This window comes from Oncorhynchus tshawytscha, linkage group LG21, assembly GCF_018296145.1.
Source record: "Oncorhynchus tshawytscha isolate Ot180627B linkage group LG21, Otsh_v2.0, whole genome shotgun sequence".
Taxonomy (NCBI): Eukaryota; Metazoa; Chordata; class Actinopteri; order Salmoniformes; family Salmonidae; genus Oncorhynchus; species Oncorhynchus tshawytscha.
The window spans coordinates 12,749,009-12,820,144 of record NC_056449.1 but is presented as its reverse complement, the minus strand read 5'-3'; the positions used below and the strand labels follow the sequence as shown (position 1 = coordinate 12,820,144).

Below are 71,136 nucleotides of genomic sequence, written 5' to 3'. Positions count from 1 at the left end.
TTAATACAGACTGCCACAGGGAGCCTTAGGGAATGGAACTTAATACAGACTGCCACAGGGAGCCTTATGGAATGGAACTTAATACAGACTGCCATAGGGAGCCTTAGGGAATGGAACTTAATACAGACTGCCACAGGGAGCCTTAGGGAATGGAACTTAATACAGACTGCCACAGGGAGCCTTAGGGAATGGAACTTAATACAGACTGCCACAGGGAGCCTTAGGAAATGGAACTTAATACAGACTGCTACAGGGAGCCTTAGGGAATGGAACTTAATACAGACTGTTAGAGGGAGCCTTAGGGAATGGAACTTAATACAGACTGCCAGAGGGAGCCTTAGGGAATGGAACTTAATACAGACTGCCACAGGGAGCCTTAGGGAATGGAACTTAATACAGACTGCCACAGGGAGCCTTGGGGAATGGAACTTAATACAGACTGCCACAGGGAGCCTTAGGGAATGGAACTTAATACAGACTGCCACAGGGAGCCTTAGGGAATGGAACTTAATACAGACTGCCACAGGGAGCCTTGGGGAATGGAACTTAATAATAATAAATAACCACTGGTAAAAATGCCACTGGTCAGACGAACCATTGGGTAACACTCACCAGTTACATCATCCATCTACTCCATACAGAGGAAATACAGAGAGAAATATTGAGGCTGTGTGAGTGTGTGTTGCAGGAGAGAGAGTGTAGAAATGGCATAGTTGTGAAGGGGGAGCCTCGTTCATACCCACTTATGACACATGCGCCTAGGATGATTCACACGAGTGGGGCGCATACAAGCCACACAGGGTCAAACACATGCACGCGCGCACGCACACATGCACAAACACACACGCTGGCACAAAGCGGTCTTTGTTGACCACTGGTGGTGGCCCCTTTGATGTCTTTTACCAAATGTAAAAAACACACTGCGCTGTGTGTGTGTGCTGTCTCAGAGTTAACCCTTTCACTCATAGTTACTGAGTCAGAGCGTGTATGACCATGTGTCAGCATTGACAACCAACCAAGGATAAGTCACTTCCTACTGAACCATTACAGCTCCCTTTCCCTCTCTCTCTGGTTGGGTTGGGAGTTTGAACGTCAGTGTGTGTGTGTGTGTATATATGTGTGTGTCAAATACAATTTTATTTGTCACATGCTTCGTAAACAACAATTGTAGACTAAAAAGGGAAATGTTTACTTACGGGCCCTTCCCAACAATGCAGAGAGAAAGAAAACTGAGATATAGTAGAAAAGTAACACGTAATAATAATACAAGTAATAATAGATCATAATTAGGTAATAAGTAATAATAGATACACAATAATTAACGTTAACATGGCTATATACACCGGTACCAGTCGATGTGCAGGTGTACGAGGTAATTGAGGTAGATACATATAACTAGGAATATAGATACAGATAGTAAACACTAGCAGCAGTGTATGTGAGGAGTCAAAAAAGTTGGTGCAAAAACGGTCAATGCAGATAATTAAATAAACTCTTAACTTCACAGATCTTCATTGTAAAGGGTTTAAACTGTTTCCCATGCTTGTTCAATGAACCATAAACTATTCATGAACATGCACCTGTGGAACGGTTGTTAAGACACTAACAGCTTACAGACAGTAGGCAATTCAGGTCACAGTTATGAAAACTTAGGACACTAAAGAGGCCTTTCTACTGACTCTGAAAAACACCAAAAGAAAGATGCCCAGGGTCCCTGCTCATCTGCGTGAATGTGCCTTAGGCATGCTGCAAGGAGGCATGAGGACTGCAGATGTGGCCAGGGCAATAAATTGCAATGTCCGTACTGTGAGACGCCCAAGACAGCGCTACAGGGAGACAGGACGAACAGTTGATCATCCTCGCAGTGGCAGACCACGTGTAACAACACCTGCACAGGATCGGTACATCCAAACATCACACCTGTGGGACAGGTACAGGATGGAAACAACAACTGCCCGAGTTACACCAGGAACACACAATCCCTCCATCAGTGGTCAGACTGTCCACAATAGGCTGAGAGAGGCTGGACTGAGGGCTTGTAGGCCTGTTGTAAGGCAGGTCCTCACCAGACATCACTGGCAACAACGTCGCCTATGGGCACAAACCCATCGTCGCTGGACCAGACAGGACTGGCAAAAAGTGCTCTTCACTGACAAGTCGCAGTTTTTTCTCAACAGGGGTGATGGTCGGATTCGTGTTTATCGTCAAAGGAATGAGCATTACACCGAGGCCTGTACTCTGGAGCGGGATCGATTTAGAGGTGGAGGACCCGTTATGGTCTGGCGCGGTGTGTCACAGCATCATCCAACTGTGCTTGTTGTCATTGCAGGTAATCTCAACGCTATGTGTTACAGGGAAGACATCCTCCTCCCTCATGTGGTACCCTTCTTGCATGCTCATCCTGACATGACCCTCCAGCATGACAATGCCACCTGCCGTACTGCTCGTTCTGTGCCTGATTACCTGCAAGACAGGAATGTCAGTGTTCTGCCATGGCCAGCGAAGAGCCCGGATCTCAATCCCATTGAGCACGTCTGGGACCTGTTGGATCGGAGGGTGAGGGCTAGGGCCATTCCCCCCAGAAATGTCCAGGAACTTGCAGGTGCCTTGGTGGAATAGTGGGGTAACATCTCACAGCAAGAACGGGCAAAACTGGTGCAGTCCATGAAGAGGAGATGCACTGTAGCACTTAATGCAGCTGGTGGTCACACCAGATACTGACTGTTACTTTTGATTTTGACCCCCCCCCCCCTTTGTTCTGGGACACATTATTCCATTTCTGTTTGTCACATGTCTGTGGAAATTGTTCAGTTCAGCAGAGAGTAGCAGAGATAACAGTCTATGACTGGGGTGGCTGGAGTCTTTGACAATTTTTAGGATCTTCCTCTGACACTGCTTGGTATAGAGGTCCTGAATGGCAGGGAGTTTGGCCCCAGTGATGTACTGGGCAGTACCCACTACCCTTGCAGTCAGATACCAAGCAGCTGTACAAAGTGGTGATGCAGCCAGTCAAGATGCTCTCAATGGTGCAGCTGTATATCTTTTTGAGGATCTGAGGGCCCATGACAAATGTTTTCAGCCTCCTGAGGGGGAAGAAGCGTTGTAGTGTCCTCTTCATGCCTGTGTTGGTGTGTGTGGAACATGATAATTCCTTAGTGATGTGGACACAGAGGAACTTGAAGCTCTCGACCTGCTACACTATGGCCCTGTCGATATGAATGGGGGCATGCTTGGCCCTCCGTTTTCCGTAGTTCACGATCAGCTCCTTTGTCTTGCTGACGTTGAGGGAGAGGTTGTTGTCCTGGCACCACACTGCCAGGTCTCTGACCTCCTCCCTGTAGGCTGTCTCATCGTTGTCAGTGATCAGGCCTACCCCCATGTCATCGGAAAACTTAATAATGGTGTTGGAGTCGTGCGCGGCCATGCATTCGTGGATGAACAGGGAGTACAGGAGGTGACTAAGCACGCACCCCCGAGGGGCCCCCGTGTTGAGGGTCAGTGTGGTGGATGTGTTGTTGCCTACCCTCACCACCTGGGGGCTTCGCGTCAGTCCAGGATCCAGTTACAGAGGGAGGCATTCAGTCCCAGTGTCCTTAGCTTACTGGTGTAGCTTGGAGGGCACCATGGTGTTGAACGCTGAGCTGTAGTCAATGAACAGCATTCTCACATAGGTGTTCTTCTTATCCAGGTGGGAGTGGAATAGAGAGAGCAATATGAAGTGCAAATGAGTCATCAGTAGATCTGTTCCCGGCGGAACGCCGGATTTGAGTGTGTCCAGGGTGTCTGGGATGATGGTGTGGCTGTGACCTCCAGGTTTGTTAGTAACTCTCACTCAGATGTCAATAACATGGCATAAGCCATGGCAAAATAGGTAGAATTGCAGGACATTTTTTAATAAAATATAAAAAGTTTATTTCCGCCCATGGAGAAATATTGCAGGAAATGAACCTGAAAATGTACATTTCTCTGTCAAGAGGGGGGACACTAAAAGGGCCCCCAAAAGGCTAGAACCGGCCCTGTGTATCTGTGTGTGTAGTGGGTTGGGAAATGGTTGTGCACAGTGTAAGTGTGTAGCTGAGGTGAAGAGTGGGACCTTCATTGATCCCTTAATTTCCAGCCTGAGGGGAAACGAGAGGGGGGAGAAAGAGAGTGAGAAACTGTGTGAGGGAAATGGAAGAGAGAGTTAAAGAGAGAGAGCAACGGAAAGAAACAGAGGGGGTGAAGGTGGACGTGTTTAAGGGTTGTGTTTGTACCTGTGTGTTTATATTCCAAAGCTCTGTCTGTTACGAGGCAGGTTCGAGGGATATTTTTGGGAAGGCGAGATGCGTGAGATAATAGGATGGAGAACAGAAAGGGAGTAGTGAGGGATGGGGGGATTGGGGGAAGGGGAGAGATGAAAGAAAAAGAGACATCGTACATTTTGTCAAGACAGACAAATAAAACTTTCATTCCCCTCTTGTTTGTGATGAATGTGAGTTGCTCTTTGTTTTGGGAAACGCACCCCCTTCCACATCTTTCAGTTGTACCCCTCACCCAAACCAACACAGTCAAAACCATAATGTTCCAAAACAACCTCACTCCACAAACACCCCTCCCTAAATGACCAATAGCATTCATCTCAGTACAACAACTCATATTTGATTCTCTTCCATCTCCAACATGACGTAGGACAGTATTCACACAAGAAAATAAATACAACATCTTGTTCAATAAATATCACAGCTATAATCTAATCTTAAACTCTATACATACACACTGTTGGACATTACTGTACAGGTCCTTGTGTAAAGACACAAGGCAGTTGATAGAAAACCCCACTATGCCAAGCTTAGGGGCTTTTGTGTTGCATTTGGCTGAAACAAGCGGAGGGAAAAGCTGAGATGCCCATTCCAAAGCTAAAAGTGTCAACAACTCACTGTAAAAACAGTTGGCCAATTCACAAATTACTAGTACGCCTGGAAATGGGTCTGTACTGTGTGTGTCCGGTGGGTGTCTATGCAGTGTTTACTGTAAGTGTCTGCAGATTTCTGATTACTCAGCAACCCCCACCGCCCAGACTCCAACTGTCAGCCCCTGACTCAGACACCCCCTTTCTCCCACTCACTCTCTTTCTACCCTCTCTCTCTCCATCCTGCCATTTCTCCTTCCTCTTCTTCCCTCTGTCTCTCTCCATTCATAACTCTCTCTTCCTCCCTAGGCGAAGATGAATGTCTAGTGATTCACTGCTGTTCTGAATCAGCTCTCAGTCAATGACATGACTGTCTATCTGCTTGATCACTACCTTTATGTCCAGTATGTGAGGCGTTACATCCAGTAAATAAGTTCCAACGGCAGATCAATGACCTGCTATGTCATGATGTCATGTCATTGGTGACAGTGCTGATATTGTCCACAGACTGAGAGACAGACAATTGATTATTTCCCATCCCCGGATGTGCCAATGTGTGCTCAGGCTGATGGCAGGCCAGAAAGCCACTTTTCTGTGGTTCAGCGCTAGGTAGGTATTCCAACACTGTTTGTGTGAAAATGTGTGTGTGTTTGTGCCCACTCTCAGGTTCTATGTGTGAGTATGTCTCTGTGTGTGTTCTCTCAGTTTCTCAGACTGTGTGTGTGAGTGAGAGAGAGAGAGAGAGAGAGACAGTGTGTGTCCTCCCTCCTCTATCAGTCTGTCAGACTCGGAGTCTCTTCTTGAGGCGGTTGAAGTCCTTGGCGGAGCGCCACAGCCAGCTCTGCAGTTCCCTCAGTACCCAGAAGCCCTCAACCTTTCTGGAGAAGTCGTTCAGCGCCGGCTGCACCGCCAGCAGAGGGGAGGAGGACAGAAGAGGTGGCAGGGGAGGGGGCGGCAGCAAGGGGAGACCCCTCCTCAATGACAGGGGAACTGGTTCTGACAACAGGGTGTGTCCCTCCCCTGGCCCTGTGCCAAACGGGTAGAAGAGGGAGAGGGGTGAGAGGGGGGGGTGGAGAGAGGGGGAGAATAAGGAGCGAGGGGAACGGCGCTGGGGATGGAAGGATAAAGAGGAGGAGAGGAGGGATGCAGACTCTCGGATGTTGTATTGTTCCTCCCCTGTCGCCCTGTTTTCTGAATCCCCCCCGACTCTTTCCTTATTTTGGGGGTGATAGTTGAAGTTGTAGCTGTAGAGGTTGTTGTTGTTGTTGTTGTTGTTTAGGAGTTGTTGTTGGGGGAAGTTTTGTCTGTCTGAAAAGGACAGAGTGACTCTGGCGTCAGAGTCCAGTGGACCCTGCTTAACTGTTCTCTCTCCTTCCTCTGAAACACTCAGCAGCCTCCTCCCCCTTCTGTCCTTCCCTCCCTTTCTCTCCAACTCTTCCTCCTCTTCCCTGTCTTCAGTGGTCCCCTCCCAATCTTCTGCCTCTCTCTTCCTCCCTTTCCTCCCGTGCTCCCCTCTCTCCTCCTGCCTCGACCCCACGCTCCTAACCACAGCCCTAGTTACCTCCGCTCTCCTACCCTCCCTCCCCCTCCCTCTATCTTTCTCTCTCTCCCTCTTTCTCCCTGTCATTTCTCTCCTGGTGCTCTCCTCCTTTTCTCCTCTCACTGCCCCTCTGATGGTCCCAGCACCCCTCTGATCACCAAGAGGATGCCTCATTAGCCCCACCTCCACCCCCACCCCTGCCTTATAGAGACCCTGACTCATCAGTGGAGATGGTCTGCGTCCCATTGCCTCTCTGTCGCCCCCTGTGTCTCTCTGCAGGTACTGCGGCTCGATCCCAGCAGGAGGCAGAGCATACCCCTGAGTGTTCATGAGGCTTGATATAGACCCCAACAGACTGTCCAGGCCTGTAGAGAAGTGCAGCAGGGAGCTCTGGAGGTAGGGACAGAGGGTGGAGCGGGCCAGCTCCTTCACCGCTCCCAGCAGGACAGAGTAAGCCCTGTGGTTCTGGGTCAGCCTGGCACGGTTCTCCAATCCCCGCCACAGCTCCAGACGGGTGGCGGCGCTGGGCAGGGACAGGGTCGTGCTGTTGGGCCGTGGAGGGGAGAAGTCTGGATCACTGAACGGAGGGCCCAGGTAGGAGAGCTAAGGGAGGGAAGAGGGGAGGAGATGGAGGAAGAGCAGAGTATGGAAAGAGGGAGTGGGAGGGAGAGAAGGAATATTTAATCCAACATGTGCAATCAAACATGGATTAACTATGTTCAGACACAAGCCTGGGTGCCAGTCTATTTCTGTGTTAGCAAACTCCCCATAGCAAAGACCAAAGGGTTGGCTGGAACAGAAACAGAATGGAACCAGGCTTCTCAAATATGTGGTGAATTCAAACACTTGTGGAAAGAAACATTGACATGCTCCAACATAAGTGCTTCAACACAGCATCTATATAACAGTACAGTACTCACATAGGTGTCCTTTATCTCTCTCAGCTGATGCTCCAGGTACTTGGTCAGTTCATACGTCCTCTCAATCGAAGTTCTCTCATTAGACAGGCTGAGGTAGGGCTCTGGGACCTGGACCGATGCTACGGCTGCAGACAATAGCAGTGTGAGCTGGATGTGATGGACTGGGGGAGAAAGCAATCAAAGGAAAGATCAGTATTTGTTGAAGATTAAAACTACACAAGGCTGTTTATTTCTTTGTCTCTATGGTGATGGTTTTGTTTGAATATATTGGCAAATCTAAGTAATCTAACTGGCAATAAAACCTTTCGGTTTCAATCCAATTCTAGAGGTTCTGGCTGTCAAATGTTTCCTTTGGTCTCAAATAAAATGTCACTCAAAGCTTCAAAGAGTCAGACGAATGGTCTCACTGTTCAATCCACTCCTCACACACGCTAACACTCACATGCACGCACACACATACAAGCATGCATGGTACGCAGGCAGGCAGGCCCTCACACACACACACACACACACACACACACACACACACACACACACACACACACACACACACACACACACACACACACACACACACACACACACACACACACACACACACACACAGCAGAGGTATATATCTGGCTTACTTTATTGTCATCAACATGTTTATTTGTGTGCGTTTGTTTTGAATGCATAACTTTGTCTCTTATTTGCCTTAATTTGCTTGTGTTTATGTTGGTGTTGTTTAAGTGTTTATGTTGGTATGTGAGTGCTTGTAAATTTGCATACATATACGTGCATGATTTTGTTGTTTGTATTTGAAATGCTGTACATTGGTGTGGATACATTGGTGTGGATACATTGGTGTGCATGTGTGTGTTTAAGGTTAAGCGTGTGTGCCTGTTTACATGAGTGCATGCATACGTTGTGTGTGTGTGTGTGTGTGTGTGTTAAATTGGAGGTGACCCTTTTAAGGCCAAATGATCTATGTCAATGGTAGAGAGCTCAGTGCCTATCCACTTACCTCTCCCATAAGGACAATAAGAGACACAGAACACACAGAAAATCCTTTCCCCCTGTCTGTCTGTCTGTCTGTCTGTCTGTCTGTCTGTCTGTCTGTCTGTCTGTCTGTCTGTCTGTCTGTCTGTCTGTCTGTCTGTCTGTCTGTCTGTCTGTCTTAGTGTCTGTCTGTCTGTCTGTCTGTCTGTCTGTCTGTCTGTCTGTCTGTCTGTCTGTCTGTCCCCCAGGACTCAGCTGTCATAACTTCCCAAATGCTCTCCTTTTATGCATCCTTTAATCTCTCTCTCCCCCCTTTCTCCATCTTGTTGCCACACACACACACACACACATCTGTTATCTCTCTCCTATTCTCCTTTGCCCTTTGCTTTCCAAGAACCGTTTCATCCTCACTATACTCTCTCTCTTTTCCATTCCTCAACCACGCTTGTATTCATGGTCCCGGTCTCTCTCGGTCTTCCAGGCTGACAGGCAGACAGGGCAAGGGTCTGTGTAATTATGAGTTTTAAACATGTTGCTGTTCACCAGGTGTGAAATATGTTCTGTACAGGATGTGACCATCTCTCTGTTCCCCCATCCATCCATCCCCTTCTTTCTCTCTCTATCCAACCCATCTCTCTCCTTTCTCTCTTTCAACTCCTCTTCCACTTATTCTCTCCTGTCTTTCTTACTCTTGCAATATCCCTCTATGTTTCTCATTTCCTCTCTTCCTTTCAGTCCCTCCATCTATTTGTAGAACGTTTTCAGGTTGTTGATTGTTTTCCCCATTTCCTCTCCTTCTCCTCCTTTACCCCCTCTCCTTCTCCTCCTTTACCCCCTCTCCTCTCCTCCTTTACCCCCCTCCTTCTCCTCCTTTACCCCCTCTCCTTCTCCTCCTTTACCCCCTCTCTCCTTCTCCTCCTTTACCCCCCTCTCTCCTTCTCCTCCTTTACCCCCCTCTCTCCTTCTCCTCCTTTACCCCCTCCTTCTCCTCCTTTACTCACCTCTCCTTCTCCTCCTTTACCCCCTCTCCTTCTCCTCCTTTACCCCCTCTCTCTCCTTCTCCTCCTTTACCCCCCTCTCTCTCCTTCTCCTCCTTTACCCCCCTCTCTCCTTCTCCTCCTTTACCCCCTCTCTCTCCTTCTCCTCCTTTACCCCCTCTCTCTCCTTCTCCTCCTTTACCCCCCTCTCCTTCTCCTCCTTTACCCCCTCTCCTTCTCCTCCTTTACCCCCCTCCTTCTCCTCCTTTACCCCCCTCTCTCCTTTACCCCCTCTCCTCCTTCTCCTCCCTTACCCCCCCTCTCTCCTTCTCCTCCTTTACCCCCTCTCCTTCTCCTCCTTTACCCCCCCTCTCTCCTTCTCCTCCTTTACCCCCCCCTCCTCTCCTCCTTTACCCCCTCCCTTCTCCCCCTTTACCCCCCCTCTCCTTCTCCTCCTTTACCCCCCTCTCTCTCCTTCTCCTCCTTTACCCCCTCTCTCCTTCTCCTCCTTTACCCCCCTCTCTCTCCTTCTCCTCCTTTACCCCCCTCTCTCTCCTTCTCCTCCTTTACCCCCCTCTCTCTCCTTCTCCTCCTTTACCCCCTCTCTCTTCTCCTCCTTTACCCCCCCTCTCCTTCTCCTCCTTTACCCCCCCTCTCCTTCTCCTCCTTTACCCCCCTCTCCTTCTCCTCCTTTACCCCCCTCTCTCCTTCTCCTCCTTTAACCCCCTCTCTCTCCTTCTCCTCCTTTACCCCCCCTCTCTCCTTCTCCTCCTTTACCCCGCCCCCTCTCTCCTTCTCCTCCTTTACCCCCTCTCTCTCTCCTCCTTTACCCCCCCTCTCTCCTTTTCCTCCTTTAACCCCCCTCTCTTTCTTCTCGTCTTTAGAAGTCTTCTGTTTTTCGCCCCAGGCCAAAATAACAGCAGCTTATTAACCCTGATTAGTGCTCTCTCTCTCTCTATCACTCCCTCATTCTTCCCTCCATCAGTTTGCCCCCAGGGAGTGAAAGACTTAAGTGGAGCTCTTGAACAACTCACAAACATTTATGCAGACACCTTGTTCTGCTCAGGACTAACCAAACATGTCAGGACTTTGTCCACTATAGAACCCATTTCTCAACGTCATCACTTTCAACATATTACTCCTTAACACACCTCAACACCTTTCATCTGAATCAGTTTAACAGTTACAGCAAAAAACATGTCAACTCCTTTCAATCACAAAAGCTCAATGCCCGACACACCTTAATATTTAGAACGAATGGCAACAGCTCAACAACTCTCCCTTGGAACATCGAAGAATCCTGCAGAGAACGATAACTAATCTAGGTAACCTCCTAACACACACCTGGGACACTTCACATTGCATGTGTTTTAATGCAAAACACAACGCAGTCTGGCAGAATGCCGTTTTGATGCACAAGCGTCTTCTGTAGAATGAGACAGTTTTACTGTGGACGGTAAATGTTACGATAACGTAAAGCCCAAACCTTCGGTCTTCTGAGCAGGGAGCAGGGAGCAGTACCTGGCACTAAGAACAAACTCCACAGGCCAGGTTGAAGCCAGAACATTCTCACAGGCATGATCACATTACAACAGAGGTTCCCCGTGACCTGTGTGTGTGTGTGTGTGTGTGTGTGTGTGTGTGTGTGTGTGTGTGTGTGTGTGTGTGTGTGTGTGTGTGTGTGTGTGTGTGTGTGTGTGTGTGTGTGTGTGTGTGTGTGTGTGTGTGTGTGCCTATGTGTGTGTGTGTGTGTGTGTGTGTGTGTGTGTGTGTGTGTGTGTGTGTGTGTGTGTGTGTGTGTGTGTGTGTGTGTGTGTGTGTGTGTGTGTGTGTGTGTGTGTGTGTGCCTATACACACAGTTCTCCATTCTCTAAACCATGTTTGATTATCTATGTTAATCTATGGTTTGATTGCAGATGTAAATGTCAAACTTTGCACAATATTATGGCTGCCAGCTGTAGGACAATGTTCATGGTGCTTGATTTGAGGTTAAGAGTCTGTGGTCAGTCAAGGTTGAACATTGGGGTTAGGGTTCAAAGTTTAATGTCAGGGCACAGGCTGGTCTCGGGGCTGGGGTACAGATCCTACAGACTACAGAAGACTTGCTATCAGCTACCGTCATGTCCAAAATGATTGGCACCCTTGATAAAGATTAGCAAAAAAAGACTGTAAAATAAATAAAATAAACACAGAGCTATATTGTATGCTAAGTGGGTTTTTTATTTTATACTAATAGAGTTGCTCAGATACTATTTTATTTAACGAATAAAACAAATCTAAAAAATATAAGGTTGTAAGTGAATGGTAGCCTGTTTTCAGTACTCCAGCAGCCTCACCTTGTGAGGATATTGACAATGAGCCTTTTCTAAAATGATTTTTGAGTTGGAGAACACATTAGGAGGGGTCTTAGACCATTTCTCCACAAAGAATTTTTACAGATCCTTGATATCCTTCACCTCTGCTTATGGACTGCCGTCTTCAATTCAAACCACAAGTTTTCAATGGGTTCAAGTCTGGAGACTGTTGATTTTGAGGTCAATTAACCATTTATTTGTGTATTTTGTGTTTGGGGTTGTTGTCTTGATGGAAGATCCCCTTGCGTCCAAGTTTCCGCCTCCTAGCTGAGGGAGACAGGTTTTGGGCTAAAATATATTTCTTAAAGTTGATGATGCAGTTGACCTTAACAAGGACCCCAGGACCAGTGGAAGCAAAATAGCCCCATAACCTCAACAATCCACCACCATATTTTACAGTAGGTATGAGCTACTATTCTGTATATGCTTCTGTTTTTCAATGACAAACCCACCACTTGTGTGCGTGGCCAAAGAACTCTATTTTCATGTCATCTGACCATTACCCTGCTCGGAGTTTGCTAAACGACATTGGCACTTGGATTGGAAGCGGTGCTACATTCTACATTATAAACTGGGTGGTTCGAGCCCAGAATGCTGATTGGCTGAAAGCTGTGGTATATGAGACCGTATACCCTGGGTATGACAAAACTTTTATTTTTACTGTTCTAATTACATTGGTAACCAGTTTATAACAGCAATGGGGCACCTCAGGGATTTGGCCAATATACCACGGCTAAGGGCACTCCACATTATAAACTGTCCAGGCACTCCACGTTGCACATTGTTACCTTTATTTAACTAGGCAAGTCAGTTAAGAACAAATTCTTATTTTCAATGACGGCCTAGGAACAGTGGGTTAACTACCTGTTCAGGAGCAGAACGACAGATTTTTTTTGGGGGGGGGGTCAGGGTCGATGTTGTTAGAGCACAGATTTATGTACTCAATCAAATGTGCATTCCTTCACTAACTCAACACACACACACACATACACACACACACACACACACACACACACACACACACACACACACACACACACACACACACACACACACACACACACACACACCAATGTGCCAATCTTTTGAAACACACACACAAGACCAATGTGCCAATCTTTTGAAACACACTTACATGTGCTTGAGCATATGCACACACACACACACACACACACACACACACACACACACTCACACACACACACACACACACACACACACACACACACACACACACACACACACACACACACTCACACACTCTCTCCCATCTCTTATCCCTAGAGATATCTTCTTGGAGTTCATATTGAAATTCAAATGGATCTACTTGGCATGGAACGGACCCTGGATTGCCAAAGAACATCAATGACAGAAAACCAAAGGGGAGATAGAGAGGCATAAAACATACAATACAATTGAATGATTACAACAAAACCCTCTCTGTGCTACTTCCAACAAACTCAACGTTCACTCTTTTTATTTTTGTGTTTCTCTCTCTGATTTAATTCTCTTCCTCTCCCCATGTGTTTATTCCCTCTCCTTCCCAGAGAAATCTGTCTTTAATTCTTTCTTACTTTCTGTTGATTTTATTACACACTTCGTCCTCTCTGCTTTCCATCACCCGCTAATGATCAATATTAGCTCTCTCCATATTCCTTTCTTGCTCTCCTTCGATGTTCACTTTTTGGTCTCTCTCTTTCTTCCCCTCTCTAATTAGCACACCTCATCCCCTTCATCTACTATACCTCTTTCCATTCTTCCTTCCTTTTTTCAGACATTCAGACTTAGGTTTCTCATTTACCTTCCCCTGCTCTGCCTAACTCCCTATCCAAACCCCCAGGTTACGCTTAAAAAAGAAATCTGCAACAACAAAAATACAAGAGCCTTCCATTCAATGTATCCGGTCTGGCTGCTTTAGAAAAAAAATTGAGAAGGAGAGAGGGAGAGAAAGGGGGGATGGGAGAGAAAGGGGGGATGGGGGAGAAAGTGAGAGACAGACAGACATAAAGAGAGGGATGTAGAGAGAAACACAGAGAGGAGGAGAAGGAGTAAAGGACTTGGATGAGAGAGAATAAGGGAAAGGCAGAGAGAGAGATGAAGTGAAGGGCCATGTTAATTTGGGAAAAATGTAAACAGCATGTGTGACTGTTGAAAGCGTGACCAACTCATTTTATATCATTCCCCCTGTCCCTCTCTCTTTCCCTCTCTCTCTTTCCCTCTCTCGCTAACTCCTGTCAATAGGGAATCTGTACTGTATTAATCCTGCACCACCACTTTCTCCTTCTCTTACTCAATCCCCCTTTCTCTCACTCTTTCTACCTCAATGTCTCTCTCCCACTCTCTCACACACAAAGAGTCAAGGATGGGGCTGAGCAAAGGATGTGAATGGTCCATCGCTTTTTCCTTCATCCCCTTCTCTTTACTTTCTCCTGTATTCTTCTGTCTCTCTGCTCTAGATCCAAGGGTGGGTTTGAACCCTTCAACAGAGTGGATGTACTCTGCTTTCCACACGGACACAAACACTGTTATCTAAAACACACCGACACTAATTCAGCCTCACAGCCATAACATGCCGGTGTGTATGTGTCAGAGAGAAAAACACACACAGCCAGACAGAAAGAAAGAAAGAAGTCAAAGGCAATATGGTCAGTCTGTTTGAACTTGGTTTATATTCTTTATATGCTCAAATCTGGGAAACTTGGTCATGTTAAGTGGTTTAGTTATATAACTAATATTGGATCATTTGTATGGGGGGGTTGTTGTTTTAACCTTATTGCTTTATTGAAGACCACCTGAAAGCGTGGGAGAGAGGAGGGGACAGTGGGAGAGAGAGAGGCAGGAGGGAGAGAGAGGCAGGGAGAGAGAGGCATGGAGAGAGAGAGAGAGAGAGAGAGAGAGAGAGAGGCAGGGAGAGAGAGGCAGGGAGGAGAGAGAGGCAGGGAGAGAGAGAGAGGAGAGAGAGAGGCAGGGAGAGAGAGGCATGGAGAGAGAGAGAGAGAGAGAGAGGCAGGGAGAGAGAGAGAGGCAGGGAGAGAGAGGCATGGAGAGAGAGAGAGAGGCAGGGAGAGAGAGGCAGGGAGAGAGAGGCAGGGAGAGAGAGAGAGAGAGAGAGAGGCAGGGAGAGAGAGAGGCAGGGAGAGAGAGAGAGGCAGGGAGAGAGGGCAGGGAGAGAGAGGCAGAGAGAGAGAGAGAGAGAGAGAGCAGGGAGAGAGAGAGAGAGAGAGAGAGAGGCAGGGAGAGAGAGAGGCAGGGAGAGAGAGGCAGGGAGAGAGAGAGAGAGGCAGGGAGAGAGAGGCAGGGAGAGAGAGGAGAGAGCAGGGAGAGAGAGAGAGAGAGAGAGAGAGAGAGAGAGAGAGAGAGAGAGAGAGAGAGAGAGGCAGGGAGAGAGAGGCAGGGAGAGAGAGGCAGGGAGAGAGAGGCAGAGAGAGAGAGAGAGAGAGAGAGAGAGAGAGAGAGAGAGAGAGAGGAGAGGCAGAGAGAGAGAGGTAGAGAGAGAGAGAGAGAGTGGGAAAGAGAGAAAGAGAGAGAGAGGCAGGGAGAGAGGAGGAAAAAAAGACAGTGGGGCAGGGAGAGAGAGAGAGGCAGGGAGAGAGAGGAAATCTTCAGCCTATTATTATTTTGTTTTTGAGCTTATAAACTCAGATCTTCATTGTAAAGGGTTTAAACACCGTTTCCCATGCTTGTTCAATGAACCATAAACAATTCATGAACATGCACCTGTGGAACAGTCATTAAGACACTAACAGCTTACAGACGGTAGGCAATTAAGGTCACAGTTATGAAAACTTAGGACACTAAAGAGGCCTTTCTACTGACTCTGAAAAACACCAAAAGAAAGATGCCCAGGGTCCCTGCTCATCTGCGTGAATGTGCCTTAGGCATGCTGCAAGGAGGCATGAGGACTGCAGATGTGGCCAGGGCAATAAATTGCAATGTCCGTACTGTGAGACGTCTAAGACTGCACTACAGGGAGACAGGACGGACAACTGATTGGCCTCGCAGTGTAAGACCACGTGTAACAACACCTGCACAGGATCGGTACATCCGAACATCACACCTGTGGGACAGGTACAGGATGGCAACAACAACTGCCCGAGTTACACCAGGAATGCAGAATCCCTCCATCAGTGCTCAGACTGTCCGCAATAGGCTAAGACAGGCTGGACTGAGGGCTTGTAGGCCTGTTGTAAGGCAACAACGTTGCCTATGGGCACAAACTCACCGTCGCTGGACCAGACAGGACTGACAAAAAGTGCTCTTCACTGACGAGTCGCGGTTTTGTCTCACCAGGGGTGATGGTCGGATTCGTGTTTATCGTCAAAAGAATAGGCATTACACCGAGGCCTGTACTCTGGAACAGGATCGATTTAGAGGTGGAGGGTCCGTCATTGTCTGGGGCGGTGTGTCACAGCATCATCGGACTGAGCTTGTTGTCATTGCTGGCAATCTCAACACTGTGCATTACAGGGAAGACATCCTCCTCCCTCAGGTGTTATCCTTCCTGCAGGCTCATCCTGACATGACCCTCCAGCATGACAATGCCACCAGCCATACTGCTCGTTCTGTGCGTGATTTCATGCAAGACTGGAATATCAGTGTTCTGCCATGGCCAGCGAATAGCCCGGATCTCAATCCCATTGAGCACATCTGGACCTGTTGGATCGGAGGGTGAGTACTAGAGCCATTCCACCCAGAAATGTCCGGGAACTTGCAGGTGCCTTGGTGGAAGAGTGGGGTAACATCTCACAGCAAGATCGGGCAAATCTGGTGCAGTCCATGAGGAGGAGATGCACTGCAGTACTTAATGCAGCTGGTGGCCACACGAGATACTGACTGTTACTTTTGATTTTGAACCCCCCTTTGTTCAGGGACACATTATTCCATTTCTGTTAGTCACATGTCTGTGGAACTCGTTCAGTTTATGTCTCAGTTGTTGAATCTTGTTATGTTCATAGAAATATTTACACATGTTAAGTTTGCTGAAAATTAACGCAGTTGACAGTGAGAAGATGTTTAGCATAATTTTGTCACACAATGTTTAACCTCCCTCTCTTTTACCCCCCATTCACAGACATGGAACAGCAGCCGCATAGGCTGTCCCAAGGGGCAGGTGTATGTGTGTTCTCACACCCTGACTAACGTGAACAATGTACTTTCTCATATCAGTGCCAGCTAACTAGACAAGGGCTTTATCTCCATCTTGCACCTCTCAACCGAAGCCATTTTTTACAATGAAGGAAACTTCCCATTCACACACACACACACACACACACACACACACACACACACACACACACACACACATACACCCACACTAGCGCTAATTTAAAAAACATTTCTCATTTCCAAGCTTGTGAAAACTTACATTCAGATCAAATTGCCTCCTCAATGTCCTACACTGAAAAATCCCTCTTTTAATAGAACAGGGAAATTCTCAAAGGGATTTTGGTTATGTTATAACATTTGATCTCAGTATTTGTTTATATTTTGAGTATCAATATATATGATATCTGCAGACAAAAGTTCAACTAAATGATAAATGTGCTTTACACATTTGTTATCTTTTAATATGTTATTACAATTGTCAATTGATGAGGGATTTCTGCTATTATCTGAAAATATTCAGGATTCATATATTCATTGAAATTTACTTAGAAATTTGAGTTAGGTAGTAGAGAAAATCAAGTGCAAATTCACCTTAGTCATATTATTATCCAAAATATACAACATACTGGGAACTCCTACTGTAGAAATTTCAAAATGATCAAGTAACAGAAATACCACTATAGTGTGGTTTGTAAAATATTAATTTGTAAAAGCCATCGGTAAATCATTATTATCCTAATCACATGAATCATCATTATAATAAATAAATACATATTTTTACAAGACTGTTAATGTGGAAGATATTAAGCTTTGATCATTTTTACTGGGACTTACCTCCAAAATGCATTTTTATTTTTGGCAAATGACTTTATTTCCTTTCAGTTCACACTGATTAAATCAGCAAGGCTTTATCCAAAGACAACTTGCCAAATTGCGTAATGATGAATTCGTATCCTCTTTTGTTAGTTTAACCTATTCAACTTTCATTTCTCCTTGATTAATCCAATTTTAAATATATTCTCTTGAAGAAAATACATTTCTGAATCCTATGGACGTGGAATTCACACCTTCTCTAATGGAAAATGTGTGAGTTGATTAAAAAAAATATCGATAACACCGAATTCCATCGGTGGGTCCCTGTATATCCAAGCCGAGGTGTGCGTACCAAATCCGCCTGGCTGACGTTGACGGTCCGTAGACTTGACGGGCGTATGGTCTGTGTGACAGACTGACAGCGGAAGGTTTTTGTAAGGAGGGAGAAAGTTTCTGTCCCCCTCCTATCCCTCTCTTCCTTTATTTCTTTATCCTCCTGGTGATTCACCAAGTTGACGCATAGGCTAAACTTGAAGGAGCCACCCCAGCTAGCACATAACGTTCTGAGAACCATGTTTCTTAGAGCTTGGTGAGAGTGTAGTGCTATGGTTATTTTGCATACAACCTCCCCACCATGTTCTGGGAATTCCGCAGGATACCCAGCTAGCACATAACGTTCTGAGAACCATATTTTTCTTTGGTGGGAATTTCAGTACCTTCAGCATAACGTTTCCTACAGGTTTCCTCATGGTTCAATTGAGCAACTCAAAGAAATATGTGCTGCCTCCCGGGTGGCGCAGTGGTCTGTGCCACCAGAGACTCTGGGTTCACGCCCAGGCTCTGTCACAGCCGGCCGTGACCGGGTGGTCCGTGGGGCGATGCGCAATTGGCCTAGCATCGTCCGGGTTAGGGAGGGTTTGGCCGGTAGGAATATCCTTGTCTCATCGCGCACTAGCGACTCCTGTGGTGGGCCGGGCGCAGTGCATGGTGTTTCCTCCGACACATTGGTGTGGCTGGCTTCCTGGTGTTAAGAAGCAGTGCAGCTTGGTTGGGTGTGTTTCGGAGGACGCATGGCTTTCGACCTTTGTCTCTCCCGAGCCCGTACGGGAGTTGTAGCGATGAGACAAGACAGTAACTACTAACAATTGGATACCACGAAAAGGGGGTAAAACAAAAAATTATACTGAATGTAATTCAAATTGCATTATGTTCCTGTTATATTAGCTCCAAAGTATCGTGGAGCTCCTGCACCTAAATATAAACACATATTTCTGAGTGCTAACGTTACTAGCAGCAGTAACAGTAAATCCAGGTATAATGGACACAGACATTGGCTATCACGATATCCTTCAAGTTATATTGGCCAATAAAGATTAGGCAAGTTAACAAAAATAAAGACATACTTTGAAAGAAACAATGACATTAATCCAATAAGTATTTCTGCTAAATATGCAGTTGATGGAGTTGTTGTAGATTGCTTGCTCATTTCATCCCCAAACACCATGCTAGATAGATCTAAGTGGGCCAGTTCATTTTGCATGGCCTGGTGCACTTAGATGGGAAAGGGAGATACCTAGTCAGTTGACTGAATGCATTTAACCCAACTGAATGCATTTAACCCAACCCCTCTGAATCTGAGAGGTGCGGGGGGCTGCCATAATCGACATCCACGTCTGTGGCTCCCAGGGAACAGTGGGTTAACTGCCTTGCTCAGGGGCAAAACCACAGATTTTTACCTTGTCAGCTTGGGGATTCAATCCAGCAACCTTTTGGTTACTGGCCCAACACTCTAACCACTAGTTTACCTTAGTTTTTTATCATCTACTAGCAACATAAAATGACAAAACTCTTTCGGCACTTTAGTACCTACTTGCCCGATTGGCCTACATCGCCGAAGCCAAGAGCAGGCTGTTCCTTTCTTGACATCAAAGCCGCAGTGTATAGTTGGTATAGGAGTCTTTATAAATGTAATTCAAATTGCAAAAATAGAAGTGTATAATTTTTAAATATATATAAACTTTTGCATTAAGACCATTTAGATGGAATATAATCAATCTATGTTATCAGATTTGTGGACTATATATCGTGCAACCTTTTCTTTAAGTGTATTCAGGTGTGTTGGCCTCACCCATTAATTGCCCACACCTGATCTTAATGAGTGCTTGTTTCCTTTGAAATTGGGTCTGTTTGAATAGACTAAAATTAACAGATTTCTATGAGTAAAAAAAAACATGACATGCTAGCGCCATCCTGGTGGCGAAGTGGACTAATTCCATGAATAGAAATCAGAAGTTCATAAGTTCAAATCTCATTAATGCAGAGCTACAATTAAAAAGAAATGTGTTTGCCCCAAGCAAATGATGTTCCATGTGTCCTGTCTGTTTGGTGTTCAAATCCATTAACCCAAACTAAGCTAGGAGTGTTATTAAAGGTCTTACTGAAACATGTTCTCTTCAGATAACCTATACATTTAGTTCTCAGAAAGTTAATCAAATCTCCCAGGAAAACTTTAAGGGAACCATAGTAAAACGTTCTCAAAACCTCCCTGAAACCAGAACAGGTGACATTTTCACTTTTGTTGTCAGAACGTTTAAAAAACATTCTGTTTTACCGGTTAGAAAACTTATGGCTTCGTTCCCAGAACCAATGTGAAACCAGAAATGTACGTTCCCACAACTTCCAATGAACCAAATGTGCTATCTGGGATGACTGGAACTTGTCACAACCAATTTCTATCTCTCAGTGATTCTTCCTTTTCATCAAACATATACTTATTTCATTCCCATGATGTTTCATCGGGAGATTTGTAGGCCTACATGTTATGTCAATGCAATATACCTCAGTAAATTAAATCAGTCCACTTGAATTAAAGTTAAGTGAATAGGGTTTAGGAATAGAGTGTGATGTCTGTGTGTAGTCACTGTGTATTTAGGTGTGTGTGTGTGTGTGTGTGTGTGTGTGTGTCTATGTGTGTGTGTATGTGTATGTATATGCCTATTTGAATGTTTGCCTGCTTCACTCCTACTTTTCTCTTTTGTGTTATAGTCATTCCTTTGGCATTAGCATTATTGACAGTTAGACTAGTCTGATCTCCTGCTCTCACTTCCACCTGTCAGTTAACGTGTGGCATTGTGTACCCAGAGTGTGAGCTGCCATTGATGCATGTGTATGTGTATGTGTATGTGTGTGGGTGTGAGAGAGAGAGAGAGACCAATGTTAAATCTAACAATTTAAAAACGAATATTTAATTATTATCAAAACATTGATATGTGTCTGCTCATAGGATTCATATAACGTAGTATGTTGATATTGGATCAAGGCAAGTCAGTGGAACAAGTGTAATTTGTGTAATTCCTTTGCCAAAGTGGTACAGTAGGCTATATGGGATGTGTCCAATGATTTATATATATACTCTAGATGACATTTAGGGGACGCTGCCCCGTGCCTCCACGGTCAAGATGCCCCTACCCTTACACTAACCCTTACCATTTTACATGTCATCTTCAATGGGGTAGGGATGTCCCAAAGATCCCGGATAGCACAGACCATCTTGGCACTCCCCACCATTGTAAAAAATATTTTGGAAGCTTTAGAAATGCATTTGTTAATGTCTACATTTGTTTTTTCCACATTTATTCAATTAAAACACCTTAATGCATACCAATTAATTATATTATGTGAGCTAAGTATACTTTTTGAGATTACTAATGATTACTGCCCCCACTACAACAAAACAATACTTAAATACATGTAATTTTGTCCTTTAAACATTTAATTGAAATACAGTACAATTCCATTCATTCCTACTGAGGACTGCTCCTACTGGGGAGTGCCAATATGGCCGACCGGTGGCTTTATCATCATCTCCAAGGTGGCATAGCAGTTCAGACGTCTTTTGTCCTCGTCTTGTCGTGTCCTGTATATATATATATTTACAACTTTTTTTCACATACATTTCATTTTTATTTTCCATCAACTCATCTTCAAAACACTCTCCTGCAACCCGCCTCACCAATTTATATTTATAAAAAAGTATTATTTACCTCAAATCTGTAATCCTCCAAGAAGCTAGCCTGAAACTAGCCAGAAGCTAATCCAGAAGCTAGTTAGCTCCTTTACTGGCAAATCGTTAGTATTCAGCTAACCACGGTTTGTGGTCATCAGCTATCCTTTAGCTCGAAAATCTATCGCCAGTTCTGTACGGCGCAGCGCGGCTCGGAACGGAACGGAACATACCGGACCAATTTCTCTCCATGTCCCTGGATTTCGACTGCTCTCTGGACATTCATACCCGGATCTCACAGCTAGCTAGCTGCTATCCGTGTGACTATCGGCCTTCGTCGATTCCGGAGCAAACATCAATTATTCCGGAGCTAGCCAGCTCCGTCAATCACTCCTGGGCTGCAGTCACCTATCCGGACCCGTTCTACTGCCTACGCGGAGCCCCACCGGGCCTTCATAACTGGACTGCTGACGTTATCTACCCGAAGGAGATCCGGCTGGCTCCTCCGTCGCGACGTTACCTGAACGCCCATCTGCGGCCTGCTAACCGTTAGCTATCTTTACCGGCTGCTATCTGAATAGACAATCGGACAATTTATTTATTTTTATTATTATTATGTTTTCTTCTTGGGCATCTATAACTATATCTATTGTTTTTATTTTTGTTGTTGTGTGATTTGGATTAATCCCCTCTACCACACGGAACCCCACTAATCTACTGACAGAACGCAAGAGGTGGCTAACAACAGACCTCCATCCTATGCTAGCTTGCTACCGATGGCCTGGCTAGCTGTCTAAATCACCAACCAACCTCTCCACTCACCGGACCCTTTTGATCACTCGACTAAGCATGCCTCTCCTTAATGTCAATATGTCTTGTCCATTGCTGTTCTGGTTAGTGTTTATTGGCTTATTTCACTGTAGAGCCTCTAGTCCTGCTCACTATACCTTATCCAACCTATTAGTTCCACCACCCACACATGCAATGACATCTCCTGGTTTCAATGATGTTTCTAGAGACAATATCTCTCTCTTCATCACTCAATACCTAGGTTTACCTCCACTGTATTCACATCCTACCATACATTTGTCTGTACATTATACCTTGATGCTATTTTATCGCCCCCAGAAACCTCCTTTTACTCTATGTTCCAGACGTTCTAGACGACCAATTCTCATAGCTTTTAGCCGTACCCTTATTCTACTCCTCCTATGTTCCTCTGGCGATGTAGAGGTGAATCCAGGCCCTGCAGTGCCTAGCTCCACTCCTATTCCCCAGGCGCTCTCTTTTGATGACTTCTGTGACCGTAATAGCCTTGGTTTCATGCATGTTAACATTAGAAGCCTCCTCCCTAAGTTTGTTCTATTCACTGCTTTAGCATACTCAGCCAACCCGGATGTTCTAGCTGTGTCTGAATCCTGGCTTAGGAAGACCACCAAAAATTCAGAAATTTTAATTCCAAACTACAACATTTTCAGACAAGATAGAACTGCCAAAGGGGGCGGTGTTGCAATCTACTGCAAAGATAGCCTGCAGAGTTCTGTCCTACTATCCAGGTCTGTACCCAAACAATTTGAACTTCTACTTTTAAAAATCCACCTCTCTAAAAACAAGTCTCTCACCGTTGCCACCTGCTATAGACCACCCTCTGCCCCCAGCTGTGCTCTGGACACCATATGTGAACTGATTGCCCCCCATCTATCTTCAGAGTTCGTGCTGCTAGGTGACCTAAACTGGAACATGCTTAACACCCCAGCCATCCTACAATCTAAACTTGATGCCCTCAATCTCACACAAATTATCAATGAACCTACCAGGTACCTCCCCAAAGCCTTAAACACGGGCACCCTCATAGATATCATCCTAACCAACTTCCCCTCTAAATACACCTCTGCTGTCTTCAACCAAGATCTCAGCGATCACTGCCTCATTGCCTGCATCCGTAATGGGTCAGCGGTCAAACGACCTCCACTCATCACTGTAAAACGCTCCCTGAAACACTTCTGCGAGCAGGCCTTTCTAATCGACCTGGCCGGGGTATCCTGGAAGGATATTGATCTCATCCCGTCAGTGGAGGATGCCTGGATATTTTTTTAAAATGCCTTCCTAACCATCTTAAATAAACATGCCCCATTCAAGAAATTTAGAACCAGGAACAGATATAGCCCTTGGTTCTCCCCAGACCTGACTGCCCTTAACCAACACAAAAACATCCTATGGCGTTCTGCATTAGCATCGAACAGCCCCGTGATATGCAGCTGTTCAGGGAAGCTAGAAACCATTATACACAGGCAGTTAGAAAAGCCAAGGCTAGCTTTTTCAAGCAGAAATTTGCTTCCTGCAACACTAACTCAAAAAGTTCTGGGACACTGTAAAGTCCATGGAGAATAAGAACACCTCCTCCCAGCTGCCCACTGCACTGAAGATAGGAAACACTGTCACCAATGATAAATCCACCATAATTGAGAATTTCAATAAGCATTTTTCTACGGCTGGCCATGCTTTCCACCTGGCTACTCCTACCCCGGACAACAGCACTGCACCCCCAACAGCAACTCGCCCAAGCCTTCCCCATTTCTCCTTCTCCCAAATCCATTCAGCTGATGTTCTGAAAGAGCTGCAAAATCTGGACCCCTACAAATCAGCCGGGCTAGACAATCTGGACCCTTTCTTTCTAAAATTATCTGCCGAAATTGTTGCCACCCCTATTACTAGCCTGTTCAACCTCTCTTTCGTGTCGTCTGAGATTCCCAAAGATTGGAAAGCAGCTGCGGCCATCCCCCTCTTCAAAGGGGGACACTCTTGACCCAAACTGCTACAGACCTATATCTATCCTACCGTGCCTTTCTAAGGTCTTCGAAAGCCAAGTCAACAAACAGATTACCGACCATTTCGAATCTCACCATACCTTCTCTGCTATGCAATCTGGTTTCAGAGCTGGTCATGGGTGCACCTCAGCCACGCTCAAGGTCCTAAACGATATCTTAACCGCCATCGATAAGAAACATTACTGTGCAGCCGTATTCATTGATCTGGCCAAGGCTTTCGACTCTGTCAATCACCACATCCTCATCGGCAGACTCGACAGCCTTGGTTTCTCAAATAATTGCCTCGCCTGGTTCACCAACTACTTCTCTGATAGAGTTCAGTGTGTCAAATCGGAGGGTCTGCTGTCCGGACCTCTGGCAGTCTCTATGGGGGTGCCACAGGGTTCAATTCTTGGACCGACTCTCTTCTCTGTATACATCAATGAGGTCGCTCTTGCTGCTGGTGAATCCCTGATCCACCTCTACGCAGATGACACCATTCTGTATACTTCCGGCCCTTCTTTGGACACTGTGTTAACAACCCTCCAGGCAAGCTTCAATGCCATACAACTCTCCTTCCGTGGCCTCCAATTGCTCTTAAATACAAGTAAAACTAAATGCATGCTCTTCAACCGATCGCTACCTGCACCTACCAGCCTGTCCAACATCACTACTCTGGACGGCTCTGACTTAGAATACGTGGACAACTACAAATACTTAGGTGTCTGGTTAGACTGTAAACTCTCCTTCCAGACCCATATCAAACATCTCCAATCCAAAGTTAAATCTAGAATTGGCTTCCTATTTCGCAACAAAGCATCCTTCACTCATGCTGCCAAACATACCCTTGTAAAACTGACCATCCTACCAGTCCTCGACTTTGGCGATGTCATTTACAAAATAGCCTCCAATACCCTACTCAACAAATTGGATGCAGTCTATCACAGTGCAATCCGTTTTATCACCAAAGCCCCATATACTACCCACCATTGCGACCTGTACGCTCTCGTTGGCTGGCCCTCGCTTCATACTCGTCGCCAAACCCACTGGCTCCATGTCATCTACAAGACCCTGCTAGGTAAAGTCCCCCCTTATCTCAGCTCGCTGGTCACCATAGCATCTCCCACCTGTAGCACACGCTCCAGCAGGTATATCTCTCTAGTCACCCCCAAAACCAATTCTTCCTTTGGCCGCCTCTCCTTCCAGTTCTCTGCTGCCAATGACTGGAACGAACTACAAAAATCTCTGAAACTGGAAACACTTATCTCCCTCACTAGCTTTAAGCACCAACTGTCAGAGCAGCTCACAGATTACTGCACCTGTACATAGCCCACCTATAATTTAGCCCAAACAACTACCTCTTTCCCAACTGTATTTAATTTTTATTTATTTATTTATTTTGCTCCTTTGCACCCCATTATTTTTATTTCTACTTTGCACATTCTTCCATTGCAAAACTACCATTCCAGTGTTTTACTTGCTATATTGTATTTACTTTGCCACCATGGCCTTTTTTGCCTTTACCTCCCTTCTCACCTCATTTGCTCACATTGTATATAGACTTGTTTATACTGTATTATTGACTGTATGTTTGTTTTACTCCATGTGTAACTCTGTGTCGTTGTATCTGTCGAACTGCTTTGCTTTATCTTGGCCAGGTCGCAATTGTAAATGAGAACTTGTTCTCAACTTGCCTACCTGGTTAAATAAAGGTAAAATAAATAAAAAATAAATAAATAAAATAAAAATCCATCCATCATCACAGTGAACCATTATTTTAACAGGTTGCTGCGTGCACCCCTTAGTGGTGGTGAGCAGTCATTGCAGGCGGTTCTGAAAACGATGAGGGTTGCGTTTCATAAAACAAGGCCTTACTAAAGACTGAAAGCTTTCGTATTAAACTATTCTAATCTGTTTCTAGAGGAAGCCAATTTATTTATGTTAGTGTCAGGCGAAAGACCAACACAGCCGAGCATCTTTAAAAAGTGTTATTTTCTGGTAAGAAGAACGAAACGGAAGTAAATGCTAAAGTAGCATTGATTTATTTCCGGTGACGTCAGCTCTTGCCTTGACGCTTCACGCGGGAAACGGCGAGGTCTCCTCATCACATTTACAGTAAGACATCAAGTTTTTGTTCTTTTTATTTAGGGAGATAAATAGTGGAATGCAAATATATGTGTATAAAACTAGATCAATTAGACAAGTAAAATTGCCCTAGCTACTATTGATTCATAGGAATCAAATAGTTGACGAAGCAACTCAACATCATCACTAGCCAGCTAGCATGCTAGCCACACTCGACGGGCATCCATTTACTAGCAATCTCGTTACATGTCCAGCTATCTAACGTTCTACGATAGATAGCTAGTTAGTATCTGCATGTTCTAGCCAGAAATAAAGCAGCTTGCTCATTGTTGTTCACTTACTACTAAGCCTTTATAACCGCATTGAGTTGTCACGCTAGCTGTCGTATGTTGTTATTGGCTAGCTACTTAGCCTAACTACATGTTTTGATTTTGCAAAGCTAGCTAGCTAATTAGATATTAAATGAAATGGCAACAACAGTCTGTGTCACCCGTTGACTCTCAGAGGAATTAGCAAAATAGCTCGATATATTACAACGTCGGCTCCTCTGAGTTAACATTCCTAGCTTGCTAACTGATTGACATGATCTTCCTCTGTGTCCTCAGCTGAGCATCACTTGTAGAGGCAGAGATGGGAGACACGCTGGAGTTCAACGAGATCTACCATGAATCCAAGGGGTCCTGGGTCAGTAACTGGCTATTCAAATGCGTTCCCAAGAATATTGCAATAAGTCACAGATTTGGCACATTGTGCACATGTTACACATTAAATATGCATTGACGCAAAAATGACAGACAGTATGCTAGCCAGCAAAATAGAACTAGATTGGCTGAACGTGAAATTGATTTCAATATGATGGAAATATATAGGCCTATGTATGTAGCCTACTGTATTTATATTTTAATGCAGTCATCTTGGTTTTCATTTGAAGTATCTGATTATCCTTTGCTTGTTTGTAGCAATTGCAAAGACATTGGCAACTTTCTATGTGTAGTCAACTTCGTTCTGAAGTTACCGGTGGTCACAGAGACAGATAAACATCTGGATTCCATGTTTAGCTGAGATATTCTGTCTGTAAAGTGACGCGGAAGGACAAAAAAATAATTTAACGATGCACTTAGCTGTTTTAATAGCGGTCTGAGGCAGTCGGTAAATAACAAGCATTTTCAATTGCAACTTTAGTAACAAAGGTTTTGGGAAACAGCTCAGAGACTTTAAAGATGCCCCTACAAAGGTTCTAATGACGAACTTAGCCTTAAGATGCTTTTGGAAAACCGGGCCCTGATTAGTTGAATCAGGTCTGTTAGGCCTGCCAGGGATCAATGTGGAACAAATGCCTGCACACCCTGTGGGTCTCCAGGACCAGGATAGAAGTAGACATGGATATTATGATTGGCACTATACCAGTATGAAGAGGACTTAATTTCTTGAGGAAAACACTTCTAATGTTAGCAACAACCTTTTTATGTTGTCACCCAGAGTCACATTTGTTTATTAGCGAGCAATAGCACATTATATTTGACAAAAGTAGGTTTTAAAGGATCATAGAGTGAAGTCTTTGCTTCGTGTTTTCTTTTTAGCCAAGGAAAATTGAGTATTGTAATGGATATGCAAATAAATTGCCACAATCTGGCACTGGCACCAACCAAAACTCGGCATCTGACAAACTCGCTAGTAGCTAATCGCAGTAACCTAAGTGTATTTATGTGTGTGTGTGGTGTCTCTGCAGAACGACGGTCGTCTGCGGTTCAGTAAGCAGAATGTGGTGTATAAGAGCAGTAAGACCGGGAAGGTGGACAACATCCCGGCAGCAGAGCTGTCTGTGGCCACATGGAGGCGTGTGTGTCTGGGACACGGCATCAAACTGGCAACCAGCAACGGCCATGTCTACAAATACGACGGCTTCAGAGACACGGTGAGGCAGTGTGTGAACGAGTGAGGGAATTTGTTTGAAAATGGTTGTGTGAGCGATGGCTGTGGTTTTGTGTTCATTTGTGAGTTCTGTGTGGGTAGGTGTCGGGTGAGCTTTTAGATAAGTCTGTTGATCTGTTCACACGTGTATGTGTACTGTGCAAGAGTGGATCTGCGTTTCTGCGTGTGTGAATGTGAGTGCATGTGTGTACAATCTAGCCTTACCAGTGCTGCTACAGATCTCCTGAGGTTAGCTGCTATAGAGAGAGAGAGAAGGAAGGCTGTTCTCCTGAGGTTAGCTGCTATAGAGAGAGAGAAGGAAGGCTGTTCTCCTGAGGTTAGCTGCTATAGAGAGAGAGAAGGAAGGCTGTTCTCTTGAGGTTAGCTGCTACAGAGAGAGAAGGAAGGCTGTTCTCCTGAGGTTAGCTGCTACAGAGAGAGAAGGAAAGCTGTTCTCCTGAGGTTAGCTGCTACAGAGAGAGAAAGCTGTTCTCCTGAGGTTAGCTGCTAGGAGAGGCTGTTCTCCTGAGGTTAGCTGCTATAGAGAGAGAGAGAAGGAAGGCTGTTCTCCTGAGGTTAGCTGCTATAGAGAGAGGGAGAGAAGGAAGGCTGTTCTCCTGAGGTTAGCTGCTACAGAGAGAGAAGGAAAGCTGTTCTCCTGAGGTTAGCTGCTATAGAGAGAGGGAGAGAAGGAAGGCTGTTCTCCTGAGGTTAGCTGCTATAGAGAGAGAGAGAAGGAAGGCTGTTCTCCTGAGGTTAGCTGCTATAGAGAGAGAGAGAAGGAAGGCTGTTCTCCTGAGGTTAGCTGCTATAGAGAGAGGGAGAGAAGGAAGGCTGTTCTCCTGAGGTTAGCTGCTAGAGAGAGAGAAGCAAAGGTGGTCTTCTGAGGTTAGCTGCTATAGAGAGAGAGAAAAGGAAGGCTGGTCTCCTGAGGTTAGCTGCTATAGAGAGAGAGAGAGAGAGAGAGAGAGAGAGAGAGAGAGAGAAGGAAAGCTGTTCTCCTGAGGTTAGCTGCTACAGAGAGAGAAGCTAAGGTGGTCTCCTGAGGGTAATCATTGTATTTTTGAAGATGGGATCTTCTGACTGAGGGTTTAGACAACGGTGTCACTGTCACTGGTGAGGAATTGGTTAGTGGACCAGCCAGCGAGTCAGTCACTTTGATGTGTACACCCTCTATATCCTCTAGGGCTGACCCCCATTGTTGTCGACTGGTCGATAGGCTGTTGTTCGACCAAGATGTCTTTAGTCGAGCTGTAGCAACATATATAAAATTAAAAAAAGAATAATCTTTGTGTACAATACACCAGTCTGATTGGCGCCTGTCTGAGTGGACTGATCCATTGTGGAGGTCGTGGGGATGGCACAGTCCATCACTAAGCCGTGATACTGAAATTGTATATGGTTAAATTATATACGAACAATGGTGTAACACAAATAAAAAGTATATTATTTTATAACAAATGCTATTTTCCCCCTGTTGGATAGTGGACCTCGTTTCTGAAACACGTCAATGCGCTGTTGAATTGACACCTTCTAGACCATGTTGCTATGTGTATTCAGACCCCTTGACTTTTTCTAAATTTTGTTACGTTACAGCCTTTTTCTAAAATGGATTAAATTGTTTTTCCCCCATTCAAATCTACACACAATACCCCATAATGACAAAGTGAGGTGTTTATACATTTCTGTAAATGTATGAAAAGGAAGGGGGAAAAACGAAATATCACATTTTACATAAGTATTCAGTCCCTTTAGTCAGTACTTTGTTGAAGCACCTTTGGCAGTGATTAGAGTCTTCTTGGGTATGACGCTACAAGCTTGGCACGCCTGTATTTGGGGTGTTTCTCCCATTTTTCTCTGCAGATCCTCTCAAGCTCTGTCAGGCTGGATGGGGAGTGTCGCCACAGCTATTTTCAGGTCTCTCCAGAGATGTTAGATTGGGTTCAAGTCCAGGCTCTGGCTGGGCCACTCTAGGACATTCGGAGACTTGTCCCGAAGCCACTCCTGCGTTGTCTTGGCTGTGTGCTTAGGGTCGTTGTCCTGTTGGAGGGTGAACTTTCGCCCCAGTCTGAGGTCCTGAGTGCTCTGGAGCAGGTTTTCTTCAAGGATCTCTCAGTACTTTGCTCTGTTCATCTTTCCCTCGATCTTGACTAGGGTTGCAAAAGGTCTGAAATGTTTTCCAGAAATTTTACATGGGAAGTTAAGCCTGGGAATTTTGATTTAAATTCAGCAAAAAAGTTAGCTTTTTACATTGAACCTTTTTTGTGGGATACACAAGGCAATTCTTGGTCTTGTGGCATATTTTGGTTAAACTTTCCCCAATTCAATGGAATTGCAACCCTCTGCATGCACAGTGCATTTTCCCGTCACATCTGCAGTGCACTCTTCCATCACATGTACAGCTGATTCTCAAAATCTTGCACACTAATGAGATGCTTTTGAGCCCACACTACTACACTGTCTGAGCCATGGACCACATGCTTTCTGGTAAGTTTTGATTACAATACTTGGTGTGGTGAATATATTTTATAGGACATGATTTTTTTGTTAACTAGTATACAGTAGCCTACAGCAAAGTGTGTTTAAATCATTTCTAACTTGTTAACAATTTCTTCTAGTTAGTTTTTGCAACCCTGTGGGTTTCAGCTTGCTTGAGCCTGCTAACTGAGGAGTGTTAATTCACCTGTTTCCATACATGTTTCATTTAAGAACATGTGTTACAAAGGAGTTGTTTAATCTAATTGCTTAACTATTTATCTGTACATGGAATTGTATTTGTCGTTTTTTTTGTGTTATCGTCTTTACAGGACAATGCCACAGGCACTAGCTGACGTGTGGAGACATTTCACTGCAGCTAATGCAGAAGGAAAAGCTGTGTCAAATCATGTGAAGAATGCAACGAAGATGCAGAATCATCTGGCCAAGTGCATAAAGTTCTGTCAGCTCTCACAACAAGCAACCTCTGACAAAAGTCCCTCCACTTCTATTTGAGGTGAAAATTATGAATCAGACACCTTATCGATAGCAACAGCTCATGGTCCTCCTGGAATCAGAAGTTTTTTTGACTCAATGGAGGAACGTTGTCAGATAAATTATGACGAATGTCTTGCTCGAGCTGTGTATGCAACTGGTTCAGCTCTGATGCTCACAGGCAATGTGTATTGGAAGAGATTTCTGAATGTTCTTTGCCCAGCGTACACACCTCCAACCAGGCATGCTTTATCTACACATTTTCTGGATGCAGAGTTCAACAGAGTTCAAGTGAAGGTCAAGCAAATCATAGAGAAAGCAGACTGTATTGCAATCATCTCTGATGGGTGGTCGAATGTTTGTGGGCAAGGAATAATTAACTACATCTCCACCCCTCAACCAGTATTCTACAAGAGCACAGACACAAGGGACAACAGACACTGGTCTCTACATTGCAGATGAGCTGAAGACAGTCACCAATGACCTTGGACCACAGAAGGTATCTGCACTGGTGACAGATAATGCTGCGAACGTGAAGGCTGCTTGGTCTAAAGTGGAGGAGTCCTACCCTCACATCACACCCATTGGCTGTGCTGTTCATGCATTGAATATGCTTCTCAACGACATCATGGCACTGAAAACAATGGGTACACTCTTCAAGAGAGCCAAGGAAATGGTTAGGTATGTGAAGGGTCATCAAGTTATAGCAGCAATCTAACTCGTCAAGCAACGTGAGAAGAATAAGAGCACCACATTGAAGCTACCCAGCAACACCTGTTGGGATGGTGTTGTCGTCATGTTTGACAGTCTCCTGGAGGGGAAGGAGTCTCTCCACGAAATGGCCATATCACAGTCTGCCGATATGGACAGCCCCATCGAGAGGATCCTCCTGAATGATGTATTTTGGGAGAGAGTGGTAAAGCAGCCTGAAACTCCTGAAACCAATAGCAGTAGTCATTGCACGGATTGAGGGAGACAATGTCATCCTGTCTGATGTTCAGACTCTGCTTGCAGATGTAAGAGAAGAAATCCGTACTGCCCTGTCCACTTCACTGTTGCTCCAAGCAGAGGAAACTGCAGTTCTGAAATGCATCCAAAAGTGTGAAGACTTCTGTCTCAATCCCATACACGTGTTGGACCGGTGTTTGCCTTTCCAAATCATGTCCTATCAATTGTATTTACCACAGGTGGACTCCAATCAAGTTGTAGAGACATCTCAAAGATGATCAATGTAAACACGATGCACCTGAGCTCAATTTCGAGTCTCAAAGCAAAGGGTCTGAATACTTATGTAAATATGGTATTTCTGTTTTTATTTCATACATTTGTTAAAATGTCTAAAAACCTGTTTGCTTTTTCACTATGGGGTATTGAGTATGGATTGATGGGGGAGGGGGGATAATTGAGTCCATTTTAGAATAAAGCTGTAACGTAACAAAATGTGGAGATATTCAAAGGGTCTGAATACTTTCCGAATGCACCGTACCTACAGAAATAAGACCGATCCTGCGCCTGTAGCCTGTCTTAACCAAACGCTAACAGCTTACTGATTCCGTGAACAGCAAGCCTCACGCAACAGTTTCCTAAATTGGGCTGTTTTTAATCTTTACTCTGCTGTAATAGGCTTTACACTTCGCGTTAGACCAGCCTCTCTGGTATTATTCCTTTAATCGATTTAGTATTATTTAATCTGTTACAAATTATCAGACTAATTATGCTTCTAATAATAACCCTCCTTTTCCTTTTGATCTCCTTTTTGTTATTACTATCATTATAATAATAACTTTCATTATTATTAGTAGGCATAGTATAGCAGCCTTGTATAACCACCATCGATCGAGCTGTCGGCCTAAGAGTGCAACCTGTTTAGTCTTAATTTTGTAACTTCCTTGGGCCTATATTTCAATACTTACAGGCTATTGTAACAATCAATCATTTATTTGTTCATGTCATCACACAGCATACATTCATGATGTGAAATGTAATCAAGCATTTTAGTTTTAAAATAACAAAGGGGCCATTGAATAATTAGCGTAAATAATAAATTGGCCTAAACCATTCCGTTTCAGAAATTGCATTCACAAATGAATGGGACCGTTTTTAGTCTTTGCTGTAATAAAGGCTTTACCAAAACAAAAAACCGTATTCAACACATTCTCTGGTACGCCTATAATTTATTTTGTGTTTACATTGTTCCGAACAGTCTGAAATTATATTGTAATCTAACAGCACCTGTTTGGCGCACACACAGGCCTGATGTGCACGCCGCGCTTGCTCCGTACCTCCTTTTTCACGATCTCCAGTATTTCCCATAACTAGTCAAATGTATTCCTCACATCTGATTTCCCCTTTACCTCCTGCGCAACCAGTAAGCATTCCCCCGTTTCAAATGTATTTTTAACGTCATCTGCTTCCATTTTGCGGTGACGTGTTAAGGTGTTCAGAGTTTGTTCTAACCAATTTATTTATGATGCGCTGTAGGTCAGGCCCTAGGGTTGAGAGGGAATGGTTTCTTCCTAAACAAATGAGGGATTTCGGTAACAGAACTTTTCAGTAAGAAATGACACTAATAATATTGCAGCTTCGTCAACAAGGACAGCACGATCAACACTGTTCTCTGGTGGTCTCTGCACCAGTGAGGACAGAGTCAACGGGTGCTCGTCACACAGTTACTCGCTGTCTTTAAAAAAATATATATATATATATATATTTTTACACGGCTCAGCAAGTCTGAGCCAGGCGGCACAATCAAGTCAATTGTGGTCGAACTCCCTCTAGTTATTTGTCTTTTAATTATTTAATCAAACAGTGCGTGTAAAGCATCAGACAAGCTCAGAGCCTATAGTTGATTTAATTAAAACACATAGGATGTGTCAGTCGAATCATTTATGAAAAAAGAGATGTCTAAGAATTTCGACCAATCGATTGGTCGAAAGATCAGACGACTCTTGGTCGACCAAGATTTTTTTTAGTCAGGGACAGCCCTAATATTCTCACTGGTTCGACACCACCTCAGCCTACATCTCATGTACAGTACCAGTCAAAAGTTTGGACACACCTACTCCATTTAAAAAAAAAAAATTAAAACTATTTTCTACATTGTAGAATAATAGTGAAGACCTCAGCACTATGAAATAACACATGGAATCATGTAGTAACCAAAGAAAGTGTTAAACAAATTTAAATATATTTTAAATGTGAGATTCTTCAAATTAGCTACCCTTTCCCTTGATGACAGCTTTGCACACGCTTGGCATTCTCTCAACCATCTTCATGAGGTAGTCACCTGGAATGCATTTACATTAACAGGTATGCCTTGTTAAAAGTAAATTTGTGGATTTTCTTTCCTTCTTAATGTGTTTTAGCCAATCAATTGTTTTGTGACAAGGTAGGAGGGCTGTACAGACGATAGGGCTGTTTGGTAAAAGACCAAGTCCATGTTACGGCCCGACCAGCTCAAATAAGCAAAGAGAAACGATAGTCCATCATTACTTTAAGACATGAAGGTCAGTCAATGCGGAAAATTTCAAGAACTTTCTTCAAGTGCAGTCGCGAAAACCATCAAGCGCTATGATGAAACTGACTCTCATGAGGACCGCCACAGGAAAGAAATACCCAGAGTTACCTCTGCTGCAGAGTATAGTGTAGTTCCCACCGTGAAGCATGGGGGAGGAGGTGGTGTGGTGGTGCTTTGCTGGTGACACTGTCTGTGATTTATTTAAAATTCAAGGCACACTTAACCAGCATGGCTACCACAGCATTCTGCAGTGATACACCATCCTGTCTGGTTTGCACTTAGTGGAGCTATTGTTTTTCAACAGGATAATAACCCAACATACCTCCAGACTGGAGGGAGGGAGATTGATGGAGTGCTGCATCAGATGACCTGGCCTCCACAATCACCCGATCTCAACCCAATTGGGATGAGTTGGACCGCAGAGTGAAGGAAAGTCAGCCAACAAGTGCTCTGCATATTTAGGAACTCCCTCAAGATTGTTGGAAAAGCATTCCTCATTAAGCTGGTTGAGAGAATGCCAAGAGTTTGCCAATGTAGAAAAATAAAGTATATTTGTGTACAAAAATAAAATCCAAATTAAAACAATAGCAGGGCATAAACTGTCATTATTCCTCCTCATACACAGAACTTTTTTTTTGTTACATGATTCCATATGTGTTGTTTCATAGTTTTGATGTCTTTACTATTATTCTACATTTTAGAAAATATTCACACACAAAAAAACCTTGAAAGAGTAGGTGTGTCCAAACTTTGGACTGGTACTGTGTAGACAATGTGTTGAATGTCTGTGCGGAGGGACAATCCTGTCCAATAGAAAACACTTGTTTTTCATTTCCTGTTGCAAAACTTGGTGTCCACTAATGCATAGAACCCTGGTGTCAAGATCACATGGCAACATCTGTGTTACAGAGCATCTTGTTAGTTAGGGGGAGAGGAACAGGGGTGTTGGAATGGAACACATAGGGGACAGGGAGGGGTGGAGGGAGGAAATTGGTGTGTGTTTGGAGGATGGGGAGGCTGGGATGAGTGATTATTATGGCTGTGTCATGTAAGCAACAGCACTCTGCCAAAGGAGTAATGAAGGATGGTGCTCTACATATTGGAGCTGATGAGGACAGCAGGAACACACACACACATTGATATGTACATCTTTACATAGTTACCGGTCACTCATTACACACACGCACAGATTTATATCCAGTATATACTATATAATGTAAACTTAGGTCTGTATATACGGGCTGTCACACACAAACACAATGTCTTCATTCATCTTTACAAACACACGCACCGATGCTGTCAACACACTGATCTGATGTTCTATACACACACAGATGGACACGCATTCACAGTCTGGCGAATATTCTCTCTCTGTCCAACACACACACACACTGTGGGCTTTCCCACTCTCTACTAACCGAACACGGGGTTTTCAAACGGGGGTTTTCAAACTGGGGTCCAAGGTACTGCAGGGGGTTGGCAATGTTTTAGAAAAGTCTACAGGAACAGTTGGCCTGCTAGCTATTCCTGTTCATCCAACGCTGGGGAAGTAGATTAATGGATTCATTGCTAAAATCTCAAACAATCCCTTTTAATATGGAGAAAATTACAGTAATTTCAGCTAATTACAGGTTTTTTTCTGTATAGAAAATTCTTAGGCGGGTCATCTGAGTGCACATTTTTGGGTTGGAAAAACAGTTTGTGTCAACTTAACCCGTTACACTCGTGGGAATTGGCCTATATGGAGAAGTAGGGCTGGGACGATACCAGTACTGCGGTACTCGTTGGTATCGTGGCAAGGAAACCAAGCAGATTTATCTTCTTTAGGAGAACAGACCAAATGATGATGTCATCCTGAGTTGCATTTGATTTACTTTCCTTGTTAAAGCACACTATAATTGACATAAAACAGGGTTTTAAAGGACCAAAGAGTTTGGTCTGCTTCGTGTTTCCATTTTTGCCATGTAAAAAAAATATTGCTTTTCTTGTATCATCCCTAATTGGATAGGAAATGTTTCTTACAGAAGAAATATGAAAAACATTCATAACCATGGTAGCAATTGAAAAGTGACAGTTTTGAGTATGTGGGAAAATTATTAGACCAAAGGTGAGGACAGAACAGAACAGTTCAGCTGACACAAGACTGAATTTAAAAAAATCTCCCCAATTTTGTCAAAAACAATTGGTAGTTACAGTCCTATCGCTGCAACTCCCGTACAGACTCGGGAGAGGTGAAGGTCGAAAGCCGCGCGTCGGCCGAAACACAACCCCGCCAAGCCGCACTGCTTCTTGGCACAATGTACGCTTAACCCGGAAGCCAGCCACACGCACCAATGTGTTGGAGGAAACTGCAAAATTAGTTTAGAATCTGAAAAGGTTTCTCTCGACTCAGTGGGGGAAAATGTGTAGAATTACAGAAATTGTGCTTGAGACCAGCAAAATGTTCTCGCCACTGCCAAGATACAGCACTATCACCTCTCTAGCTAATGGGCTCTGTTAGAGTTTACACTTCCAATGAACTGTGGGGAGGTCAAAATAATGAAACTGTACCAAATCAATGTGGATGACTTTTACCTGATGACAAGGCATCTATTGTTTTGCTAACATGATGGGGTCGCTGGTTTTCCTGTTCAGGGGTCCCTGGGTTGCCGGTTGTCCTGGGCAGGGGTCCCTGGGTCGCCGGTTGTCCTGGGCAGGGGTCCCTGGGTCGCCGGTTGTCCTGGGCAGGGGTCCCTGGGTCGCCGGTTGTCCTGGGCAGGGGTCCCTGGGTCGTCGGTTGTCCTGGGCAGGGGTCCCTGGACAAGAAAAGTTTGAAAACCCCTGACCTAACAGACAAGCTGATACCCAGGTGCACAAGCTCTATTTCCCCCACGTTCTCCTTTTTCTCTCTCAAAAACACACCATGCACACTGTCCTTTCACACACATGCACACTGTCCTTTCACACACATGTGGAAGTGATTGTGGTGTGTGTCTGGGTGCTCCAGCTCTAATCGGGCCGGCAGGATAAATAAACGGGCTGATTGTAAGCTGCGAGAAGGAGAGCGCGACCAGATTGAGCTGTGATTAATTAGCCCCCCCCCCGTCTCGCTCCCTCTCTCTCTCTGCAGGATTATGAGAGGATCTCTGAGTTCTTCAAGGCCAACTACAAGGTGGAGCTGACAGAGAAGGACATGTGCGTGAAAGGCTGGAACTGGGGCACTGCTAAATTCTCTGGTAAACAACACCCTCTAAATGTCACTGAACACTTATCACACAACACCAACAGAGGATCTGATCATCCTGCAATTCCCTCCTGGCTGGCAGGTTTACAAAACAACCCTTTTCATCTCTGGATCTCTCTTACTGATCCGTTGTAGCATTCCTCCAGCTATGTAGTGGTGCATTATGGGAGCTGTGGTTTTTGAACCCCTCTTTCCCCGCTCTCCGCAGGTCCATTGTTGTCGTTTGACGTGAATGACAGCTCCGTGTTTGAGATCCCCCTGGCCAGCGTGTCCCAGTGTGCCACCGGGAAGAACGAGGTGACGTTGGAGTTCCACCAGAACGATGACGCTGAGGTCTCTCTCATGGAGGTCCGTTTCTACGTCCCCCCCGGCCCCGCAGACGAGGGGGCAGACCCCGTGGAGGTAACCCACACTCTACTCTATCCTGCTGCTGGCTGAAAATGGAGTGATCGTCGGTGCCTTACTGGCTTCACCCCAGCAGATGGCGCCACCACTACAGCTGTCCCTATACTCAGAAACAGTCCATTTTCACCCCAACGTCATTGATGCGGTGGTTATTCCTGTTTTAACCCTGTGTCCCTGTCCTCCCTGTCAGGCGTTTGCCCAGAACGTGCGGTCTAAGGCAGATGTGATCCAGGCTACAGGAGATGCTGTGTGTGTCTTCAAAGAGCTGCAGTGCCTCACACCCAGGGGCAGGTACTGTGGCATCAGCATCACAAACCACTATTCATCAGTATTATCCGTCGTTGTTTTGTTGAATATTACTCTCCATTTATCAGATAGATCCACATTGTTCGCTTGGCTCAACGCTAGCCCCCAAAACGAAAACCTACCACATACTAGACAAACACCCACTTTGAAGGCAGGCCTCCCTCTCGTTCACCCACGTTCTTCTCCCTCTGTGCGTCAGGTATGATATCCTCATCTACCCCGCCTTCCTGCACCTCCATGGTAAGACGTTTGACTACAAGATCCCCTACACCACCGTGCTGCGTCTCTTCCTGCTACCAAGCAAGGACCAGAGACAGATGTTCTTCGTTGTAAGTGTGTGTGTGTGTGAGTGTGTGTGTGTGTGTGTGAGTGTGTGTGTGTGTGTGTGTGTGTGTGTGTGTGTGTGTGTGTGTGTGTGTGTGTGTGTGTGTGTGTGTGTGTGTGTGTGTGTGTGTGTGTGTGTGTGTGTGTGTGTGTGTGTGTGTGTGTGTGTGTGTGTGTGTGTGTGTGTGTGTGTGTGTGTGTGTGTGTGTGTGTGTGTGAGTGTGTGTGTGAGTGTGTGTGTGTGTGTGTGTGTGTGTGTGTGTGTGTGTGTGTGAGTGTGAGTGTGTGTGTGAGTGTGAGTGTGAGTGTGTGTGTGTGTGTGTGTGTGTGTGTGTGTGTGTGTGTGTGTGTGTGTGTGTGTGTGTGTGTGTGTGTGTGTGTGTGTTGATTGGAGAGTGGTTGACAGTCAAGTGTAGATTGTGTTAAGATGGTGTCGGGGCCACCGAATGTGCAGACAACACAGTGTAAATGCAATCATTCTCACTTCAAAGCCCTTGCCATTGTCTTCGATTCATAATCATTCTGTCTTCTTCTACGCCCCCCCCGTAGATCAGTCTGGACCCGCCCATTAAGCAGGGACAGACGCGTTACCACTTCCTCATCCTGCACTTCTCTAAGGAGGAGGAGCTCAAGCTTACCCTCAACATGAGCGAGTGAGTGGGAGAGGGAAACGACAGCAGCTCAACACCGCATGGGAGATGGAGAATGAACACTTAATACAATGTCTGTTTCCCTCTTCTCTCCCCCTCTCTCTTTGGGCCCTCTCCCCTGTTCTTCCTCCCTCTCCTGCCCCTCTCGCTCCCTCACCGAAGGGAGGAGGTGGAGAAGCGTTATGAAGGGAAGCTCAGCAAGAACATGTCAGGCTCTCTCTATGAGATGGTCAGCAGGGTGATGAAGGCTCTGGTCAACAGGAAGATCACTGTGCCCGGAAACTTCCAGGGGTAAACGCACACAGACACACCGGATCGCCAACACATACACGCACACAGACACACCGGATCGCCAACACATACACGCACACAGACACACCGGATCGCCAACACATACACGCACACAGACACACCGGATCGCCAACACATACACGCACACAGACACACACGCGATCGCCAACGCACGCACGCACAACACACACACGCGATCGCCAACGCGCGCACGCACAACACACACGCGATCACCAACGCACGCACGCACGCACTCACAACACACACGCGATCGCCAACGCACGCACGCACAACACACACACGCGATCGCCAACGCGCGCACGCACAACACACACGCGATCACCAACGCACGCACGCACGCACTCACAACACACACGCGCGATCACCAACAGACGCACAACACACACGCGCGATCACCAACGCGCACACAACACACACACGCGATCACCAACGCGCACACAACACACACACGCGATCACCAACGCACAACACACACATGCGATCACCAACACACAACACACACGCGATCACCAACGCACGCACAACACACACACGCGATCACCAACGCACAACACACACGCGATCACCAACGCACGCACAACACACACACGCGATCACCAACACACAACACACACGCGATCACCAACGCACGCACAACACACACACGCGATCACCAACGCACAACACACACACGCGATCACCAACGCACAACACACACACGCGATCACCAACGCGCGCACGCACAACACACACACGCGATCACCAACGCACGCACAACACACACACGCGATCACCAACGCACAACACACACACGCGATCACCAACGCGCACACGCACAACACACACACGCGATCACCAACGCGCGCACGCACAACACACACACGCGATCACCAACGCGCGCACGCACAACACACACACGCGATCACCAACGCGCGCACGCACAACGCACACACGCGATCACCAACGCGCGCACGCACAACACACACACGCGATCACCAACGCACGCACAACACACACACGCGATCACCAACGCACGCACAACACACACACGCGATCACCAACAGACGCACAACACACACGCGATCACCAACGCAAGCACAACACACACACGCGATCACCAACGCACGCACAACACACACACACACGCAATCACCAACGCACAACACACACACGCGATCACCAACGCACAACACACACATGCGATCACCAACGCACAACACACACACACGCGATCACCAACGCACGCACAACACACACACACACACGCGATCAGCAACGCACGCACAACACACACACGCGATCACCAACAGACGCACAACACACACGCGATCACCAACGCACGCACAACACACACACGCGATCACCAACGCACGCACAACACACACACACGCGCGATCAGCAACGCACGCACAACACACACACGCGATCACCAACAGACGCACAACACACACGCGATCACCAACGCACGCACAACACACACACGCGATCACCAACGCACGCACAACACACACACACACGCAATCACCAACGCACCACACACACACGCGATCACCAACGCACAACACACACGCGCGATCACCAACGCACAACACACACGCGCGATCACCAACGCACAACACACACACGCGATCACCAACGCACAACACACACACGCGATCACCAACGCACAACACACACACGCGATCACCAACACACGCACGCACAACACACACACGCGATCACCAACGCACGCACAACACACACACACACGCGCGATCACCAACGCACAACACACACGCACGCACGCGATCACCAACGCACGCACAACACACACGCGCACTGATCGCCCACGCACGCACAACACACACACGCGATCACCAACGCACGCACGCACAACACACACACGCAATCACCAACGCACGCACGCACAACACACACACATACGCGATCACCAACGCACGCACGCACAACACACACGCGATCACGCACGCACAACACTTTGGGCACACGCGATCAAACCCTGTACGCACGCACGCACAACACACACACGCAATCACCAACGCACGCACGCACAACACACACACATACGCGATCACCAACGCGCGCACGCACAACACATACGCGATCACCAACGCACGCACGCAGAATCACTTGCAAAATATGCACCTATGTTCCTCCTCTCTTCCTACAGTGTAAACCCTTTGGGCCTGTACACTGTTCCCCCTCTCTTCCTACAATGTAAACCCTTTGGGCCTGTACACTGTTCCCCCTCTCTTCCAACAGTGTAAACCCTTTGGGCCTGTACACTGTTCCTCCTCTCTTCCTACAGTGTAAACCCTTTGGGCCTGTACACTGTTCCCCCTCTCTTCCTACAATGTAAACCCTTTGGGCCTGTACACTGTTCCCCCTCTCTTCCAACAGTGTAAACCCTTTGGGCCTGTACACTGTTCCTCCTCTCTTCCTACAGTGTAAACCCTTTGGGCCTGTACACTGTTCCCCCTCTCTTCCTACAGTGTAAACCCTTTGGGCCTGTACACTGTTCCCCCTCTCTTCCTACAGTGTAAACCCTTTGGGCCTGTACACTGTTCCTCCTTCCTACTTCCTACAGTGTAAACCCTTTGGGCCTGTACACTGTTCCTCCTCTCTTCCTACAGTGTAAACCCTTTGGGCCTGTACACTGTTCCCCCTCTTTCCTACAGTGTAAACCCTTTGGGCCTGTACACTGTTCCTCCTCTCTTCCTACAGTGTAAACCCTTTGGGCCTGTACACTGTTCCCCCTCTCTTCCTACAGTGTAAACCCTTTGGGCCTGTACACTGTTCCTCCTCTCTTCCTACAGTGTAAACCCTTTGGGCCTGTACACTGTTCCCCCTCTCTTCCTACAATGTAAACCCTTTGGGCCTGTACACTGTTCCCCCTCTCTTCCTACAGTGTAAACCCTTTGGGCCTGTACACTGTTCCCCCTCTCCTACAATGTAAACCCTTTGGGCCTGTACACTGTTCCTCCTCTCTTCCTACAGTGTAAACCCTTTGGGCCTGTACACTGTTCCCCCTCTCTTCCTACAGTGTAAACCCTTTGGGCCTGTACACTGTTCCCCCTCTCTTCCTACAGTGTAAACCCTTTGGGCCTGTACACTGTTCCTCCTCTCTTCCTACAGTGTAAACCCTTTGGGCCTGTACACTGTTCACTGTTCCTCCTCTTCCTACAGTGTAAACCCTTTGGGCCTGTACACTGTTCCCCCTCTCTTCCTACAATGTAAACCCTTTGGGCCTGTACACTGTTCCTCCTCTCTTCCTACAGTGTAAACCCTTTGGGCCTGTACACTGTTCCCCCTCTCTTCCTACAGTGTAAACCCTTTGGGCCTGTACACTGTTCCTCCTCTCTTCCTACAGTGTAAACCCTTTGGGCCTGTACACTGTTCCCCCTCTCTTCCTACAGTGTAAACCCTTTGGGCCTGTACACTGTTCCCCCTCTCTTCCTACAGTGTAAACCCTTTGGGCCTGTACACTGTTCCCCCTCTCTTCCTACAGTGTAAACCCTTTGGGCCTGTACACTGTTCCCCCTCTCTTCCTACAGTGTAAACCCTTTGGGCCTGTACACTGTTCCCCCTCTCTTCCTACAGTGTAAACCCTTTGGGCCTGTACACTGTTCCCCCTCTCTTCCTACAGTGTAAACCCTTTGGGCCTGTACACTGTTCTCCTCTTTCCTACAGTGTAAACCCTTTGGGCCTGTACACTGTTCCTCCTCTCTTCCTACAGTGTAAACCCTTTGGGCCTGTACACTGTTCCTCCTCTCTTCCTACAGTGTAAACCCTTTGGGCCTGTACACTGTTCCCCCTCTCTTCCTACAGTGTAAACCCTTTGGGCCTGTACACTGTTCCCCCTCTCTTCCTACAGTGTAAACCCTTTGGGCCTGTACACTGTTCCCCCTCTCTTCCTACAGTGTAAACCCTTTGGGCCTGTACACTGTTCCCCCTCTCTTCCTACAGTGTAAACCCTTTGGGCCTGTACACTGTTCCCCCTCTCTTCCTACAGTGTAAACCCTTTGGGCCTGTACACTGTTCCCCTCTTCCTACAGTGTAAACCCTTTGGGCCTACAGTGTAAACCCTTTGGGCCTGTACACTGTTCCCCCTCTCTTCCTACAGTGTAAACCCTTTGGGCCTGTACACTGTTCCCCCTCTCTTCCTACAGTGTAAACCCTTTGGGCCTGTACACTGTTCCCCCTCTTCTTCCTTTGGGCCTGTACACTGTTCCCCCTCTTCCTACAGTGTAAACCCTTTGGGCCTGTACACTGTTCCCCCTCTCTTCCTACAGTGTAAACCCTTTGGGCCTGTACACTGTTCCCCCTCTTCCTACAGTGTAAACCCTTTGGGCCTGTACACTGTTCCCCTCTCTTCCTACAGTGTAAACCCTTTGGGCCTGTACACTGTTCCCCCTCTCTTCCTACAGTGTAAACCCTTTGGGCCTGTACACTGTTCCCCCTCTCTTCCTACAGTGTAAACCCTTTGGGCCTGTACACTGTTCCCCCTCTCTTCCAACAGTGTAAACCCTTTGGGCCTGTACACTGTTCCTCCTCTCTTCCTACAGTGTAAACCTTTGGGCCTGTACACTGTTCCCCCTCTCTTCCTACAGTGTAAACCCTTTGGGCCTGTACACTGTTCCCCCTCTCTTCCTACAGTGTAAACCCTTTGGGCCTGTACACTGTTCCCCCTCTCTTCCTACAGTGTAAACCCTTTGGGCCTGTACACTGTTCCCCCTCTCTTCCTACAGTGTAAACCCTTTGGGCCTGTACACTGTTCCTCCTCTCTTCCTACAGTGTAAACCCTTTGGGCCTGTACACTGTTCCCCCTCTCTTCCTACAGTGTAAACCCTTTGGGCCTGTACACTGTTCCCCCTCTCTTCCTACAGTGTAAACCCTTTGGGCCTGTACACTGTTCCTCCTCTCTTCCTACAGTGTAAACCCTTTGGGCCTGTACACTGTTCCCCCTCTCTTCCTACAATGTAAACCCTTTGGGCCTGTACACTGTTCCCCCTCTCTTCCTCCTGTACACTGTTCCCCCTCTCTTCCTACAGTGTAAACCCTTTGGGCCTGTACACTGTTCCCCCTCTCTTCCTACAGTGTAAACCCTTTGGGCCTGTACACTGTTCCCCTGTACACTCTTTCCTACAGTGTAAACCCTTTGGGCCTGTACACTGTTCCCCCTCTCTTCCTACAGTGTAAACCCTTTGGGCCTGTACACTGTTCCCCCTCTCTTCCTACAGTGTAAACCCTTTGGGCCTGTACACTGTTCCCCCTCTCTTCCTACAGTGTAAACCCTTTGGGCCTGTACACTGTTCCTCCTCTCTTCCTACAGTGTAAACCCTTTGGGCCTGTACACTGTTCCTCCTCTCTTCCTACAGTGTAAACCCTTTGGGCCTGTACACTGTTCCCCCTCTCTTCCTACAGTGTAAACCCTTTGGGCCTGTACACTGTTCCCCCTCTCTTCCTACAGTGTAAACCCTTTGGGCCTGTACACTGTTCCCCCTCTCTTCCTACAGTGTAAACCCTTTGGGCCTGTACACTGTTCCTCCTCTTTCCTACAGTGTAAACCCTTTGGGCCTGTACACTGTTCCTCCTCTCTTCCTACAGTGTAAACCCTTTGGGCCTGTACACTGTTCCCCCTCTCTTCCTACAGTGTAAACCCTTTGGGCCTGTACACTGTTCCTCCTCTCTTCCTACAGTGTAAACCCTTTGGGCCTGTACACTGTTCCTCCTCTCTTCCTACAGTGTAAACCCTTTGGGCCTGTACACTGTTCCCCTCTCTTCCTACAGTGTAAACCCTTTGGGCCTGTACACTGTTCCCCTCTCTTCCTACAGTGTAAACCCTTTGGGCCTGTACACTGTTCCTCCTCTCTTCCTACAGTGTAAACCCTTTGGGCCTGTACACTGTTCCTCCTCTCTTCCTACAGTGTAAACCCTTTGGGCCTGTACACTGTTCCTCCTCTCTTCCTACAGTGTAAACCCTTTGGGCCTGTACACTGTTCCCCCTCTCTTCCTACAGTGTAAACCCTTTGGGCCTGTACACTGTTCCTCTGCCGAGGCATGACATTCTAAACGCGCCATGAGACACTGTGTGATGTCCCTCAGAATAACTGAGTCTGCCTCCTCTCCCCTGTAGTAACACCCCTGGGGCCCAGTGTATAACGTGTTCCTACAAGGCTCAGTCCGGCCTGCTTTACCCGCTGGAGCGAGGCTTCATCTACGTCCACAAGCCCCCCGTTCACCTGCGCTTCGAGGAGATCTCCAGTGTCAACTTCGCCAGAGGCACCACCACCACGCGCTCCTTCGACTTCGAGGTGGAGACCAAGCAGGGGAACCAGTTCACCTTCAGCAGCATAGAGAGGTATTAGAGGGGACGGAGAAACGCGCAGCACACAAGCTCCCGTGTCGAGAATTCACGGTTCCTGTTTCTCTCTCCTCACAGGGAAGAGTACGGGAAGCTGTTTGACTTTGTCAACGCCAAGAAACTCCACATCAAGAACCGAGGATTCAAGGAGGTAACCTTTAGGAGATGTTTACTGTGGTGGACATGCATTCAACTCCTCTCCAAGATAAATGATGTGTTTATAAATATTGATGATGTCACTCTCTTCTTGTCTGTCTGTTGTGTACCCCTGAAGAAGAAGGTTGGTATGGTTACGGGGGTGTGGGAGTGTTGGCTTGATTTTTGGTTTGGAGCAATTACTGCTCGCATGGTGTGTGTGTTGGGGGGGGCTTGTGTCTGTGTATGTTTTTTTGGGGGGGAGCTATAATTCTAATCATGGTGGTTGATTTCAGTGAAGAACCATGAATGATTTACTAATCAGTATATGATTGCTGATTATGCTTATCCACAGATGTGTTGTGGAGAGTGTGTGTGAAAGAGAGAGGTGTGTGTGTGTGTGGTCTCGTTCTTCTATCCTCATGGGGACCGGAAATCCCCCAAATTCTCCAAGGATAGTAAAACGAGGGGGAAAAATCTCCGTTGTGGGGACATTTCCCAGAAAATCTATGTAAGGCTTAGGGGTGAGGACTACGATTAGGGTTAGGGAAAATAGGATTTTGAATGGAAATGTAATTTAGGTCCCGACGAGGATAGTAAAACATGCTGTGTTTGTGTGTGGGGGGTGCTGCCTGCATTGTCTTGACTAATGTATTGCCCAAGGCATTGCAGTGTGTTAACTGAAAGATGAAACACATCCTCTAAACCAAATACACGAAGTCCTGATTTTTACTCCCAGAATGCTCTCTGGTAATATAAACAGCCCATTCTGTCCATCAGTGCCCCACTCCGTTGCCCTGGGTGGTAGTCGCCACGGCAACAAACTATTACCTTGAGGTCACCTGACTGGTAAAGAACTACAAAGGATCATGTCTTCCACTTCCTCCTGTTTGTCTCGCTTCTTAGCTTTTAACTTAGGGAGAATCTCATTACATTTCCTTGATTCCTCGCGTCCTCTCTCGAATCCTCCTCAAAACACATTAGATGAGGTCAGAGGTCTTTGACCTTCTCATCCAATGGGTTTTAAGGACATGAGGAATCAAGGAAATGCAATGAGGTTCTCCCCTAGTCTCCATTCCCAGCAGTAGTCCTAAAGGTAAGGAGGTAAGGAATTGTAAAGTGTTGGAATAGGAAGAGATACAGGGCCTTGTTGGAGCATCATGGGTAGTGTAGTCTCTGACTCTCTGCTGCCCCCCGACATGGTATAAAGGCTAAGAACAACGAGTACAGTGACTCAGACGACGATCAGCACGATGCCTACCTGGAGAGGATGAAAGCCGAGGGCAAGATCAGAGAGGAGGGAGACGGCAGCAACGACTCAGACGAAGAGACCGGTGAGTGACAGCTCCCGCAGCTATTAGGGTGGCCAGGCCGCTATGTGCCAGCTCCCGCAGCCAATAGGGTGGCCAGACCGTTGATTGACAGCTCCCGCAGCCAATCAGGGACTCCCTAATAGAGCTCAATGGGACTCATTCATACATGAAGAGATTTAAATACGTCGTAGGTCTGGCTATTGTGAGCTAGTTGTGTCGCTGTCCAAGAGAGCAGTGGGTTTGGGGGAGAGCTGTGTTACTGATGTTCTCTCTTTTTACCAGATGAGTCTTTCAACCCTGGAGAGGAGAGTGATGTCGCTGAGGAGTGAGTTTACCCGTCATCCCTCACTCACTCTCCCATTGCCTACTTCAGCAGCCCCCCCCCTCTCTCTCGCTCCCTTCTCTCTCCCTCACCTCTCTCTCCCTCCCCCCCTCTCCCTCCCCTCTCTCTCCCTCCCCTCTCTCTCCCTCCCCTCTCTCTCCCCCTCTGTTTAACAGTATTCCTCCCCTCTCTCTCCCTCTCTGTTGAACAGTATACCTCTCTCTCCCTCTGTTTAACAGTGTTGCTCCCCTCTCCTCTCTCTCCCTCTGTTTAACAGTGTTTCTCCCCTCTCCTCCCTCCCCTCTCTGTTTAACAGTGTTGCTCCCCTCTCTCTCTCCCTCTGTTTAACAGTGTTGCTCCCCTCTCTCTCTCCCTCTGTTTAACAGTGTTGCTCCCCTCTCTCTCCCCCTCTCTGTTTAACAGTATTCCTCCCCTCTCTCTCCCTCTCTGTTGAACAGTATACCTCTCTCCCTCTGTTTAACAGTGTTGCTCCCCTCTCTCTCTCCCTCTCTGTTTAACAGTGTTGCTCCCCTCTCTCTCTCCCCTCTGTTTAACAGTGTTGCTCCCCTCTCTCTCTCCCTCTGTTTAACAGTGTTGCTCCCCTCTCCTCTCTCTCCCTCTGTTTAACAGTGTTGCTCCCCTCTCTCTCCCTCCCTCTGTTTAACAGTGTTGCTCCCCTCTCTCTCTCCCCTCTCTGTTTAACAGTGTTGCTCCCCTCTCCTCTCTCTCCCTCTGTTTAACAGTGTTGCTCCCCTCTCTCTCTCTCCCTCTGTTTAACAGTGTTGCTCCCCTCTCTCTCCCCCTCTCTGTTTAACAGTGTTGCTCCCCTCTCCTCTCTCTCCCTCTGTTTAACAGTGTTGCTCCCCTCTCTCTCTCTCCCTCTGTTTAACAGTGTTGCTCCCCTCTCTCTCTCTCCCTCTGTTTAACAGTGTTGCTCCCCTCTCTCTCTCCCTCTGTTTAACAGTGTTGCTCCCCTCCTCTCTCTCCCTCTGTTTAACAGTGTTGCTCCCCCTCTCTCTCCCCTCTCTGTTTAACAGTGTTGCTCCCCTCTCTCTCCCTCCCCTCTCTGTTTAACAGTGTTGCTCCCCTCTCTCTCTCTCCCTCTGTTTAACAGTGTTGCTCCCCTCTCCTCTCTCTCCCTCTGTTTAACAGTGTTGCTCCCTCTCTCTCTCTCCCTCTGTTTAACAGTGTTGCTCCCCTCTCTCTCCCCTCTCTGTTTAACAGTGTTGCTCCCCTCTCTCTCTCTCCCTCTGTTTAACAGTGTTGCTCCCCTCTCTCTCTCTCCCTCTGTTTAACAGTGTTGCTCCCCTCTCTCTCTCTCCCTCTGTTTAACAGTGTTGCTCCCCTCTCCTCTCTCTCCCTCTGTTTAACAGTGTTGCTCCCCTCTCTCTCCCTTCCCCTCTCCGTTTAAGTGTTGCTCCCCTCTCTCCCCCTCCCCCTCTCTGTTTAGCAGTGTTGCTCCCCTCTCTCTCCTCTCTCCCCCTCTCTGTTTAACAGTGTTGCTCCCCTCTCTCCCCCTCCCTCTCTGTTTAACAGTGTTGCTCCCCTCTCTCTCCTCTCTCCCCCTCTCTGTTTAACAGTGTTGCTCCCCTCTCTCTCCCTCTCTGTTTAACAGTGTTGCTCTCCTCTCTCCCCCTCTCTGTTTAACAATATTGCTCCCCTTTCTCTCCCCCTCTCTGTTTAACAGTGTTGCTCCCCTCTCTCTCCCACCCCTCTCTGTTTAACAGTGTTGCTCCCCTCTCTCCCTCTCTCTCCCACCCCCTCTCTGTTTAACAGTGTTGCTCTCCTCTCTCCCCCTCTCTGTTTAACAGTGTTGATCCCCTCTCTCTCCTCTCTCCCCCTCTCTGTTTAACAGTGTTGCTCCCCTCTCTCTCCCTTCCCCTCTCTGTTTAACAGTGTTGCTCCCCTCTCTCTCCCTCCCCCTCTATGTTTAACAGTGTTGCTCCCCTCTCTCTCCCTCCCCTCTCTGTTTAACAGTGTTGCTCCTCTCTCTCTCCTCTCTCCCCCTCTCTGTTTAACAGTGTTGCTCCCCTCTCTCTCTCCCTCCCCTCTCTGTTTAACAGTGTTGCTCTCCTCTCTCCCCCCCTCTGTTTAACAGTGTTGCTCCCCTCTCTCTCCCCTCTCTCTCCCTTCCCCTCTCTGTTTAACAGTGTTGCTCCCCTCTCTCTCCCTTCCCCTCTCTGTTTAACAGTGTTGCTCTCCCCTCTCTCTCCCTTCCCCTCTCTGTTTAACAGTGTTGCTCCCCTCTCTCTCCCTTCCCCTCTCTGTTTAACAGTGTTGCTCCCCCTCTCTCCCCTCTCTCTCCCTTCCCCTCTCTGTTTAACAGTGTTGCTCCCCCTCTCTCCCCTCTCTCTCCCTTCCCCTCTCTGTTTAACAGTGTTGCTCCCCTCTCCCTCCCCCTCTCTGTTTAACAGTGTTGCTCCCCTCTCTCTCCCTCAGGTATGACAGTAACGCGTCGGAGAGCGACAGCGGCAGTGGAGGGGATGGCAGCGGTGATGAGGGAAAGAAGAAACCTGCAAAGAAGGCCAAAGTCGTGAAAGAGAAGAGGGAGAGGAAACCACGCAAAGAGGTGAGAGCGATTAGGAGTAATCTAGAAGAGGTGAGAGAGAAGAGGAGCGGGATTAGGAGTAATCTAAAAGAGGTGAGAGAGAAGAGGAGCGGGATTAGGAGTAATCTAGAAGAGGTGAGAGAGAAGAGGAGCGGGATTAGGAGTAATCTAGAAGAGGTGAGGGATTAGGAGTAATCTAGAAGAGGTGAGAGAGAAAAGGAGCGGGATTAGGACTAATCTGGAAGAGGAGAGGGAGAAGAGAGGGATTAGGAGTAATCTAGAAGAGGAGCGGGATTAGGAGTAATCTAGAAGAGGAGCGGGAGAAGAGAGCGATTAGGAGTAATCTAGAAGAGGAGCGGGATTAGGAGTAATTTAGAAGAGGAGAGGGAGAAGAGAGGGATTAGGAGTAATCTAGAAGAGGAGAGGGATTAGGAGTAATCTAGAAGAGGAGAGGGAGAAGAGAGGGATTAGGAGTAATCTAGAAGAGGTGAGGGATTAGGAGTAATCTAGAAGAGGAGAGGGAGAAGAGAGGGATTAGGAGTAATCTAGAAGAAGAGAGGGATTAGGAGTAATCTAGAAGAGGAGAGGGAGAAGAGAGGGATTAGGAAGAAGAGAGGGATTAGGAGTAATCTAGAAGAGGAGAGGGATTAGGAGTAATCTAGAAGAAGAGTGGGATTAGGAGTAATCTAGAAGAAGAGAGGGATTAGGAGTAATCTAGAAGAAGAGAGGGATTAGGAGTAATCTAGAAGAGGAGAGGGATTAGGAGTAATCTAGAAGAAGAGAGGGATTAGGAGTAATCTAGAAGAGGAGAGGGAGAAGGAGTAATCTAGAAGAAGAGAGGGATTAGGAGTAATCTAGAAGAGAGGGAGAAGGAGTAATCTAGAAGAGAGGGAGAAGGAGTAATCTAGAAGAAGAGAGGGATTAGGAGTAATCTAGAAGAGAGGGAGAAGGAGTAATCTAGAAGAGAGGGAGAAGGAGTAATCTAGAAGAGGAGAGGGAGAAGGAGTAATCTAGAAGAGAGGGAGAAGGAGTAGAAGAGGAAAGAGGAGAGAGAAAGAAGGGGGAATAGATGAGTAATATCTTTGTTTATTATGCTTGTATCAGAGAAAAATATACCTTTTCGACCTATGGCAGCACTTCCAAAATGGATGTATTTATGCTCATGTTTCTCTCTGTCTGTCTTTTAGAAGAAGCAGAAGGACACGAACGCCCCCAAGAGGCCGATGAGTTCCTACATGCTGTGGCTCAACTCCAGCCGCGAGCGCATCAAGTCTGAAAACCCCGGAATCTCCATCACAGAGATCTCCAAGAAGGCAGGAGAGATGTGGAAACAGATTGGGAAGGAGGACAAAGAGGTGAAGGAGGGGGAATGCTTTCTCTACTCTCTGTTTCCCATATTCTGCTCCTCTCTCCCATTTTTCTGTTTGGGAATTTTGTATAAAATAATTGTCACCCTAGCGAACTGTAATTCTGTATTTAAACCATTATTTAGGAAAACAGATTGATAACAAAAGGTTTGTCTCTGCAAGGAATGGGACGGGAAGGCAGACGAGGCTAAAAAGACCTATGAGAAAGCCATGAAGGAATACAGAGAGAGTGGTGGAGGCTCCTCCACACCAGCTAAGAAGTAGGAGACCACACACACACACACACACACACTACCAGGTGCACATAGAAGCTCTTAACACACACACTCATAACAACCTCAATCTTACAACCATCTTGACCCTAGAGTTCCATTTCTCTCCATCAGGGAGAGCAAGAAGAAGGCGGGAGGCAAGAAGGAGGACAAGAAGAGGAAGTCTGGTGGAGGAGAGAAAGAAAAGGAGCAAGGAGGGAACGACAGCTTTAAGAGCCGAGAGTTTATCTCCAGCGAGGAGAGTTCATCTGACGGTGAACGCAAGAAGGCCAAGAAAGCCAAGAAGGCCAAAGGCAAACCCCAGAGCAGGGACAAGGTACTGCACTGTCACCATGGCAACAATAGGATGAATTGACAGGATGAATTGATGGGATTATCACAGTGAAGAATATCTCTCTCTCTCTCTCTCTCTCTCTCTGTGTTTATCTCTCTCTTTGTGTTTATCTCTCTCTGTGTCTCTCGCTCTGTGTCTCTCTCTCTCGCTCTGTGTCTCTCTCTCTCGCTCTGTGTCTCGCTCTCTCGCTCTGTGTCTCGCTCTCTCGCTCTGTGTCTCTCGCTCTGTGTCTCTCACTCTGTCTCTTGCTCTCACTCTGTGTCTCTTGCTCTCTCGCCCTGTGTCTCTCGCCCTGTGTCTCTCGCTCTGTGTCTCTCACTCTGTGTCTCTTGCTGTCACTCTGTGTCTCTTGCTCTCTCACTCTGTGTCTCTTGCTCTCTCACTCTGTGTCTCTTGCTCTCACTCTGTCTCTTGCTCTCACTCTGTCTCTTGCTCTCACTCTGTCTCTCTTGCTCTCGCTCTGTGTCTCTTGCTCTCACTCTGTGTCTCTTGCTCTCGCTCTGTGTCTCTTGCTCTCACTCTGTCTCTTGCTCTCACTCTGTCTCTTGCTCTCACTCTGTGTCTCTTGCTCTCACTCTGTGTCTCTTGCTCTCACTCTGTGTCTCTTGCTCTCACTCTGTCTCTTGCTCTCACTCTGTCTCTTGCTCTCACTCTGTCTCTTGCTCTCACTCTGTCTCTTGCTCTCACTCTGTCTCTTGCTCTCACTCTGTCTCTTGCTCTCACTCTGTCTCTTGCTCTCACTCTGTCTCTTGCTCTCACTCTGTGTCTCTTGCTCTCACTCTGTGTCTCTTGCTCTCACTCTGTCTCTTGCTCTCACTCTGTCTCTTGCTCTCACTCTGTCTCTTGCTCTCACTCTGTCTCTTGCTCTCTCGCCCTGTGTCTCTTGCTCTCACTCCCTGTGTCTCTTGCTCTCACTCTGTCTCTTGCTCTCACTCTGTCTCTTGCTCTCACTCTGTCTCTTGCTCTCACTCTGTCTCTTGCTCTCACTCTGTCTCTTGCTCTCACTCTGTCTCTTGCTCTCTCGCTCTGTCTCTCTTGCTCTCTCGCTCTGTCTCTTGCTCTCACTCTGTCTCTTGCTCTCACTCTGTGTCTCTTGCTCTCACTCTGTCTCTCTTGCTCTCACTCTGTGTCTCTTGCTCTCACTCTGTCTCTTGCTCTCACTCTGTGTCTCTTGCTCTCACTCTGTCTCTCTTGCTCTCGCTCTGTGTCTCTTGCTCTCTCTCTGTGTCTCTTGCTCTCACTCTGTCTCTCTTGCTCTCGCTCTGTGTCTCTTGCTCTCTCTCTGTGTCTCTTGCTCTCACTCTGTGTCTCTTGCTCTCTCACTCTGTGTCTCTTGCTCTCACTCTGTGTCTCTTGCTCTCTCGCTCTGTGTCTCTTGCTCTCTCACTCTGTGTCTCTTGCTCTCTCACTCTGTGTCTCTTGCTCTCACTCTGTCTCTTGCTCTCACTCTGTCTCTCTTGCTCTCACTCTGTCTCTCTTGCTCTCACTCTGTGTCTCTTGCTCTCACTCTGTGTCTCTTGCTCTCACTCTGTCTCTCTTGCTCTCTCGCTCTGTGTCTCTTGCTCTCTCGCTCTGTGTCTCTTACTCTCTCACTCTGTCTCTCTTGCTCTCACTCTGTCTCTTGCTCTCTCACTCTGTGTCTCTTGCTCTCTCACTCTGTCTCTCTTGCTCTCACTCTGTCTCTTGCTCTCTCACTCTGTGTCTCTTGCTCTCACTCTGTGTCTCTTGCTCTCGCTCTGTCTCTTGCTCTCACTCTGTGTCTCTTGCTCTCGCTCTGTGTCTCTTGCTCTCACTCTGTCTCTTGCTCTCACTCTGTCTCTTGCTCTCACTCTGTCTCTTGCTCTCACTCTGTCTCTCTTGCTCTCACTCTGTCTCTCTTGCTCTCACTCTGTCTCTCTTGCTCTCACTCTGTCTCTCTTGCTCTCACTCTGTCTCTCTTGCTCTCACTCTGTCTCTTGCTCTCACTCTGTCTCTCTTGCCTCACTCTGTCTCTCTTGCTCTCACTCTGTCTCTCTTGCTCTCACTCTGTCTCTCTTGCTCTCACTCTGTCTCTCTTGCTCTCACTCTGTCTCTCTTGCTCTCACTCTGTCTCTCTTGCTCTCACTCTGTCTCTCTTGCTCTCACTCTGTCTCTCTTGCTCTCACTCTGTCTCTCTTGCTCTCACTCTGTCTCTCTTGCTCTCACTCTGTCTCTCTTGCTCTCACTCTGTCTCTCTTGCTCTCACTCTGTCTCTCTTGCTCTCACTCTGTCTCTTGCTCTCACTCTGTCTCTCTTGCTCTCACTCTGTCTCTCTTGCTCTCACTCTGTCTCTCTTGCTCTCACTCTCTCTCTTGCTCTCACTCTGTCTCTTGCTCTCACTCTGTCTCTCTTGCTCTCACTCTGTCTCTCTTGCTCTCACTCTGTCTCTTGCTCTCTCGCTCTGTCTCTCTTGCTCTCACTCTGTGTCTCTTGCTCTCACTCTGTGTCTCTTGCTCTCACTCTGTGTCTCTTGCTCTCACTCTGTGTCTCTCGCTCTCTCACTTTGTGTCTCTTGCTCTCACTCTGTCTCTTGCTCTCACTCTGTCTCTCTTGCTCTTACTCTGTCTCTCTTGCTCTCACTCTGTCTCTCTTGCTCTCACTCTGTCTCTTGCTCTCACTCTGTCTCTCTTGCTCTCACTCTGTCTCTCTTGCTCTCACTCTGTCTCTTGCTCTCTCGCTCTGTCTCTCTTGCTCTCACTCTGTGTCTCTTGCTCTCACTCTGTGTCTCTTGCTCTCACTCTGTGTCTCTTGCTCTCACTCTGTCTCTCTTGCTCTCACTCTGTCTCTCTTGCTCTTACTCTGTCTCTCTTGCTCTCACTCTGTCTCTCTTGCTCTCACTCTGTCTCTCTTGCTCTCACTCTGTCTCTCTTGCTCTCACTCTGTGTCTCTTGCTCTCACTCTGTGTCTCTTGCTCTCACTCTGTCTCTCTTGCTCTCACTCTGTCTCTCTTGCTCTTACTCTGTCTCTCTTGCTCTCACTCTGTCTCTCTTGCTCTCACTCTGTCTCTTGCTCTCACTCTGTCTCTCTTGCTCTCACTCTGTGTCTCTTGCTCTCACTCTGTGTCTCTCGCTCTCTCACTTTGTGTCTCTTGCTCTCACTCTGTCTCTTGCTCTCACTCTGTCTCTCTTGCTCTCACTCTGTGTCTCTTGCTCTCACTCTGTGTCTCTTGCTCTCACTCTGTCTCTTGCTCTCACTCTGTGTCTCTTGCTCTCACTCTGTGTCTCTTGCTCTCACTCTGTGTCTCTCGCTCTCTCACTTTGTGTCTCTTGCTCTCACTCTGTGTCTCTCGCTCTCTCACTTTGTGTCTCTCGCGCTCTGTCTCTCGCGCTCTGTCTCTCGCGCTCTGTCTCTCGCGCTGTCTCTCGCGCTCTGTCTCTCGCGCTCTGTCTCTCGCGCTCTGTCTCGTCTCTCGCGCTCTGTCTCTCGCGCTCTGTCTCTCGCGCTCTGTCTCTCGCGCTCTCTCTCTCGCGCTCTGTCTCTCGCGCTTTGTCTCTCGCTCTCTCACTCTGTGTCTCTCACTTTGTCTCTCGCTCTCTCACTTTGTCTCTCGCTCTCTCACTTTGTCTCTCGCTCTCTCACTTTTTCTCTCGCTCTCTCACTTTGTGTCTCGCTCTCTCACTTTGTCTCTCGCTCTCTCACTTTGTCTCTCACTCTCTCACTTTGTGTCTCGCTCTCTCACTTTGTCTCTCGCTCTCTCGCTTTGTCTCTCGCTCTCTCGCTTTGTCTCTCGCTCTCTCACTTTGTCTCTCGCTCTCTCACTTTGTCTCTCGCTCTCTCGCTTTGTCTCTCGCTCTCTCGCTTTGTCTCTCGCTCTCTCGCTTTGTCTCTCGCTCTCTCGCTTTGTCTCTCGCTCTCTCACTTTGTCTCTCGCTCTCTCGCTTTCTCTCGCTCTCTCACTTTGTCTCTCGCTCTCTCGCTTTGTCTCTCGCTCTCTCGCTTTGTCTCTCGCTCTCTCGCTTTGTCTCTCGCTCTCTCACTTTGTCTCTCGCTCTCTCACTTTGTCTCTCGCTCTCTCACTTTGTCTCTCGCTCTCTCGCTTTGTCTCTCGCTCTCTCGCTTTGTCTCTCGCTCTCTCGCTTTGTCTCTCGCTCTGTCTCTCGCTCTCTCGCTTTGTCTCTCACTCTGTCTCTCGCTTTGTCTCTCACTCTGTCTCTCGCTCTCTCGCTTTGTCTCTCACTTTGTCTCTCGCTTTGTCTCTCACTTTGTCTCTCACTCTGTCTCTCGCTCTCTCGCTTTGTCTCTCGCTCGCTCTCTCGCTTTGTCTCTCACTTTGTCTCTCGCTCTCTCGCTTTGTCTCTCGCTCTCTCGCTTTGTCTCTCGCTCTCTCACTTTGTCTCTCGCTCTCTCACTTTGTCTCTCGCTCTCTCGCTTTGTCTCTCGCTCTCTCACTTTGTCTCTCGCTCTCTCGCTTTGTCTCTCACTCTGTCTCTCGCTCTCTCACTTTGTCTCTCGCTCTCTCGCTTTGTCTCTCGCTCTCTCACTTTGTGTCTCTCGCTCTGTCTCTTGCTCTCACTCTGTGTCTCTCGCTTTGTCTCTCGCTCTCTCACTTTGTGTCTCTCGCGCTCTGTCTCTCGCGCTCTGTCTCTCGCGCTCTGTCTCTCGCGCTCTCTGTGTCTCTCTTGCGCTCTGTCTCTATCGGTCTCTGTGTCTCTCTTGCGCTCTGTGTCTCTCGCGCCCTGCCTCTCTTGCTCGCTCTGTGTCTTGCTCGCTCTGTGTCTCGCTCGCTCTGTGTCTCGCTCGCGCTCTGTGTCTCTTGCGCCCTGTCTCTCGCTCGCTCTGTGTCTCTCGCTCGCTCTGTGTCTCTCTCGCGCTCTGTGTGTGTCTCTCTCTCTCTGTGTCTCTCTCTCTCTCTCTCTCTCTGTCTCTCGCTCTGTGTGTGTGTGTGTCTCTCTCTCTCTGTCTCTCATTGTGTCTGTCTCAGGAGTCTGAGGAGGAAGAAGAGGAAGCGATGACCACACCCCCCAGCTCTGAAGAGGACTCTGACTGAGGAGAGGGGGAGGAGCCTCGCTGGACCTGCTGAAGGCATCGCAACGAATAGGGAACATTTGGACAAGTTTACTCAGTGACCGGTGCACGAAGAAACGCAGATCATATCATATAAACACACACACTAAGCGTTAAATGGACCAATCATTTGTTCTCCCGCTCTGATGTCCTACACATTCTCAGAAAGTCAATACCTCTTGCTGTGCTGACAGACTATTTTGTTTTCCTGATGCTAAATAGAGGGTTTTTCAACAGACTAAGTCCGATCTATCCAACAGCATATTATGTACTACATTACCCATGATTCTACTGGGTTCTATTCTATTCGCCCCATGGGGATGGTTGTAGTTTAGTAGCACTGAGACATGCAGAGGGGTCTTCAGTCTTGAGATTTTAAACTGTTTAGAGAAATTAAGAACTGCAATTCTGTGCGTTTTTGTTTATTTGCCATGTCAAGTTTGTCTTTTTCAAAGTGAAATAATACATCTTTTTTTTAAATAAAATGTGAGTGATTGTTTGTGGGCACTTGAGGGAGTTAAAGGAACTGAGATGGGTGGGTGGGGGGGAGATTTGGGAGGATTGGGATGGAGCCAGGTGAGAGGATTAATGTCTTCTATGAGTGGAGGACTATCAGGTAGAGGAATGAGATTTAAACCAATAGAGACTGGTCTCCTCCCTGAAATGAACCTCAAGACCACAAGCTCACACACACACAGTTGGCTATAATATGTTGTGAGGTCAGCAACTACATCAGATGGAAACATCAAACGGAGGCAGATGAGGACCGCGTTAACACGCCCACTTACACAAATGACCGTAGGCAGAAGTACACACACTTTATGCTTTCTGTTAACTGGCTCTTCATTGAGCTTGTTGTAGATAGTTTGACGTTAGCGGCTGTACTGAGAGATTACATACATGAAGGTTTATTATGCTACGTTGTTCAAATGTGCCACATTAGCCAATCAACAAATTGTACATCTGGAAATATGAACCTATGTTGTTATAGGCTCAGGTTTTGCCCTTTGGAATTGGAGGAGAGGAGAGAAGAGGCAAAGAACGGTTCCCTGTATAATGGCAGAACAACACCGGTTGTCGTCGTGAGTGTGGAGGGAAGGGTCAAAAGGTGAACCATGAGAAACCTCATCCCGGATGCAGATAGTTGGTAAACGTTCAATGTAGCTGTTTTTTATCTCAATATCTAATCATCTCTGGGTAACAAGTACCTTACTGGGATTGTTTTCAATTAAAATGGTTAAAAAATAATCATAATAATGCTCTCAGCAAAGGGCAATTTGTTAGGACTGTCTGGGAGTGGTCTGAGTGGGGAAGGGGAAACTGAAAATTGGTCTCAACTAATTTGGCACTCTTTTCAAACAGATCATACACTAAAAGGGCTTATCATTTTCACAATTTCACAGTATTATTCCATACTCATAGTGTGGAAATATATACAACACAGACAAGTCAAGTTTTTGAGGGCACTGGGGCTTTAAAATGAAGAGAGGACCTTAAATTATTTTCCTGCAACTTATATATAGTTGAAGTAGGAAGTTTACATACACCTTAGCCAAATACATTTAAACTCAGTTTTTCACAATTCATGACATTTAATCCTAGTAAAAATTCACTGTCTGAGGTCAGTTAGGATCACCACTTTAGTTTAAGAATGTGAAATGTCAGAATAATAGTAGAGAGAATTATTTATTTTAGCTTTTATTTCTTCCATCACATTCCCAGTGGGTCAGAAGTTTCCATACACTCAATTAGTATTTGGTTGCATTGCCTTTAAATTGTTTAACTTGGGTCAAATGTTTTGGGTAGCCTTCCACAAGCTTCCCACAATAAGTTGAGTAAATTTTGGCCTATTCTTCCAGACAGAGCTGGTGTAACTGAGTCATGTTTCTAGGCCTCCTTGCTCTCACACGCTTTTTCAGTTCTGCCCACACATTTTCTATAGGATTGAGGTCATGGCCACTCCAATACCTTGACTTTGTTGTCCTTAAGCCATTTTGCCACAACTTTGGAAGTATGCTTGGGGTCGTTGTCCATTTGGAAGACCCATTTGCGACCAAGCTTTAACTTCCTAACTGATGTCTTGAGATGTTGCTTCAATATATCCACATCATTTTCCTACCCCATGATGCCATCTATTTTGTGAAGTGCACCAGTCCCTCCTGCAGCAAAGCACCCCCACAACAGGATGCTGCCACCCCCATGCTTCACGGTTGGGATGGTGTTCTTCGGCTTGCATGCCTCCCCCTTTTTCCTCCAAACATAACGATGTTCATTATGGCCAAACAGTTCTATTTTTGTTTCATCAGACCAGAGGACATTTCTCCAAGAAGTACGATCTTTGTCCCCATGTGCAGTTGCAAACCAAAGTCTGGGTTTTTTATGGCGATTTCGAAGCAGTGGCTTCTTCCTTGCTGAGCGGCCTTTCAGGTTATGTCGATGTAGGACTTGTTTTACTGTGGATATAGATACTTTTATATTTCCTCCAGCATCTTCACAACGTCCTTTGCTGTATGACGGCTGCGTGGTCCCATGGTGTTTATACATGCATACTATTGTTTGTACAGATGAACGTGGTACCTTCAGGCATTTGGAAATTGCTCCCAAGGACGAACCATACTTGTGCAGGTTTACAAAAAACATTCTGACGTCTTGGCTGATTTCTTTAGATTTTCCCATGATGTCAAGCAAAGAGGCACTGAGTTTGAAGGTAGGCCTGGAAATCCACAGGTACACCTCCAATTGACTCAAATTATGTCAATTAGCCTATCAGAAACCTCGAAAGCCATGACATAATTTTCTGGAATTTTCCAAGCTGTTTAAAAGGCACAGTCAACTTAGTGTATGTAAACTTCTGACCCACAGGAATTGTGATACTGTCATGTATTGTCATATTATGTCTTGTTCCTGTTCTTTCTCTTCACTCCGTTTCCCTCTGCTGGTCGTATTAGGTTACCTTCTCTTCCTCTCCTTCCCCCAGCTGTTCCTCATCTTCCCTAACTACCTCGTTCACTCTTTTCCCACCTGTTCCCTTTTTCCCTCTGATTAGGTCTCTATTTCTCTCTCTCTGTTCCTGCTTCTTTCTTTGTCAGATTCTCGTTTGAGTTTCTCATGCCAGAACCAAACTATCGTCTTGTTTGCTTCACCCTTGTCCCATCCTGTCGGAATCTGCCTGTTCTTCTGATGCTACGTGTTATCAGGTACCTCTGTCCGCTACGACCCGCGCCTACCCAGAGAGACCAGCAGTCTGTCGCCGCAACCCAGCTATTCTCCTCTGCTGCTAAGAAGGGGACTCTTTTGTAAATATCAGAAGGACTTTCTGTTTCATTTGTCGCCCTCTCTGAGGGTTGTCTATTTTGCCATTTTTCTACATCTGAAGAGGATCTATGTCTTCCCTGTGTTTTTTACATTAAAGGACTCTGTTTTTGTTAAACCGCTTTTGGGTCCTCACTCAAGTCACAACAGAAGAATCTGACCAAGAATGGACCCAGCGATTTCGGATCCTTTCCACTCAGCCGTCGAGATCCAGGGAGCGATGCTAGGCAGACACGAGCAGGAATTGCCTGTTGCTCGACATGCCGTTGAGACCCTGACCGCCCAAGTCTCCGACCTCACAAGACAGGTTCACCATCTCCGCCTCGATCCACCGGCCACTTCCAGGGCTTCCGAATCTCCGGAGCCCAGAATCAATAACCCGCCGTGTTACTCTGGGGAGGCCACTGAATGCCGCTCGTTCCTCACCCAGTGTGATATTGTGTTTTCTCTCAGCCCAACACTTACTCCAGGAGCACAGCTCGTATCGCCTACGTCATATCTCTCCTTACTGGACGGGCTCGTGAGTGGGGCACGGCTATCTGGGAAGCGAGGGCTGAGTGTACTAACCAGTATCAGGACTTTAAGGAGGAGATGATACGGGTTTTTGATCGTTCTGTTTTTGGGAAGGAAGCTTCCAGGGTCCTGGCTTCCCTATGTCAAGGTAATCGATCCATAACAGATTACTCTATTGAGTTTCGCACTCTTGCTGCCTCCAGTGACTGGAACGAGCCAGCATTGCTCGCTCGTTTTCTGGAGGGTCTCCGCTGAGGTAAAGGATGAGATTCTCTCCCGGGAGGTTCCCTCCAGCGTGGATTCCTTGATTGAACTCGCTATTCGCATAGAGCGACGGGTTGATCTTCGTCACCGAGCTCGGGGAAAAGAGCTCGCGTTCTCCGTTGCCCCCTCTCCGCATCACTACCATCTTCCTCCGCCGGCTCGGGTGCTGAGCCTATGCAGCTGGGGGTATCCGCATCTCGACTAAGGAGAGGGAACGGAGAATCACCAACCGCCTCTGTCTCTATTGCGGTTCCGCTGGTCATTTTGTCACTTCATGTCCAGTAAAAGCCAGAGCTCATCAGTAAGAGGAGGGCTACTGGTGAGCGCTACTACTCTGGTCTCTCCTTCAAGATCCTGCACTACCTTGTCGGCCCATCTACGCTGGACCGGTTCGTCAGCTTCCTGCAGCGCCTTGATAGACTCTGGGGCGGAGGGCTGCTTTATGGACGAGACCTGGGCTCGGGAACATGACATTCCTCTCAGACAGTTAAAGGAGCCCACGGCCTTGTTCGCTCTGGATGGGAGTCCTCTCCCCGGGATTCAGCGTGAAACGCTACCTTTAACCCTCACTGTCTCTGGTAATCATAGCGAAACCATTTCTTTTTTAATTTTTCGTTCACCTTTTACACCTGTTTTGGGTCATCCCTGGCTAGTTTGTCATAATCCTTCTATTAATTGGTCTAGTAATTCTATCCTCTCCTGGAACGTCTCTTGTCATGTGAAATGTTTAATGTCTGCTATCCCTCCTGTTTCCTCTGTCTCTTCTTCACAGGAGGAGCCTGGTGATTTGACGAGGGTGCCGGAGGAATATCACGATCTGCGCACGGTGTTCAGTCGGTCCAGGGCCACCTCTCTTCCTCCGCACCGGTCGTATGATTGTAGTATTGATCTCCTTCCAGGAACCACCCCCCCCCCGGGGTAGACTATACTCTGTCGGCTCCCGAACGTAAGGCTCTCGAAGATTATTTGTCTGTAGCTCTTGACGCCGGTACCATAGTCCCCTCCTCCTCTCCTGCCGGAGCGGGGTTTTTTTTTGTTAAGAAGGACGGGTCCCTGCGCCCCTGCATAGATTATCGAGGGCTGAATGACATAACAGTTAAGAATCGTTATCCGCTTCCTCTTATGTCTTCAGCCTTCGAGATCCTGCAGGGAGCCAGGTTTTTCACTAAGTTGGACCTTCGTAACGCTTACCATCTCGTGCGCGTCAGGGAGGGGGACGAGTGGAAAACGGCGTTTAACACTCCGTTAGGGCACTTTGAATACCGGGTTCTTCCTTTCGGCCTTGCAAACGCTCCAGCTGTCTTTCAGGCATTAGTAAATGACGTCCTGAGAGACATGCTGAACATCTTTGTTTTCGTCTACCTTGACGATATCCTGATTTTTTTTTTTTTCACCGTCACTCCAGATTCATGTTCAGCACGTTCGACGTGTCCTCCAGCGCCTTTTAGAGAATTGTCTTTATGTGAAGGCTGAGAAGTGCACTTTTCATGCCTCCTCCGTCACATTTCTCGGTTCTGTTATTTCCGCTGAAGGCATTAAGATGGATCCCGCTAAGGTCCAAGCTGTCACTGATTGGCCGGTTCCTAAGTCACGCGTCGAGCTGCAGCGCTTTCTCGGCTTCGCGAATTTCTATCGTCGTTTCATCCGTAATTTCGGTCAGGTGGCAGCTCCCCTCACAGCCCTTACTTCTGTCAAGACGTGCTTTAAGTGGTCCGATTCCGCCCAGGGAGCTTTTGATCTTCTCAAGAATCGCTTTACATCCGCACCTATCCTTGTTACACCTGACGTCTCTAGACAGTTCGTTGTCGAGGTTGACGCGTCAGAGGTGGGCGTGGGAGCCATTTTCTCAGCGCTCCCTCTCTGACGACAAGGTCCACCCTTGCGCGTATTTTTCTCATCGCCTGTCACCGTCGGAACGTAACTATGATGTGGGAAACCGCGAACTGCTCGCCATCCGCTTAGCCCTAGGCGAATGGCGACAGTGGTTGGAGGGGGCGACCGTTCCTTTTGTCGTTTGGACTGACCATAGGAACCTTGAGTACATCCGTTCTGCCAAACGACTTAATGCGCGTCAGGCTCGTTGGGCGCTGTTTTTCGCTCGTTTCGAGTTCGTAATTTCTTATCGTCCGGGCTCTAAGAACACCAAGCCTGATGCTTTATCTCGTCTCTTCAGTTCTTCAGTAGTCTCCACCGACCCCGAGGGGATTCTCCCTGAGGGGCGTGTTGTCGGGTTGACTGTCTGGGGAATTGAGAGGCAGGTAAAGCAAGCACTCACTCACACTCTGTCGCCGCGCGCTTGTCCTAGGAACCTTCTTTTCGTTCCCGTTCCTACTCGTCTGGCCGTTCTTCAGTGGGCTCACTCTGCCAAGTTAGCCGGCCACCCCGGCGTTCGGGGTACGCTTGCTTCCATTCGCCAGCGGTTTTGGTGGCCCACTCGGGAGCTTGACACGCGTCGTTTTGTGGCAGCTTGTTCGGTCTGCGCGCAGACTAAGTCCGGTAACTCTCCGCCTGCCGGCCGTCTCAGACCGCTTCCCATTCCCTCTCGACCGTGGTCTCACATCGCCTTAGATTTTATCACCGGACTGCCTTCGTCAGCGGGGAAGACTGTTATTCTTACGGTTGTCGATAGGTTCTCTAAGGCGGCTCATTTTATTCCCCTCGCTAAGCTCCCTTCTGCTAAAGAAACGGCACAAATCATCATCGAGAATGTTTTCAGAATTCATGGCCTTCCGTCAGACGTCGTTTCGGACAGGGGTCCGCAATTCACGTCTCAATTTTGGAGGGAGTTTTGCCGTTTGATTGGAGCTTCCGTCAGTCTCTCTTCCGGCTTTCACCCTCAGTCTAACGGTCAAGCAGAACGGGCCAATCAGACTATTGGTCGCATCTTACGCAGTCTTTCTTTTCGTAACCCTGCGTCTTGGTCAGAACAGCTTCCCTGGGCAGAATACGCCCACAACTCGCTTCCTTCGTCTGCGACTGGTCTATCTCCTTTTCAGAGTAGCCTCGGGTACCAGCCTCCGCTGTTCTCGTCTCAGCTCGCCGAGTCCTGCGTCCCCTCCGCTCAGGCTTTTGTCCAACGTTGTGAGCGCACCTGGAAGAGGGTCAGGTCTGCACTTTGCCGTTATAGGGCGCAGACTGTGAGAGCCGCTAATAAGCGTAGAACTAAGAGTCCTAGATATTGTCGCGGTCAGAGAGTATGGCTCTCCACTCAAAACCTTCCCCTTAAGACAGCTTCTCGCAAGTTGACCCCGCGATTCATTGGTCCGTTCCGTATTTCTCAGATCATTAATCCTGTCGCAGTGCGACTTCTTCTCCCGCGATATCTTCGTCGCGTCCACCCGGTCTTCCATGTCTCCTGTGTTAAGCCCGTTCTTCGCGCCCCCGCTCGTCTTCCCCCCCCATCCTTGTCGAGGGCGCACCTATCTACAGGGTCCGTAAGATTTTGGACATGCGTCCTCGGGGCCGCGGTCATCAGTACCTAGTAGATTGGGAGGGGTACGGTCCTGAGGAAAGGAGTTGGGTTCCCTCTCGGGACGTGCTGGACCGTTCGCTGATCGATGATTTCCTCCGTTGCCGCCAGGTTTCCTCCACTCGGTGAGTGGGGGGGTACTGTCATGTATTGTCATATTATGTCTTGTTCCTGTTCTTTCTCTTCACTCCGTTTCCCTCTGCTGGTCGTATTAGGTTACCTTCTCTTCCTCTCCTTCCCCCAGCTGTTCCTCATCTTCCCTAACTACCTCGTTCACTCTTTTCCCACCTGTTCCCTTTTTCCCTCTGATTAGGTCTCTATTTCTCTCTCTCTGTTCCTGCTTCTTTCTTTGTCAGATTCTCGTTTGAGTTTCTCATGCCAGAACCAAACTATCGCCTTGTTTGCTTCACCCTTGTCCCATCCTGTCGGAATCTGCCTGTTCTTCTGATGCTACGTGTTATCAGGTACCTCTGTCCGCTACGACCCGCGCCTACCCAGAGAGACCAGCAGTCTGTCGCCGCAACCCAGCTATTCTCCTCTGCTGCTAAGAAGGGGACTCTTTTGTAAATATCAGAAGGACTTTCTGTTTCATTTGTCGCCCTCTCTGAGGGTTGTCTATTTTGCCATTTTTCTACATCTGAAGAGGATCTATGTCTTCCCTGTGTTTTTTACATTAAAGGACTCTGTTTTTGTTAAACCGCTTTTGGGTCCTCACTCAAGTCACAACAGATACAGTGAACTATAAGTAAAATAATCTGTCTGTAAACAATTGTTGGAAAAATTACTTGTGTCATGCAGAAAGTAGATATCCTAACCGACTTGCCAAAACTAGTTTGTTAACAAGTAATTTTGTGGAGTGGTTGAAAAACGAGTTTTAATGACTCCAACCGAAGTGTATGTAAACTTCCGACTTCAACTGTATGGTTTAACTAATCAGGTATGGTTGTTTCAGAGTGAATTATAATGATAGTTGTTGGCAAGGCAGCGTAGAGACAGTGGTTGTAGAGTGGGGTCAGAATAGTAAGGGTGGTTATTAAAAGGGTCTGGGTGGGGAGGGTCGTTTTTTAAAAGGGGATGGGTAAGGTGGGGAGTGTGGTTTTTAAAAGGGGATGAGTAAGGTGGGGAGTGTGTTTTAAAAGCTTTACCATGTTCATCAGAGATCCCTCCCTGCCTCAGGTCACTGCAACTCAATCCCTTATGTCAGCGTTTCCCAAACTCAGTCCTCGGTCCCGCCTTGGGTGCATGTTTTGGTTTTTGTCCCAGCATTACACAGCTGATTAAAATAATCAACTCATCATCAAGCTTTGATTTTTTTTTAATAAGCTGTGTAGTGCCAGGGCAAAAACCAAAATGTGCACCCAGGGGGCCCTGGGAACGAGTTTGGGGAACAATGGGTCATGTGTATATCTATAATTTTGCTAAGACTTGCTTTTTCGATTGTGCATGTTTATCTGTTTATGCCGAGTCCGTCTCCTGTATGATAACTTTCACAAAAATCTAAGTAATGAGAGAGACCTCAGTCAATCTTATTTCTCTCTCTCTCTCATCATTAGCATGCGGTCATGTGTGCTTCCTGGTTCTTATTAAGTCTCTCATGTAACATTTATGTCTGAAGTGTATATTGATTTCAGAGAACCATGTCATTTCCTGGAACGTGATAACATTGCCTCGGTGTGTGCACTCAGAGCTCATATAACTGTATTGCATTGCATTACTGTAATTTGCCACAGAACCACTTAAGAAATGAAGAGAGGCCATCTTCCAGCTCGGTCTCTAGACACTACACACGTAGCAAACACACACATTTTGAAATTATTGCATTAACACACTGATTCTAAGTGTGACTATTATAGCCATTATCATTAGACCCATAATGATATGTCAAATAGTTTGTATTGATCTCTCAAAGGCGTCTACTATTCTGTGTTTTCTGTTCTGCAGAGTACTGTCCACACCTTGTTCTGTTCTGCTATCACGTTTTAGGGAAGACCCAGAAGCAGACAGTGTTGAAGTAACAAAGGTTTATTACTAGAACGGGGCAGGCAAAATGACAGGTCAAGGGCAGGCAGAGGTCGGTAATCCAGATCAGAGTCCAAAAGGTACAGAACGGCAGGCATGCTCAGGGCAGACAGAATGTTCAAAACCAGGAAAACTAGAAAACAGGAACTAGAAAAAGACAGGAGCAAGGGGAACAACGCTGGTAGGCTTAACAAACCAAACGAACTGGCAACAGACAAACAGAAAACAGGTATAAATACACTAGGGATAATGGTAAAGATGAGCGACACCTGGAGGGGGGTGGAGATGAGCACAAAGACAGGTGAAACAGATCAGGGTGTGACAGCCCCTCTAGGGGCTCCACCTGGCGTCCTACCTGGGCGCATACCTGGTTGACCGGGGTGCCGGCGTTGGAAATCACAGGTGAGGCCTGGGTCCAGGAGACGAAGGGCTGAGAGAGAGAGGTTTGATTCTAGACATATGAAAAGTGGGGAGTATACGGGGCAACAGAAGATGAACAGTCATCGCCAGGCACGATGTGGGAAGGATGGTCTCGGGTTTCCAGGGTTGTAGCCGTGGGGCTATAGTGGCGTGACAGCACATCCAGCTTGACATTCTTGGTTCCCAGTCAGTATGAGAGGGAGAAGTTGAACCGGGTCAAAAGCAAGACCCACCTAGCTTGCCAAGAATTGAGACGCTTGGCGGTGTGGAGATATTCCAGGTTCTTGTGGTCGGTCCACACAATGAACAGATGTTCCAGCCAGTGCCTCCACTCCTCCAATGCCTACTTCGCGGGAAGCTCACGATTCCCCACATCTTAGTTCCTTTCTGTGGCGTTGAGGCGATTGGAGAAGAAGGCGCAGGGATGTAACTTGAGGTCCAGGGTAGAATGCTGGGACAGGACAGCACCCACTCCGACATCCGAAGCATCGGCCTCCACCATGAACTGGCAGGACGGATCAGGATGAACCAAGATGGGAGCTGTGGTGAAATGGTGTTTGAGATCCCAGAATGCCCGGTCAGCAGCTGGGGACCACGTGAACAGAACCTTGGGAGAGGTGAGTGCAGACAGGGGGAAGCCAGGGTGCTGTAACCCCGAATAAAGCGTTGATTAAAGTTGTCGAATCCCAGTAAACATTGCAGCTGCACCCTGGACGTAGGCTGGGGCCAATCCACCACCACTCTCACATTCCCGGTATCCATCTGTACACTCCCTGCAGCGATGATGTAACCCAGGAAGGGGATGATGGAGTGCCGTGGCGGGGATCTTTGTGGGCTATACTCGGCCTTGTCTCAGGATGGTAAGTTGGTGGTTGAAGATATCCCTCTAGTGGTGTGGCGGCTGTGCTTTGGCAAAGTGGGTGGGGTTGTATCCTTCCTGTTTGGCCCTGTCCGGGGGTGTCATTGGATGGGGCCACAGTGTCTCCTGACCCCTGTCTCAGCCTCCAGTATTTATGCTGCAGTAGTTTATGTGTCAGGGGGCTAGTGTCAGTTTGTTATATCTGGAGTACTTCTCCTGTCCTATCCGGTGTCCTGTGTGAATTTAAGTATGCGTTGGAGAACCTGTCGGATGTGGAGCACATGTTCTTGGGTGGAGCAGGAGAAGAGTAGGATGTCGTTGAGTTAGATGAAGACGAACTAGTTCAACATGTCGTGGAGAACATCATTAACCAGAGCCTGGAACACACCTTGGGCGTTGGTAAGGTCAAATGGCCTGACCAAAAACTCGTAGTGACCGCTGGCCGTGTTGAAGACAGTCTTCAACACGGCCAGCGGGTAGCAGGTAACGGTTCTTCACCGGGATGACGTTAAGGCCCCAGAAATCGATGCACGGGCGCAGGGTTTTGGGAGAGGCAGAAGGATGGATGAACCTTGCAACTAGGGAGTCAATGTAGGTCTCCATAGCCTTGGTCTCCGGACTCGACAGAGAGTACAATCGTCCCAGGGTGGAGTAGTGCCTGGGAGAAGGTAATTCCCGAAGTCATAGGGTTGGTGCGGCAGAAGTGAAGTGGCCCGTGTTTTTTCTGAACATCTCCCAGAGGTCCTGGTACTCCACGGGAATAGCGGAGAGGTCCAGAGTAACTTCCGAGACCCCAGGAAGACATCCCGGGGCAGGCTGCGCTGACTTCAGGCAATGAGCGTGGCAGAACGAGCTGCAGCCCATGATGGAACCAGCAGTCCAGTCTATGATGGGCTTGTGTTGCTGGAGCCAAGAGAATTACAATACCACGAAAACCGGAGGAGAATTACTGAGCAGGAATTGGTCCGTCTCTCTGTGGTTGCCTGACGCACGTAGGTTGATGTGGGTGACCCGGCCTATAGAGCGCCTGTCCAGCGCTCTAACGTCCATGGGAATGGAGAGGGGCTTAGTGGCGATGCCCACCTCAGACACCAGGGTAGCGTCCATAAAGCTCTCATTGATTATGAGTCGATGAGAACCCAGAGAGATTCAATTGGTTCCCACACAGCAACATGGCATGAAAAGGAATGCGAGTAAGGGGAGAGGAGAAGTTCTCCGTATGGCCCACCAGAGTACTCACTCTTACTGGTGAGCCTGGTCTTTTAGTGGACAGGTAGAGACGAAATGACCAGTAGTCCCACAATACAGAAAACTCTTAGTGTGAAACCTGTATAGCCATTCGGCTGGAGAGCCTAGCTCTGCCTAGTTGCATTGGCTCGGGAAGAGGTGAATCAGCAGACTTCGGAGACTCTCAGGGGAACTCGGGTTCTCTTGGCAACGGGGAATTCGTGGACTTCCGGGATGCCTTGTAAGCGAGGCGGAATTCTTGGGTGGGCGAGTGAAATCAAATCTCTCCTTTCTTCATTCCCGTAGTCGCCCATCGATCCGAATGGTGAAGGCGATGAGCGAGTTGTGATCCGTCGGTTGCAAGCTCATCTTTTACTTCCTCCAAAACTCTATGCAGGAACATGTTGAATAGCGCTTCTGGGTTCCAGCCACTCTCAGCTGCCAATATGCGGAAATCCACCGCATAGTCTGCCACACTGCGGGAAGTCCTGCCCGAAGCTTGAGTAACTTCCGGGCAGCCTCTCTCCCGGACAGTGGAGCATCTAAAACGTTCTTTACCTCCGCCACGAACTCCTCCAGGCTGAAGTATACGGCCGACTGTTGTTCCCATATTGCCGTTGCCCAGGCAAGAGCCCTCCCGAACATCAGCGTGATGAGGTACGCTATCTTAGAGCGGTCCGAGGGGAAGGAAGAGGGGTGCAGCTCGATGATGAGGGAACACTGAGTGAGAATCGCCTGACAGTTGTCTGACTCTCCATTGAAGTGTTCCAGGGAGGTAAGTGGGGTTCCCGGGAAACTGGGGTGGCCGGGGAGGCGGCGCTGCTAACAGCTGGGTTACTGAGGGGCTGGGAGGTTACTGACGTAGTAGGCTGCCTAATAGACAACCTGCGGAATTGCTCCAGCAATGTGTTCAACACTCAGTCGTGGGATTCAGTCAAGGTCTGGAACTCTTCCATAAGACCACGAAGCAACTCCTCGTGCCTTCCAATGGTGGCTCCTTGGGAGGAGGTGGCGTTGCGGAGCTGGTCTGTGTCTGCTCGGTTAGTCATGGCCAGTTTGTACTATCACGTTTTAGTGAAGACCCAGATGCAGACAGTGTCGAAGTAACAAAAGTTTATTACTAGAACAGGGGGCAGGCAAAACAACAGGTCAAGGGCAGGTAGAGGTCGGTTATCCAGATCTATAACGTTTCAGGTAATACCCAAGTGCAGACTGTGTTGAAGTAACAATGTTTATTACAGCAACAGGGGCAGGCAAACGACAGGTCAAGGCAGGCAGGGGTCGATAATCCAGAGTAGTGGGGCA

At 47.4% G+C, this 71,136-nt stretch overlaps 2 protein-coding genes across 4 annotated transcripts; one reads left to right on the top strand and one right to left on the bottom strand.

The window, feature by feature from the left end:
• Positions 1-3,790: 3,790 nt before the first annotated feature.
• On the bottom strand, positions 3,791-18,107 carry clcf1 (cardiotrophin-like cytokine factor 1). Its single transcript, XM_024382385.2, has 3 exons — positions 17,601-18,107; positions 7,349-7,509; positions 3,791-7,031 (listed from the first exon to the last, which is right to left on the bottom strand). Exons 1-3 carry the CDS (start codon positions 17,611-17,613, stop codon positions 5,670-5,672), a joined length of 1,536 nt encoding a protein of 511 aa, XP_024238153.1. The 5' UTR covers positions 17,614-18,107; the 3' UTR covers positions 3,791-5,669.
• An 8,251-nt stretch (positions 18,108-26,358) lies between these two features.
• Positions 26,359-58,244, top strand: ssrp1a (structure specific recognition protein 1a). 3 transcript variants are annotated; one of them, XM_042303094.1, is made up of 19 exons: positions 26,360-26,504; positions 27,080-27,158; positions 28,204-28,389; positions 37,982-38,087; positions 38,304-38,497; positions 38,691-38,791; positions 39,006-39,135; positions 39,680-39,783; positions 39,943-40,071; positions 46,208-46,432; positions 46,514-46,586; positions 46,710-46,715; positions 47,781-47,904; positions 48,166-48,208; positions 50,645-50,774; positions 51,941-52,108; positions 52,283-52,380; positions 52,507-52,708; positions 57,666-58,244. In XM_042303094.1, exons 2-19 carry the CDS (start codon positions 27,105-27,107, stop codon positions 57,729-57,731), a joined length of 2,139 nt encoding a protein of 712 aa, XP_042159028.1. In that variant the 5' UTR covers positions 26,360-26,504; positions 27,080-27,104; the 3' UTR covers positions 57,732-58,244. The 3 variants fall into 3 exon arrangements, with proteins under 3 accessions (XP_042159029.1, XP_042159028.1, XP_042159030.1); XM_042303095.1 differs by lacking the exon at positions 46,710-46,715 and having other exon boundaries at positions 26,359-26,504; positions 47,778-47,904; XM_042303096.1 differs by lacking the exon at positions 46,710-46,715.
• The last annotated feature ends 12,892 nt before the right edge of the window (positions 58,245-71,136 follow it).

Coding starts and splice junctions, on each gene's coding strand:
- clcf1 (XM_024382385.2), bottom strand. Junction 7,032..7,348: donor GAGAGATAAAGGACACCTAT/GTGAGTACTGTA, acceptor TCCCTCCCTTAG/CTCTCCTACCTGGGCCCTCC.
- ssrp1a (XM_042303094.1), top strand. CDS start 27,105: ATGGGAGACACGCTGGAGTTCAACGAGATCTACCATGAATCCAAGGGG. Junction 27,159..28,203: donor ATGAATCCAAGGGGTCCTGG/GTCAGTAACTGG, acceptor GTGTCTCTGCAG/AACGACGGTCGTCTGCGGTT. Junction 38,498..38,690: donor AGGGGGCAGACCCCGTGGAG/GTAACCCACACT, acceptor CCTCCCTGTCAG/GCGTTTGCCCAGAACGTGCG.